Source organism: Sabethes cyaneus, chromosome 3 (assembly GCF_943734655.1).
Source record: "Sabethes cyaneus chromosome 3, idSabCyanKW18_F2, whole genome shotgun sequence".
Taxonomy (NCBI): domain Eukaryota; kingdom Metazoa; phylum Arthropoda; class Insecta; order Diptera; family Culicidae; genus Sabethes; species Sabethes cyaneus.
The window spans coordinates 114,382,705-114,454,793 of record NC_071355.1 but is presented as its reverse complement, the minus strand read 5'-3'; the positions used below and the strand labels follow the sequence as shown (position 1 = coordinate 114,454,793).

The 72,089-nt window shown below is 40.4% G+C and overlaps 1 protein-coding gene and 1 pseudogene across 1 annotated transcript; both read left to right on the top strand.

The window, feature by feature from the left end:
* The first annotated feature begins 4,709 nt into the window (after positions 1-4,709).
* On the top strand, positions 4,710-10,655 carry LOC128740045 (uncharacterized). Its single transcript, XM_053835553.1, has 2 exons — positions 4,710-9,052; positions 9,104-10,655. The coding sequence occupies exons 1-2, from the start codon at positions 4,710-4,712 to the stop codon at positions 10,653-10,655; spliced, it is 5,895 nt and encodes a 1,964-aa protein (XP_053691528.1).
* A 51,293-nt stretch (positions 10,656-61,948) lies between these two features.
* On the top strand, positions 61,949-71,455 carry LOC128740044 (aurora kinase A-like; annotated as a pseudogene).
* Positions 71,456-72,089: the final 634 nt, after the last annotated feature.

The window sequence follows — 72,089 nt, the reverse complement described above, 5'->3', positions numbered from 1 at the left end:
ACTTTCGCGTGTTTCCAGGAGTCAGGAAAGGTGGACCGTTCGATAAACATATTAAATAAATATGTAATGTGCTGCACAACTAACGGTAATATGATCTTCACAAAATTAATTGGTAAATCGTCCATCCCAACGGCGTTAGACTTAATGTCCCAGATAGCGTTCACGACTTCCCAGTAATGTACTTGCTGAAAGGAGAAACTGTGCAACGATGCTGGTGCTGAACTCTCTGGTGTTGGTCTGCGGTGAGTACTGTTCGTGAAGTTAGCTAAGAAGGTACGATTCACTTCATCTGGATCGAACTCGCAGGGACTATGCTGTTTATCCTTGCCAACTCCAAGACTCTTCACTCGCTGCCATAGGGTTTTCGATGAAGCTCTGCTGTCTAGAAAACGATGCAGATACTGCTGTTTGGCTTGCGCGATTTTCGTGTTAGCACGATTTCTTAGCGCTTTGTATCGCTGCCGCTTCACGTCCTTCAAATGTGTTGGAGCTTGCAACCAGTCCTTGTACGCCAAGTCACGCTCGAGCAAGCTCTGACGAACGCTATCAGAATGTGGGAGATTTTGGAGTCTTGAATTCATTTTACGATAGTTAGAGATCTCTCACCCCTGTGGTAGGGGGATATGGATTCTCATAGAAATAAAACAGAAATTTTTGCGAAACTCAAAAACTAATCGAACTCGAGAAATTCGAGACTCTTCCATAAAACATTAGTCAATAACAAGACCACAAAAACTATCTATAGTAACACTAGATCATTCAGGACGAGACGGTCGCGAGTGTTGCCGGTGACCCGCCGTCGGAAGCGCCGCCCACTGGGGGGCTTGCAAAACTCGAGATTGTGACAAAGATCATCCGAGATTCATGATTTATGTACAACACAGGTTAATTTGTGGCAATACGAAGTTTGTCGGGTCAGCTAGTAAATAAATAAATAAATAAATAAATAGATAAATAATTCTAATGTAAAAAAAATCTCTGGAATACGATGGAGTCGGAACTTTTGAGATTAAAATGTATTCATTGAGAGAAAAATAGAACTTTAGTTTTCAAATCGAATAAAAAAATATTTGGCAGCAATGGTGCTAAAAATACTACTTTTTTCGAATTCCTTGGGCAATATTCTTTGAAAATGTGAAAATAGTATCTTTCTAGACTTAATATTTCCGGAGATAAAAGCAAACGAAAATTAGCGGATTTGACGAAAACAAGGCTTTTGTTGATCAGGGGTGGGGGGGGGGTTGTCTCCCATAGAGGGAGGGGGAGTTCAATCGACACAAAAAAACAATAGTCGACTTACGCTTATTAACTACTTTCATCTAATTATGGGATTATGGGAGTTTTATCTCAATCTCTGTCACAAGTAAGTCCCATGCACATAGACCACTATAATGCGGAACAGAATGGTCATTCTGTTCCGGACCTAAAATTCATCATGAAAAAAAGCAGGTTGGAAACCTACTATTTTGTAATTTTTAGTGTTTATATAGTACATCTATCGATAAAGATGCGATTTATGCAAAAATCTCATTTTTGACAAAAATGGTCAATAGACCACTATAATTCGGAACGGCTCATATATACCGAGAGATTTTTGTACCCCCGAGGGGATACTGCAATCCTTGGTAGTTGACTTATCAAAAGTACACCCCCTGGGGGGTATACTCATGATAAATAAGAGCTTACAACTCAATGCCGCTTTCGGTAAGGAACATCAAAATATCTCGTAATTTTAGTTTCCTAAAATCCGATTCATTTAAGACGTAGGATCCAAAGATCCTATGACGCAATTGTGCTACTGCAGGACAGTTGCAAATTACGTGATATGGTGTACCGTAGTCGGATTCACATAAATTACAATGAAACGATTCAGCTCGCTGAATCGTAGCCATATGATAATTTAGTCTGCAGTGACCAGTCAGTGATCTGACAAGAATACTGCAATTTACCTTTGAGTGTTGCAAAAGAAATTTCGCAACCTTCTCACAAGGCTTAACAATGAAACTTTTCGTTTGACGACAAGTTTCAAGATTTTCCCAATAACGTACATGTTCAGATGAAAACCAAGATCGAATCTTTTGTTTTATCCAACATGCCGCAATTGGTAAAGCAGGTTCTGGTCCGAAACCGACTTTTCTGCTCCAGATCTTGCTAGTTCATCAGCCCATTCATTTCCGGTTATACCAGAATGGCCAGGAACCCAAACCAGATGAACGGCATTTAGAATGCTTAGTTCTTCTGATTGGGTGTGGCAGGCGATGACTGTTTTAGATTTAGAATTAGCCGCACAAAGGGCTTTTATAGCGGCTTGACTGTCAGAACAGAAGTAGATAATCTTGCCTATCAGTTCTTTCTGAAGTGCAAACTGAGCTCCGCACATAATTGCAAAGATTTCAGCTTGAAAAACGGTGCAGTAACTACCCAACGAATAGGATTCCTCCAATTCCAGCTCACGGCAGTAAACACCAGTACCCGCGCGACCTTCGTACAAGGAACCATCGGTGTAACAGACTACATAGTCGGAAATTTTCCTTTCCATGTAGCCTGACATCCAATCCTCTCTAGGAGGAAAGTCACTTGAGAAAGTCCTATACGGGAAAGTACGCATGAGCGTTACATCGCTAGGAGCAAGGGCAAACTTGTCCTCAGCAACAATTTGCGACCACAATCGAGTATGACCAGTGGAACCGTCCACAGACTGCCAAAGGCCAATCGCGTGTAGTCGATAAGCACATATTAGTGCCTCTTGCTTCAGGTGGAAGTGTAGAGGTTTAATATTGAAAATAGCTTCTAGGGCGGCAGTAGGAGTTGTAGTAAATGCACCAGACATTGCCATTAAACACATCCTTTGAAGATGGTTTAGCTTTGTCTGTACAGTCACAACTTCCCCTCTCTGCCACCATACAAGACAACCATACGCCAGTATTGGTCTGACAACGACCGTGTATAACCAGTGTATGTATTTGGGTTTAAGCCCCCAAGAGTTGCCAATTGCTCGTCTACATTGCCCAAAGGCCATGCACGCTTTTTTAATTCGGAAATCAATATTTGTGGACCAGTCAAGCTTGGAGTTGAGAATCAACCCCACATACTTCACTTCGTTCACAACATCAACATCCGAATCGTAAAAGCGCAGAGCGCGAGCTCCATTGGTATTTCTACGTCTTGAAAATAAGACGATAGATGTTTTGCTCGGATTTACCGAAAGTGCTGTTTCTTGGCACCACGTTTCCACGACGCGTAGTGCCTGCTGCATTAAGTCAAATAATGTGCTTATGCACTTTCCAACTACTAGGATGAGATAGTCATCCGCAAAACCATATAGCCTAGACCATTGAGTTTCCTCAATAGGCCGTCCGCCACAAGGTTCCATAAAAGAGGCGAGAGAACGCCACCTTGTGGACATCCACAAACACTTTGCTTCCAAATGCTTGCTTACCGTAAGGACGAAAAAAGCAATCGGTTACTAAGCATTTGTTCTATCCACTTTATGATTATTGAAGGCACATTATGATAACGAGCAGCCTCCAAAATGGAGGCGAAAGATACGTTATCAAACGCGCCTTCAATATCCAAAAAAGTTCCTAAGCAAGATTCCTTTTGTGAAAAAGCAACCTCAATTTTATCCACCACATCATGTAATAAAGTGGTTGTAGACTTGCCACTTTGATAAGCATACTGTGCTGAATGAAGAGGAACTTCTACCAAGCTTGTTTCGCGGATGTGGTGATCAACAATCCGCTCAAGTGATTTAAGCAAAGAAAGACGTTAGACTGATTGGTCTAAAACTTTTTGCTTGCTCGTATGTCGCGCGTCCACCTTTAGGAATAAACTTAATGGTTATTTCACGCCATTGAGTTGGGATGTACCCAATAGCAATACTACACACAAACATCCTTCTCAGAATGTGTTTGAAGTACTTGAATCCTTTATGCAGTAGAATAGGGTATATTCCATCTGTTCCAGGAGATTTGTATGGAGAGAAGCTGTTGGGAGCACTGCACTAAGCGCATCGCGTACACAGCCGAACGTTCAGCCGGGGTATGTTCCTTTAACGACCACGGTCAACTTCAGGTCGTATGTTGACGTGCGGTATAAAACAACAACAAATAGAGACGAGTGAGTGACGGGACGGAAGAAAACAATAAAAAGTAAGAAGTAAATAGTAATCTGAATAAAAGGAAAGTTGTGCTATTTCTAATAGGGAGTGAGATAAAACAAATTTAATTAAGCCTAATTTGCACCAAAAAATACCGTGTATTTGATTCGTGAATTCAGGATACGAAAGTTGATCACTGTGAGTAAAGTGTGACTTGATTAAAACTTATTATTCTACTTAAAAACAAGATGTAAAATTTGTTAGCCTAAATAAATACACACGTTAAAACTTACAGCTACGATCGAGAATAAAGCAGATAAAAATTGATTAAAGCTAGTACGAAAAATTATTGAAAACGCTAGAAGGTGAATCAATTTCTTATTGTTTCGAAGACAGCTGCTAGAGAAGAACGTGGCCGATCTGCTAGAGGGAAAAAGAAACTAAAATGTAAGTTAGAGTAGGGCTAGTAAGTAATGTTAATCTAATGGAAATAATATAATTCTAGCTTTGATCTGCCAGAAAATAAGGCTGATTCCAAGGAAATAGTTTCATTTGTTCAAGTGGTCCGAACAAAATCAAAGATTTTACCTCTCGGACATAACCTCGAAAGATGGCTAATTCGAAGTCCGGCAGCTGCCTTCTGTGTTCGGAAGTGGACACAAACGAAATGGTCCAATGTGACCAGTGCGACGGATGGGCGCATTACGGTTGTGCTGGAGTGAATGATACGGTAAAGGATCACCCGTGGAGCTGTCCGAAGTGCAGCAACTTTCTGCAAGTACCCAAAAAGAAAGGTGCTGCTGTCGCAACGTCGAAAAAGACCTCCACGGATGGAAAGAAGACAAGTTCGAAGGGAGAAACTGGCTCGGTGAGTAGTGCTGTTTTGACAATCGAAGAATCTTTGCGAAAGATGCAAGAAGAGATGGATGCCAAGGAGAAGGCCTTGGAGAACGAGCGCATTCTACGTAGGAAACGGCTCGAAATGGAACGTGCGATGAAGGAGAAGGAATTAAGCCTGGAGAGAGAACTCCGCCAAATGGAATTGGACCAAGAGCGGGAGTTACGGGCAGATCAGCTGAAACAGGAGCAGGAATTGCTGAACCAGCGCCTAAAGGAAGAGGAAGAGTTTCTCAAAAGGCGAAACAAGCTGCGTGAACAGTTCAAAAATGCAAAAAAGGTACTGGTTGAAAACTACGGCGGTACGGGTCGTGAAAAGGAAGAAGATCAAAAAGAGGATGGAGATGAAGAAGAAGGCGCTGTTGGTGGAATTCCGGATGAAGAAGAAGAGGAAGACTTTTATCGGAAGGTAGAGGATTGGCTCGATAACCAGAAGCTTCAACAGAAACCTGTGGTGTCTGGTGCCAAGGCAAAAAAGGTGCCCTTGCCCCCTCCCACTTTACCGAAAAACCCGAGTGCAAATCGTCACAATATTCCAAATAATGAGGATCCGTTCGGACGATTGACTCTCGATGAACGGAACTTATTAGAAGGGCTATTGAATCGTACACGAAACGTGTCGAGGCAGGAACCGGTAGGGCTCTCCCAAGCGCAAATATCCGCTCGACAGTCCATTTCCAAGCAGTTACCGGTGTTTAGGGGCGAGACTGAACTCTGGCCGATTTTCATCAGTAGCTATGAGTATACCACCGAAGCGTGTGGATTTTCTAACCTGGACAATTTGAAGCGCCTGCAGGACAGCCTAAAAGGGGATGCTCTAGAAGCCGTGAGAAGTCGGTTGGTCCTCCCTGACTCGGTTCCCGATGTAATCCGCGATCTCCGGAATTTGTTCGGGAGGCCTGAGAAGCTTTTAAAAACGCTGCTGATGAAGGTGCGCCAGGCTAAGTTACCAAGAGATGACCGTTTAGAAACATTCATACATTTCGGTATAACGGTCAAGCAGCTCTGCGACCACTTAGAAGCTGCAAAGCTCGTGGATCATTTGAGCAACCCCATGTTGGTCCAAGAGCTTGTGGATAAGCTCCCTCCAAACTACAAGCTGGATTGGGTCCGCTACAAACGGAACCAAGTCGGCACTCCGTTAAGGATATTTACCGAATTCATGAACGGTATTGTTTCCGATGTCTCCGAGGTCAGTGAATTCTCCACTCACGATCTTCACGATCACAGTGAACGTTCCGCGCGAGCGAAGCAGAACAAGAAGGAGTTTGTCCACGTCCACCACTCCTTCCCCGGCAAAAGGGAAACGACGCCGAATGTGAAAAGTGAAAAGCCGTGCTGGGTGTGTAAGAGGACTGATCACAAGATCAGATTTTGCGATGACTTCCGAAAATTAAACATCGCAGAACGTCTGAAGCTGGTCGAAAGGTTCAAGATGTGTGAACTGTGCCTTAATAACCATGGAAAGAGCCGCTGCAACTTTAAGATTCGCTGCAACGTAGGAGACTGTCAAGGAGGACATAATCCGTTTTTGCACCGATCCGAAGAAATTGTTCAGATAATGGAGGTCCAGTGTAACGCTCACAACCGCCTAAATCGCTCCGTGTTGTTTAGGATGCTACCGGTTACGCTTCACGTCGGGAACCGAGGACTGGATATCCTTGCATTTTTGGATGAGGGGTCCTCCATTACCCTGGTAGAGGATTCTATCGCCAACAAGTTGAAGATCAACGGAACAGCTGAGCCGTTAGTCGTCACGTGGACTGGAAACATGAAGCGCTTCGAGAGCGGTTCTCGGAAAGTGGATCTGATGGTATCCGCTAGAGGCTCAACCGAGCAGTTCCCGCTACGAGAAGCTCGCACCGTTGCGGAACTCATTTTGCCTAAACAGGAGATGCAATTCCGCGAGATCGCGGCACGCTATCCCCACTTACAGGGCCTGCCGGTTGAGGATTATGACGCAGAAGAACCGAAAATGATGATCGGGTTGGACAACATGCACGTATTCGCTCCGCTCGAATCTAGGATTGGTAGACCGGGCGAGCCTATCGGTGTTCGGTCGCAATTAGGCTGGACAGTCTACGGACAGGAGAACCAGTGTTCGTTGTCGAATGCGGTGGTGAATTTTCACGCAGTGGAGCCAGTGAGCAACCAGGCGTTGCACGATATGATTCGCAGCCAATACGTGATGGAGGAAGCGGGAGTTACACCGGCCGGAATTCCGGAGTCGGCCGAAAACGAACGTGCTCGTGAGATTCTTCAAAGTACGACGGTTCGTGTTGGATGTCGTTTCGAGACAGGGCTCCTGTGGCGCGATGACGAGCGGAAGTTCCCTGACAGCTATCCGATGGCTGTGCGCAGGATGCAAGCATTGGAGAGGAAGCTGTTAAAAAACGAGGCGTTGCGGCAGAATGTGGAGAAGCAGATCACCGACTATCAATTGAAGGGTTACGCGCACATTGCTACGCCGGCTGAACTCGTCGACACCGATCCAGCAGCGGTATGGTATCTACCCCTTAACGTTGTGACGAACCCTAAGAAGCCGGGAAAGGTGCGCCTTGTGTGGGACGCAGCTGCAACAGTAAACGGCGTTTCCCTGAATACAGAACTGTTAAAGGGGCCTGACATGCTGACGTCTCTCCCGGCAGTAATTCAACGCTTTCGTGAGCGTAGCGTCGGGTTTGGTGGTGACATACAGGAAATGTACCACCAGATCCGGATCAGAGCGGAGGATAAACAGGCGCAACGGTTCCTGTATCGTCCTTCAAGTAACGACAAACCGCAGGTGTTCGTCATGGACGTGGCGACTTTCGGATCGACTTGCTCACCTTGCTCTGCGCAATTCATCAAGAACTTAAACGCAGAGGAGCACGCGGAGCAGTATCCGGAAGCGGCGGTAGCGATTGTGAAAAACCATTACGTCGACGACTATTTCGACAGTCTAGACACGGCTGAGGAGGCAATTAGGAGAGCCCAGGAGGTGAAAGCTATCCATTCCCGTGGCGGTTTCAACATCCGAAACTGGGTCTCAAATTCGTCGGAGTTTCTGCGAGAGATGGGAGAGCAACGCGACAACAGCGCGGTTCTCTTTCATCAGGACAAGCAAGCCGAAACAGAACGGGTGCTCGGGATCGTCTGGGATTCTAAAGAAGATGAGTTTTCCTTCTCCACCATCACCAATGCAGGATTCCAGCTGAAGATCTCAGGCGAAGTGCGGCCAACGAAAAGGAACGTTCTCAGCTGCGTCATGGCGATGTTCGATCCGTTGGGCCTACTAGCACCGTTCACGATATCCGGAAAAATGTTGATTCAAGACTTGTGGAGGACCGGGTGTGAATGGGATAAGCAAATCGACTACGAATCGATGGAGAAATGGATGCGGTGGGTTGAGTTGCTGCCGACGATTGCGGAGATCAGGATTCCGCGAAGCTATTTCGGGAAAGCGCACTCTCAACAAGTGAAAGACGTGCAGCTTCATATCTTCACCGATGCTGGAGAGAAGGCGTACGGGTGCGTAGGATATTTCCGTGCCATCGTCAACGAAGAGATCGTTTGTGTGCAGGTGATGAGTCGTACCAAGGTTGCCCCGCTGAAGCAACTGAGTATTCCACGGCTAGAACTGCAGGCCGCAGTGCTGGGCGCCAGGTTAGTGCGCACCGTTCAAGAGAGCCACAGTTACAAGATCCAGCAAACGTTCCTCTGGACCGATTCGCGGACGGTCTTGTCTTGGATTAGATCGGATCAACGGAGGTATAAGCCATTCGTCGGGTTTCGCATTGGAGAAATCCTCAGCCGTACGAATCTGTCCGATTGGCGTTGGACACCGACGAAACTAAACGAGGCAGACAGACTTACGAAGTGGAGGCGTGATGCAGAGTTGGAATCGAACAGTAGCTGGTTCAAAGGGCCCAGTTTTTTGTACCAAGACGAGGCGAACTGGCCGCAGCAGACTGCGCCGGCCAACACGAAAGAAGAGCTCCGGGCGCAGTTCCTGTTTCACGACGTGGTTGTGCAGGACACTCTGGTCGACGTTCATCGGTTCTCCAAATGGAACGTGTTAGTAAGGACGGTGGCTTGCGTATTCAGATTTGGGTCCAACTGTTGAAGGCGGATGAAAGGCGATCCGATCAAAACCTTGAAGGCGACGAAGAACCAGGCGAAGTCGTTGATGTCGGTGAGGTGGTCAGCAGTACGTACACCGTTGAAGCAGGAGGAATTCCAGCAGGCGGAGCGGTATCTATTACGAGCGGTTCAGGCCGAAGCGTTCGGGGATGAGTTGAAAACCTTGATGAAGAATCGAAACAGACCTACGAGTGAGTGGATAGTCTTGGAGAAGTCCAGCCCACTGTACAAGTTGACGCCGCTGGTCGACGAAAACGACGTGATTCGGATGGAAGGACGTACGGAGAAAGCCGAATTCTTACCATTCGATTTGCGCTTTCCGGTGATTCTACCGAGAGACCACCATGTGATGGAGTTGATCGTGCAGCACTACCACGAACGCTTCGGGCACGGTTATCGAGAAACGGTTAAAAACGAGATACGGCAGCGGTTCTACATTCCAAAGGTCGGTACGGTGGTGTACAAAGTATCGAAGGCGTGTCAGTGGTGTAAGGTTCATCATAGTCGTCCACGGGTCCCGAGGATGGCAGCTTTACCGGTACAGCGTTTGCAACCCTATCGACGACCGTTCAGTTTCACCGGAATAGACTACCTCGGCCCAGTTAACGTTACGGTAGCGCGTCATAGCAAAAAGCGCTGGATAGCCGTGTTCACCTGCTTCGTGACGCGCGCTGTTCACCTAGAAGTGAGTGCTAGCCTGACCACACAGTCGTGTTTGATGGCTATTCGTCGCTTCATACATCGTAGAGGGCCACCGCAAGAGTTCTTCTCCGACAACGGGACTAACCTGAAAGGTGCAAGCAAGGAGCTGACAGGGAGGATCAACGATATCAACAGCGACTGCGCGGACGAGTTAACCGACGCGCGGATGCAGTGGTCATTCAACCCACCAGCTGCCCCCCACATGGGTGGGGTATGGGAGCGATTGGTCAGATCGGTTAAGGAGGCGTTGGAAGCATTGAACGACGGGAAGAGGTTGACAGATGAAATTCTACACATGTCAGTAACAGCAGCAGAAGATATGATTAACTCGAGGCCGCTGGTGTACGTTTCGCAAGAGACAATTGAGGCAGAAGCACTCAGTCCGAACCACTTTCTGCGAGGTGTTTCGCCGAACGAGCCACAGATGGTTCCCCCTCCACCGCACCCTGCTGAAGTGTTGCGGGATGCATATAAGCGTTCGCAGGAGTTGGCGCAGGAGATGTGGGGCCGATGGATCAAGGAGTACGTGTCGGCGTTGAACCAGCGGTCGAAATGGCACGGTGAAGCGAGAGTGCTGAAGAAAGGCGACCTAGTCTACGTAGTCGGGGGGTCCAAGCGAAGATCCTGGGTACGTGGAAGAATCGAGGAGGTCATCCCGGCGAGTGACGGCCGCGTACGGCAGGCCTTGGTCCGGACGAGCAGTGGTTTGTTTCGGCGAGCTGTGGCGCAGTTGGCTGTGATCGAGGTTGGCGAAGAAGATGGTGGTAAAGCCAGACCGGAAGTGGCCTCTGGACTAGGTTTACGGGCCGGGGAAATGTTGGGAGCACTGCACTAAGCGCATCGCGTACACTGCCGAACGTTCAGCCGGGGTATGTTCCTTTAACGACCACGGTCAACTTCAGGTCGTATGTTGACGTGCGGTGTAAAACAACAACAAATAGAGACGAGTGAGTGACGGGACGGAAGAAAACAATAAAAAGTAAGAAGTAAATAGTAATCTGAATAAAAGGAAAGTTGTGCTATTTCTAATAGGGAGTGAGATAAAACAAATTTAATTAAGCCTAATTTGCACCAAAAAATACCGTGTATTTGATTCGTGAATTCAGGATACGAAAGTTGATCACTGTGAGTAAAGTGTGACTTGATTAAAACTTATTATTCTACTTAAAAACAAGATGTAAAATTTGTTAGCCTAAATAAATACACACGTTAAAACTTACAGCTACGATCGAGAATAAAGCAGATAAAAATTGATTAAAGCTAGTACGAAAAATTATTGAAAACGCTAGAAGGTGAATCAATTTCTTATTGTTTCGAAGACAGCTGCTAGAGAAGAACGTGGCCGATCTGCTGGAGGGAAAAAGAAACTAAAATGTAAGTTAGAGTAGGGCTAGTAAGTAATGTTAATCTAATGGAAATAATATAATTCTAGCTTTGATCTGCCAGAAAATAAGGCTGATTCCAAGGAAATAGTTTCATTTGTTCAAAGTGGTCCGAACAGAAGCTGTTCACGGCCCACTCAATCGCTTCAGTTGTGACAAGTCTCCGAGCAAAAGCCCATGAGTCTAAGCCACCTAAAACGATTTCTGGATCGTTTCGAACTTCAGGTTCCACACAGCCCGGAAAGTGACTATAAAAGAGACATTCTAGGATTTCATTGTCATTAGAACAGTATTCACCGTTCGAACTTCGTATGTTATTAACCTGATAATCTTTCGATTTTGACAGTATTTTATTAAGTCAACTTGCCTCGCCGAAACTGGAAACGTTGCTACAGAACCTGTGCCAGCTCGTGCGTGCTGAAGATCGTAGAGCCTTTGCATAGGCTTTCCGAGCCTGCTTGAAAGGCTCCACGCCATCCCTCCGACGTCTATTCCAGGCTCTCCTGCATCGTTTCTTTAGTTCCGCGAGATGAGAGTTCCACCACGGTGTTCCTCTAGTCGTTTTAATAGTTTTTAGCGGGCAAGCTACTTCAAAAGCTTCCGCAATAAAAGATGTTGTGACATCTACAGCCACATCCAAGTCGATCGATGACTCAATCGTCGGTTCGAATCCTTGAAATTTCGTCGCCAGTTCCTCCTCAAAGAGTTCCCAGTCAGAAAATCTCGGATTGCGAAATGTTGCAGCGTTCATGGAGACACCCAAATGATCAAAATATATAAAGCAATGATCAGATATTGGTGTCTCATTTGAAACATGCCATTGTGCCAACTCATGACTGATCCTGTTAGAGCAGAGTGTTATATCTAACACTTCCTCTCTACCAGCTCGTATGAAAGTTGGACAATTGCCAATGTTGAGTATTCCAAGGTTGGTACTACTCAAATATTCCATCAAATTAGAGCCTCTCAGATTGATGTCCGAGCTGCCCCAAATGATGTGATGGGCATTGGCATCACTGCCTACAATGAGCGGAAGCCCATTAGATTGGCAGTATCTCACAACATTTCTGAAATCGTCGCTGGGAGACGGTTCATCGTGTGGTAAGTATGCAGAACAGTAGACATAGCGCCTATGGACATCATCCACGACGAGTTCTACTGTGACTGCACAAATATCTCGAGTAGTCAACTCAGAGATAAGGCATGCACTAATTGACCTATGCAACAATATGCATGCCCTGGGCATCAAACGAGGATTTGTCATACCAGTTTTGCTGAAAACAGCAAAGTTCTGGTTTCCAATATCCGTCGAATGAAAGTACCCCTTGCGAAAATATGGCTCCTGAACCAATGCGATGGTGACAGAGCCATTAAAAAGTTTTTCGCATTGTGAGGTACATACATGTGCGGTGCATACAGGACTCTATATTTGAGCATTCCTTCCCCCTTAACAATGCAAGTGTTGGCAACGCATTCATGTGAAGCTGGTACAGTGCGCAATTATCATTGGCAATATTGCTAGTCAATCTCCCCCTTTTGCAGTAGACTCTTGGACAGGTAAGACGTACTTTGTTCGCGCAGCTCTTCTCCGCGTCGAGTGATTCCTACGGTGTGATATATAATAGCATCTAGAATGAAACCGACGATGTCATCGGGTATTCACATTGGCGATTTCCTGCCTACTATTTCGAACAGTTGACGTTTCTTTTTTGTTTTTATTCTCGTAGAATCACTCGGCACGGAGACCTGTTGAAATTTATTAAGTGACGTGTAACAAAAACCGTCAAGAATATCGTCTGTAATGAAAACGACCACAAATAACAAAATGGCGTGCCGAGACGACCGCTATGTGTGTAACGAAAACCACGTGAAATATGACGAGTAAAGAAAACCGTTAACAGTTGAAGGTGTGTAAGGAATACCACCTAAAAAAAGGCGAGTTGTGACAACCGCTGGTAAGGAAAACCATGTAAAAAAATGGCGAGCTGGGACAGCCGCTGCGCTGGTGAGTAAGGAATACCACCTAAAAAAATGGCGAGTTGGTATAACCGCTGGTATGGAAAACCATGTTAAAAATTGGCGAGCTGGGAGAACCGCTGCGCTGGTGAGTAAAGAAGACCACCTAAAAATGGTGAGTTGGGACAACCGCTTAAGTGAGTAAAGAAAACCACATACAAAAAGCAGGTGCGTAAGGAAAACCACCAGGGTAAATTAATGGCCTATTGAGGATGACCGCTAAAAAAGTAAACGTGTAATGGAAAGCGTTTTCAAGATTGGCTAGAATAATTGTGCAATGCTTACTCCATAATATTTGTTGCTGAATATCAAATGATATGTCGGCTTCGTTGACTTCTAGGCGATGGTGATCGCAGGTTTATCGTAAACATTTATAAATGTCATTTCTGCCTCTTTCTGTGTTTGCGATTTGATGGTTTATGCTTATGCTAGTTCTAAACGCATCATCATAGTTGAGAACGAACAAAAATCAGCAATGAAAGATGTTTGTTTTATTGTTGTTGTATGTGAGTTGCTGTCAGTCAGTAGAAATGTACAGGGTTGCCAAATTGGACGAATTATTATCGAGCAACGAAATGGATAGTTGTCAAAATAATTCTGCCAGTTCGAGCGTGGACGGCAAGGTGGACGGGATTATAACGCAATGTGTAGTAGTAAATGTGTGGAAGAACGTACCGTTTGTTTGTGTTAGCAGCGCAAATATTGCGGCGCTTCTAAAAATCAACCTACAGCAACGGTGATAACGCGCTCAGGAGATAACCGCGATGTAAACGGTTTTCTGGTTTGTGGCTAGATAAAACAACTGTTTTTTGGTGGAATACAATTGATTTGGTAAATTTTTGCTCTTTGGCTTTAGCACCGAGGTACACTATTGATTGATGTAACAAAATTATTTGACTGTGTCTATCGACCTTTTCGCGTGCCTAATGGCGGCTTGTTAAAGCCCTATAAAGATACACATTTATAGGGCTTCACGGCTAGTGGGCACAACTTTCGGAAAAAATAACATGCTTTTGGCAACTCTGCTCACGTCAAGTTGACATTTTTCCCCTTGTAAAACTGTCAAGCTTACGTTAGCAAAGTTGCCAAAAGCATTTAAATATTTTCCAAAAGTTGTGCCCACTAGTCGCCATTAAGCGCGCGAAAAGGTGGATTGAGGGCTAAAAATATGGAAAATATTTAGGAGTAACTTTTATTTGAGTGAAGTGTTTCCTACAAAAGCAGAGATTTTATTTTGGAGTAGTCGGCATCATATTATAGTAAAATTTGATAAAATCATAATGACTCATTGAATGGTATGTAAATCTATACCTATAAAGAAGGATTTCTGTCTGTCTGTCTGTCTGTCCGTATGTTCCTTATAGAATCGAAAACTACTGAACCAATCGGCATGAAAATATGCATGTAGAGGTTTTTTGGGGCCAGGAAAGGTTTTAGTGATGGTTAGAAACCCCTCCCCCCACTAAGAGGGGGGGCTCCCATACAAATGAAACACAAATTTCTGCATAACTCGACAACTACTCAAGCAAATAGAATAAAATTTGGCAGGTGGGTGTTTTCGGTGACAAGAATTTATTCTATGGTAAATTGAGACCCCTTCCCTCTTTATAAGGGGAATTATAACTCCTCTCCTCTTTAAAAGGGGGGGCTTCCATACAAATTTCCTCATAACTCGAGAACTAATCAAGCAAATGGAACCAAATTTAGCATGTGAAGGTTTTCGAGGGCAAGAATATTTTCTATAGTAAATTAGGACCCCTCCCCACTTTAAGAGGGGGGGCTCCTGTACCAAAGAAACACAATTTTCCTCATAACTCGAGAAGTAATTAAGCAAATGGAACCAAATTTGGCATGTGGGTGTTTATGGAGACAACAATTTTTTCTATGATGAATTGGGACCCCTCCCCGTTTTAGGAGGGGGGATCCTATACACATGAAATACAAATTTCCTCATAACTGAAGAACTAATCAAGCAAATGGAATAAAATTTGGCATGTGAAAGTTTTCGAGGGCAAGAATATTTTCTATGGTAAATTAGAACCCCTCCCCACTTTAAGAGAGGGAGCTCCTATACAAACGAAATACAAATTTCCTCATAACTCGAGAACTAATCAAGCAAATGGAACAAAATTTGGCAAGTGGGTGTTTTTGGAGACAAAATTTTTTTCTTTGATGAATTGGGATTCCTCCCCACTTTAGGAAGGGGGGCTCCCATACAAATGAAATGCAAATTTCCTCATAACTCGAGAATTAATCAAGCAAATGGAACCAAATTTGGCACGTGAAAGTTTTCTAGGGCATGAATATTTTCTATGGTGAATTAGAACCCCTCCCCACTTTAAGAGGGGGGCCTCCTATACAAACGAAATACAAATTTCCTCATAACTCGAGAACTAATCAAGCAAATGGAACCAAATTTGACAAGTAGGTGTTTTTGGAGACAAAATTTTTTTCTATGATGAACTGGGACCCCTCCTCACTTTAGGAGGGGGGGCTCCTATAGAAATGAAATACAAATTTCCTCATAACTCGAGAGCTAATCAAGCAAATGAAACTAAATTTGGCATGTGAAAGTTTTCAACGGCAAGAATATTTTCTATGGTGAATTAGGACCCCTCCCAACTTTAAGAGGGGGTGCTTCTACACAAATGAAATACAAATTTCCTCATAATTCGAGAACTAATCAAGCAAATGGAACCATATTTGGCATGTGGGTGTTTTTGGAGGCAACCATTTTTTCTATGATGAATTAGGACCCCTTACCTTTTTAAGAGGGGGGCTCTCATACAAACGAAATACAAATTTCCTCATAACTCTAGAACTAATCAAGCAAATGGAACTAAATTTATCATGTGGGTGTTTTTGTTGGCAAGAATATTTTCTATGGTATATTTTCTATGGATTTCCCCACTTTAAGAGGGGGGGGGCTCCTATACAAATGAAAAACAAATTTCCTCATAACTCGACAACTAATCAAACAAACGGAACCAAATTTGACATGTAAGTGGTTTTGGACGCAAGATTTTTTTCTATGGTGAATTGAGACCCCTCTCTTCTTTAGAAAGCGAGTTATGGCCCATCTCCCCTTTAAGAGGGTGGGCTTCCATACAAATGAAATGCAAATTTCCTCTTATCTCGAGAACTAATCAATCAAATGGAACCAAATTTGGCATGTGGGAGTTTTAGATGGCAGAAATTTTTTCTATGGTGAATTACGACCCCTTCCCCTTTTAAGAGGGGAGCTCCCATACAAATGAAATTCAAATTTCCTTATAACTTGAGAACTAATCAAGCAAATGGAACCAAATTTGGCATGTGGGAGATTTTGGAGTCTTGAATTTATTTTACGATAGTTAGAGACCTCTCACCCCTGTGGTAGGGGGATATGGACTCTCATACAAATAAAACAGAAATTTTTGCGAAACTCAAAAACTAATCGAACTCGAGAAATTCGAGACTCTTCCATAAAACATTAGTCAATACAAGACCACAAAACCTATCTATAGTAACACTAGATCTTTCAGGACGAGACGGTCGCGAGTGTTGCCGGTGACCCGCCGTCGGAAGCGCCACCCACTGGGGGGCTTGCAAAACTCGAGATTCTGACAAAGATCATCCGAGATTCATGATTTATGTACAACACAGGTTAATTTGTGGCAATACGAAGTTTGTCGGGTCAGCTAGTATTCTATAAATGATACGTTTATGGTTTCCACACATAACATAACACATAGAGGAAAATCGTTTAACCCCTCTAAGGTCTACATCATTTTTAGCGCCGCAAAATTCACTAAAATGGCCATAACTTTTTTATTTTTCAATATTTTTTCACCAAATTTGGGAATTTTGCCGAAAATATTTTCTATTTTCATAATATCTATAGATAATGGTCATATGTTATATGGTCCCGGAGTTATTCCGAAGTTCCTTGGGGGACCGAGATATGGCTTTTTTAGATAAAGTTGCCAAATATCTCAAATTTGTTTGAAATCTGAAGATTTTTGAAAATATATCATCAACTGTGGACGTATCAGCTTCTTTGCCGCAGTTATGAGCCATGGTGCGCGCCATCCGGATCCGGGGGGACACTATGAATCCGGAACCGGTTCCCGTAACGGGACATTTCAGCGTCAGTAAAGCAAGTCGTGTCGCATATCAAAAAACATCAGCATTCGACAAAATAGCGATTGGTGATCATCTCATGTCTCTCAGAGGCCGTATGACCGGTTCCGGGTCCGGGGAGGGTTTCTTTTCTGATTCAAGCACAGAACGGATTTCGGAGGAACTTGTCCGGGACCTGGAATCGGCCATATGGGCTCTGAAAGACATGAGATGATCGCCAATCGCTATTTTATCGAATGCTGATGTTTTTTGATATGCGACACGACATGCTTTACTGATGCTGAAATGCCCCGTTACGGGAACCGGTTTCGGATTTATAGCGTCCCCCCGGATCCGGATGGCACGCACCATGGTTCATAACTGCGGCAAAGTAACTGATATGTCCACAGTCGATGATATGTTTTCAAAAATCTTCAGATTTCAAACAAATTTTAGATATTTGGCAACTTTATCTAAAAAAGCCATATCTCGGTCCCCCAAGGAACTCCGGAATAACTCCGGGACCATATGGCATATGGCCATTATCTATAGATATTATGAAAATAGAAAATATTTTCGGCAAAATTCCCGAATTTGGTGAAAAAATATTGAAAAATAAAAAAGTTATGGCCATTTTAGTGAATTTTGCGGCGCTAAAAATGATGTAGACCTTAGAGGGGTTAAAAGACAGTGTTACACGTTTTGCTTGCACACTGATACTCCCTGCTGTGCATGCTGTGAAGTTGCTTGGTTTTACGAGGTTTCGTACTGTAGGGTTTTTTACATTTATACTAAATAGTCAATACTCAAAGTAGCACTCGAGCGCTGCGATGCAGCCATGCCTTTTGGAGGAATAAATGGATTTTGTATAGTTGATGGAGTTAAATGTCTCGTCTATTTGTCTGCGGTTTCCACTCATGTGAGAAGATAATAGTTTTCATGTGTCAATTCATTCGATCGAATATATGAAGTTACCAATTCCTTAATATTTAGAGGAGTTGGAGGAACATTGGTATACAGTATCCCCCCGCTAATCCGACACCCAATAATCCGACGACTCAATAGTCCGGATCTCGCTACTCCGGAAAATTCCGAATTAAAACGTATTGTATTTGACTTCTTTCTATCGAACACTACCTTCGTTTGGCGTCTCCGTTAAAGTCAGAATGGCACTCTTTCTAACTAAATGGAAATGGCACAAGGTGCTGCTTCTAACTACGTTCACTTTTGCCAAGGCTATGATATTTTCATTGCTACTCTCAATCGACAATACGTTCACTTTTGCCATGGCTATAATATTTTCATTGCTACTCTCAATAGACTGATGTGCTTATTTCGACACTAGCTAAGAATTTCAAAGTATTTTGTTGACGAAATTGAGCATTACCGAGTATAAAACATAGTTATTGCGTACTTTCGACAGATATTTTCAAAAATTTCCGGAGTTGTTTACGTATGGATGTAAACAAAACCACATTTCAAACTCACACTGACGTCAGTTTGACTGTAGGATTATCGAGTCAAAATTCGCTAACCCGGCTATAAATTTGTCGGATTAGCGGGGCGGTACTGTACAGGAATAATGCTTTATAAGAGTGGAATTATTTTTTTTTTAGAGAAGGAGGAGGATGTGAGGTACATACATGTGCGATGCATACAGGACTCTATATTTGAGCATTCCTTCCCCCTTAACAATGCAAGTGTTGGCAACGCATTCATGTGAAGCTGGTACAGTGCGCAATTATCATTGGCAACATTGCTACTGTTTTACCTGACTCACTGCGAATATGCGTATTATTGAAATAAAACGTAACCATACGTTTTATTCGTTTATAACGCATATGCAGTTAATATCGATAACAAAACGATTTTTTATAAGTTGTGCCTTTGTTATTGCATTTAATTTGTAAAAAGTTGCATAAATAACAATTCAATTTCACAACACAATTATTGCGTACTACTGACACTTGAAATATAACGTCTAAGTACGTTATTTTTAGTGATCAAAATTAACGATATTTTCGATACAAGGGCGATATTTTTCGAAACCTTTCGAACCAACACGATCCCGCGAACACAACGCATATTCGCAGTGAGTCAGGTAACACAGTAGTCAATCTCCCCCTTTTGCAGCAGACTCTTGGACAGGTAAGACGTACTTTGTTCGCGCAGCTCTTCTCCGCGTCGAGTGATTCCTACGGTGTGATATTGTGCATTGCAAGAAATCTTTTCATTCTCGGAAAGTTCATAGTAAGCTGTCAAAATAATTCTGTATTGAGCGAAGCTGACGAATTTTCGTTAATTGAATATCGATATTTTTCACATATCGATACGTATACTCAGCTGAAAGCATAATCAGCAAAATTGCTCGCATCACGTGACGATCTGCATTTTACATTTATTTTTAACACTCCGTATAACGTGTTAACATTTACAAAGCTGTTATTGCGATTATTATCTAAAATTTTTCTTTCGTCGGTTTAGTTGTGCGCCTAACAGTTGCGCGCAGCTCTGTTCTGGTTGCTCGCAGTCAAAGTATCTCTTTTACACTCTTACGAAATCTCGTAAGAAACTGTCAACGCAAGAGTGATGAGAAAAACAACAATATTTCTCTCTCACTCATCAGCTGAATGCTAGGGTAGCTTGCTTCGTGTTTGCCCGTTCAAACATGGCCAAATTTTTCACAAACGCAACCAGCATTTAAATTTTATCATTTTCGGTTAACGTAAGACATTGTAACTGTGTTGTTTGTAAGTCTGTACGTAATAGGACAAAACAAATGTTATCTAAGCAAAGAATAAGAGCATAAACATAAAAAACTTACACGTGCTTACACTGTCAATAATATATGATTTACCTTTGCGCACAACTATATTAAACTGGAAAACGAAATATTTTCTCGGGAAGCACAATATATGCATGCCGAAATTAACTATTTCGAAAAAAAACTATATCGAGATTTCGTCCACGAATATCGATACCAGTTATATCGATACATTATCGCCCAATGCTGACCTCGCCAAATATTGAAGGATGTGCTTTTGTCCAGAGCTGCCATACAAATAGATTAATTTCTATTGTTTAGATATTTGCAACCGGAAAGGAAAGGACTTCTTAAATTGTGTTACTATTTACACATATTTTTATACTTATGATATTCAATGAATTTATATAATACATATTTTTGAATGTAAAAGGTTAAAGACGTTTTTTTATGTATTTTTAGTTGCTAAAGCATCAGTAACAATTGCACATATAAACCAAAAAATATTTGGCCACCTTTCCTTGTTCTCTTTGCGGTGATTGACGATGCGGGTTACCGCCGCAACAGGATGAAAATTTATGTAAATAACCGCAATATATAATAGCATCTAGAATGAAACCGATGATGTCATCGGGTAATCACACGCATAAATACAAATTTGCTGCCCGTTTGTGTTGAAGATTTATTTGTGCGACTCTAACTATTTGACTAGCGGAGTATATGCACAAACAATCTCCAACACAGATCAGACAGCAAATTGTAAGCGAAGCCAATTAAGTTGGCCAGAACGCACTTGGCGTAAAACCCATAAGCACAGACAAACAGACGATAAATTATAAATAATTATTTATACGTATTGGTCAATTTTACAAAGCCAAAACTAATGTAGCCATCATTTATATGGCCGAACCAATTAACTGAATGCGAAATTGACACTACGTTATTATATTTCGCATCGCAAATCGAGTCCAAAACCATACCGTGGACATCAGCTCACAGCACACGAAAATTGATCTTGTTGTAATTCAATAGCAAGTGCAGGAAATCGGTAACTTGTTGCTGATGACCCGAATTAACTGCTTTGCCTCACAATCCACTTTCAAACTGTTCGGGAACGTCAGCTTGTCCGGATCCTTCTCAACAACACCCAGATTACTGCGATTGTACTGTATGGTCGCCTGATTCCAATAATCGACGCCGCTCTGCTGGACCAAGGTGAAAAACTGAACGTAGTTTTTCGAATTTGGAAATGAACCATTGACCACCCTTGCCTCGGTTTCCGATCGGTTGGAAAGCTTTTACCACGCCAGATTTGCCAGATTATTTCGTTTTGCAGAACCAATGCAGGGACTTCGAAATTCGTAAAACTAGACTTCGGATGATAGAAAACCATACATCACGATGAACTGGCAAAAGAGTCATGCCAGATGCTCCATCCGTATACTAGAGGTTCAAATCCTAGTTGTCTTGTAATCGTTGGCGAATGGATTGGGATTATGTAGGTAGTTGGGAATCCTCCAGCGCTTGAACTCACAAAGCTAAAAACAGTGATTAAATCTGATTAAATCTTTGATGAATGTTATTCATTTAGGAACTTACTTCCGAGTATTATTCATCAAGGCGCACTGCCAATTTTCTGAATAATCACGTAATTTTGATTCTTCCGTGGACGCTGTCCCCGCTGTTTGCTGGTTGATTTTCTTGGTTTCTTCAACCTGCTCTATACTGGCCGTATCTTTGCCGGACACGCTCTGAACATCTTGAATTGTATTAATCATTAAAATTTCGCACTCGATTCTTCTTGAAAGCCTAGCCGTTTCCGCCATTTGATGATTTTGCTGCCCCAGTTTTGTAGTCGATTTTTCTGCTGCATTGGATAACTTAGAACTACCGCCGGTATTTTCAATGAACTGCTGCTTATTGATACTGTGTTGGTATTCCTCGGCTACGATCCGTTGCTTTTTGTTGGCATTCTGATTCAGCTTAGCATCGTTGTCTACGTTTAGTTGGTTGTAATTGTTGATATTAGTAGAAGTAGAAGTTGTAGCAGATAAAACTACTGGTAAAGATCGTTGGTTGCGTAAGATTAACAGTCGGAACGGAGGAAGGCATCATTTGGGAAGGTTGATGTACGTGAGATTTTTGCGCAGACTGTTGTTCGGGTAAAGATTGATAGTTGTTGAATCGACTGATTAGCTTACAAAAATGTTTCCTGTGAAGATCGCGGTAAACCTTCGGCGAGATACGATGAACCGCCACTACCAAAGAGTGAATACATTTCAGATATGGTTGGTTGATAAGATTAATATTGCTGGCTGCATTCTCCGATGGAACTTTGCTGTGACTGGTGCTACGGGTTGATGAAACAAATACCCAAAAGGCAGCGTAGGTCCCACAAAATTGGTATTGTAGTAAAATAACTCATAATCGTAACATCTTCATTGGATTGATGGTAAACTTTAATGAAATTCCCGAATCCATCGGATAGTACGGTGAAATTGCTTGCATTTTGACGATGGACCATAATTAAAACTAGAATCAGCGCCCGGCTGAAAATAATTATTTGAAGTTCCACTGGTCGATGATCCAACGGGTGTAACAAAATGCTGCTGTTGTTGCGATGACATGTGATTATGTTGATAACAAGCCTACAAGGCTTCATTTTGTTCATTACCGACGTTTGCCATTGGAGTGTTGGTTGATTCCGTCGGAACGATAAAATAGTTATACGCACGCACTTATTTCGAGCACACACCGGCAGCCATGACGACCACTACAATCAGCAGTGGTGGTAATTTCATTCCAGCCAGGATTTGACCTTTGTAATAATCTTTTCAACTCACAACACTTGATCTCAAAATAGTCAAAATGCTTTCAGCATTCGCTTGCTGTGACTTGAGGTTTATTATTTCCGTTTTCCTCTTGTGAAAACGAACGCGACGAACAGACCGCGAAAACGCGAGCGACGCGACGACCTACACGGCAAAAAATAATGACATCATCGCAACTTAAATTTTGGTTGGAATAAACATGTTTATGGTTGAAAATAAATAAACTTTTACCCAGATAACACAAAATCGTAATAGAAAGTTCACATTAAATCGTTTTCATGTCAATTTCACATTGGAATTGTATAATGATTAGAGTATGTCAAATCGAAGTGAACAATAAGTTGCTTTGCAGTCGTGCGTGTCTTCATATACAATTCATGACTGTGAATTATAAAGCAGGATAGACAATTGCAATATTTGATTATATCTTAATCATATATTTAGGAGTATTTAGTTGCGTGTTATAAAAACTGCGCAAAATAGAATTACAAATAGTTGTCAAAATTTTCGCACGTATTTCGCCTCCACTTTGGTACATATATGTTCTTATATGGCGTGAAATATAACTTTTTCGTTCAGATATGATTTCGTATACCTCAGTTGCAATCGAGATATACAAACCAAATGGTTTACTGGGTAGTTTGGATCAACTGATATTCAATTTGAAACAATGCGAGTTAATCAAGTTGAAATAATGTGTAAAAGTCATTACTTTCAACTATATTTCTGGATTTAATGCAAACAAATTTCGATGTTAACGTAATCAAAACTTTAGTTTGATTCCAACCAAATTTTTGGTTCACGGAGAAAAATGTGGCTAGTTTAAAACAACCATAAATTTGGTTGAAGCCCAAACTAAATTTTTGATTACGTTAACATCGGAATTTGTTTAAACGAAATTCACTAATCTAGTTGAAACAAACGACTTTTACACATTATTTCAACTTTATTAACTTGCATTGTTTCAAATTAGGTATCAGTTGATCCTAACTAAAAGTTTGCTTTTTTCAACCATAATTTTGTTTGTTTCAACCAAAATTTAGGTTGCAAAATGCAGTTAATTTTACCTGAATTCAAATTGAGGTGTTAGTTTAAATCAACCTAAACCGTTGGTATAAATAAACTAAATTTATGGTTACGCAAATACCAACCTTAAAAATAGTTCAAAACAAACTTGTTCTTAGTTCGCGTTTACAAATGTGGCTAGTTTAAAACAACCAAAAATTTGGTTGGAATCAAACTAAAGTTTTGATTACGTTAACATCGAAATTTGTTTGCATTAACCCCAGAAATCTAGTTGAAAGTAACGACTTTTACACATTATTTCAACTTGATTAACTCGCATTGTTTCAAATTAAATATTGTGCTTCCCGAGAAAATATTTCGTTTTCCAGTTTAATATAGTTGTGCGCAAAGGTAAATCATATATTATTGACAGTGTAAGCACGTGTAAGTTTTTTATGTTTATGCTCTTATTCTTTGCTTAGATAACATTTGTTTTGTCCTATTACGTACAGACTTACAAACAACACAGTTACAATGTCTTACGTTAACCGAAAATGATAAAATTTAAATGCTGATTGCGTTTGTGAAAAATTTGTCCATGTTTGAACGGGCAAACACGAAGCAAGCTACCCTAGCATTCAGCTGATGAGCGAGAGAGAAATATTGTTGTTTTTCTCATCACTCTTGCGTTGACAGTTTCTTACGAGATTTCGTAAGAGTGTAAAAGAGATACTTTGACTGCGAGCAACCAGAACAGAGCTGCGCGCAACTGTTAGGCGCACAACTAAACCGACGAAAGAAAAATTTTAGATAGGGTAAATGATTTTGAAATGGACCTAGTCGAATTCTGATCTTGAATGGACCTATTTTTAAATAAGAATTTTAGGATATAATTATCAAGTCTTTGTACTGTATTTAGCTTTTATGTTTATCTTTAATCATTTCTGAACGTAAATATATTAAAATTAAATTAAAATTATAGCCAAAACCACTTTATTGCCGCTTATTTAAAAGTAGCTGTTTTTCAGCGTTTTGGCAGTCACCATAGAGTATTTTCAAACTGTTACTACCCGGAACCCTTCTGGTTTGAAATAAAACAATACTCTTAAAATGATGCTAAAATATGTGTAATTTCAATTTAGGTATTTAAAAATTCAGTAAAACTAGTAAAATCTTCAAATTCCTTAAAAATGTTAACCCCCTTTTTTGATCTTGAATGGACCTAGTATTGATTTTAGAATGGACCTAGTTTTGCGCTCCGAGACATCACTGCCGGTAGCTATCATTGCCTACCACCAACGAACACGCCGTTGTATATTCCATAAAACTGCTTGTTGTCACTATAGTATCTCCGTTTATAATTAATCTATAAGCACGGGATATTGAAAGTAGGCTTGATTTATAGCCTAAATAAAAACTTAATTATATTGATAAAACTAACTATCACTCATCCTTTTTCGTAGTTGCTTCATAGTGTTTGTACATTGTAGCCTCTAGTTTTGAAACTAAAAAGTCTTCCTAATTAGTTAGCTAACATATGTCATTTTATGCTTAAAATAATATAAACTTAATTTGTACAAAATCAGTATTGTACAAAAATTTTAACCATCATTGATTAAAAGATAAGATGGATCAAAAGATAAGAGGGATACTAACTGCCTTCTGTTAAGGGGGCATAGTACCTTTTCAATTTTTTAAAACCTAAATTTTTTTATTGATTATTTCGAAAGATTGACATTTTGATCATATGTGTTTGAAGTCGTTTGCATGAATTCCAAATATTGACAAAGTTACAGCTATTTGTACCGCGCATGTCTGGAGCGATTAAACAACGAGTAAAAACTTCAGCGTTGTTTTTATCGAAACCAGGTTTTGAAAGTCGGTACCATAAATATCTCAAGAACGGCTCAAGCAATTCTTATGATTCTTTTTTTGATTGAAAGCCAACAAAATTATCTAGTGTTTGACCCATCCTTTTCTTGATATTGTAATTTTTGATTTTTTTAGAAATGTTTAAAGTCAATTTTTTCGCTTAAAAACCATACTTTTATGTTTCAATGTCCGCCATTTTGTTGTGTGTTCGAATTCTAAAAAAGGATGGATCAAACACGAGATAATTTAATGTTCTTTCATCTCGTTTTGGAATTTTTCAATTCGGATAAGCCCCCCCAGCGCCAATCCATGGTACCACAATTCATGGTTTTTTTGAACGACTATCTTCAAGGAGCCGTAGGGGCAAGGGGAAGAGGTTCCCTTATGAAAACAAAATTGCAAATATTAGTATAAAATGCAATGTTTCGAATGCAAAAAACCCGATTCAATTTGCCTTTCGCGTTATCGAGAAAAAATTATTTGAAATTAGGCAAAAAATATGGTGTAAAAGGTACTATACCCCTTAAAAAAGAGCTATTTTTGCTTCATTTGCATTTAGCACAAAACCAGTTACACTTAAATTTTTCAATTGGATTTTACGTATTTGTTTTAGCACGAAGCAAAAGTGTAATCTATATAATCTATATAAGTAATCTATATAAGTAGAGCAAAATTTTCCCAATTTATTCGCCCTATGTAAAAAAATTCCCAAATTATGCTAAACGGGACAATTCTTGTATCATTAAAAGTAATGCACAGAAGAATGAAACAAGTTATTTGAGAATACAATTCTGAAGATTTATATATAGCTTTATTGTATAGGAAACTCTAATATTGGAACTTCGAATTGAGAATTCGAAGCTAATATTCCAAACTCTATTTAAAGTGGTTATCCCTGCTAGATAGTTAACTACGGGCAACATCGTAAAAATGGTTGGAATCAAAATTTTTTTCATGGACAAATAACGCCCTGTATTTTCTATATAAATACAGCAAAAAATTTTGCTGTAAGTTTAAGTTTTGACAAAACTCAGATGAGAAATAGTTTAAACACGTTAATCAAGCATATACCAAAGCTTCAAAACACCTTTAGCGCGCTGACCGTAAACCCTAAGGACAATAAAATTCAACCGGATCCTGTAGTCACAAAATCAGACTCGTCTGAGTAAAAAGAAGCAGCCACTTCTGATGGTTAAGAACGCCAACTTCCTCACCCTCGTGAAACTTTGTGATGCCCAACCGCCCTACAAAATTACCCGGTTTGGCAATAAAATCATCTGTGTGTCAATGGAGGATTTAGAAATTAGGTAAAGGCCTGGATAATAATATGGTGCAAAAAATATAAAATTTGGATCAATATCTGGACCATTTTCGAACTGGATATGCCTAAAAAAATAATATTGTATTTGATAATTTTCTAGTTTAGTTAAAATAATTATGAGGCTCAGAATAAAGTAAAATTAGGCCATTACAAATATTTTATAAAGTTTTTGTCCTTCCGGTGTTGGGCCACTAAAGGGGGGGGGGCAAAGTGAATTTTTTAATCGAGCAAAAAACATGGGTTGAAGCATTTTTATTTAAAGTTTAAGCGTGAAAACCAAATCTGTTCTTGCTTTTAATATATACGTATATACGTTATTATTTTCCATGCAAAAATGTACGAAAAAAGGCAAAACCGAGAGAATTTTTTTTGGACGATTTTCGGGAACTCCGAATTCGAATTTCCATTTCTGTTTCGTGCTAGAAGTGTTAAGTACACTCATTTTTCGAGTTTTTCAGGCTGTAGAGCCCACGGACAATTGATTTTATACTCATATCCTCCAAATTTTTTTTAACCACACGATTTTTCAAGTCAATTTTCAAAGGGGGGGGGGGGGGGTTGACAAAAACTTAAAAAATATTTTGCAAAGGCCTTATATTCCGCCGATAAGTAAGCAGGTTGACTGCACATCACCTTTTGGTCGATTGACAGATAGATTAAAAATCAGTTTAGTAAAATATTCAAAATCATGCAACCGTACTAACGTTGTACTACATCATCCGTGGTCGTATCTTATACACAACCCCTCTGATTTTTTTCTTGGGGGATGTAAAGTTTTCTTTAAGCACCTCTCCCCTCTGACTTGTGACAAAATTAATACCTCCTTGTCCACCGGAATTGAGTGACTCTGAGATCTAAAATATTCATTTTTGAAACTTCCTATTTTCTATCTGGTACAGTTCTTCATCGACTATCATTTAAAATTAAAACCTAGTATCTAAGCTTACCTTTAAACCTAGTAGAATTACCAAGTCTAATTTTTTCAAGCACCATTTACAGTATGATTTCGAATTTGACAACAAATGCGTGTCGCATATGTTGCCAAAATCGAAACCGTGGCAAAATGTAGACCATTTTTCAACTGAAAAAATTGCATATAAATGTGTCAAAAATTGAATAATTACCACTAATTAACGAATTTTTCACGACTGCAACGGTTTTATATTCAAAATGTCCGACAGGGGCTGTCGCAAACCTTTAGATGCTTTGCAGTAAGACGTAGTCCTACGTCAGTAAAAGTCTGACCTTTCGAAATATGTAGCCACTAAATAAAAACTCGAACCCCACTGTACTTGATAAACTACGTTTAATACAAGTTATATTACATATTTTTAATGAATGGTTTAAATTTTTGAAACTAATAGGCGACATAATTTTCTTATGACGTGGAAATCGTTTCAACCATATCTGAACAACAGGTAATAATAAATTCCCAATATACAAATGTCACACACAGATACATACACAACGCATATCAAGTCACTGAAACATTGTTCAATTATTGGGCTGACATAAAAACAAGACCCTCGGTGACTGTGACCGATTTCAAATTTTTCAACCGACTTTCATACCTTTCTAACAGAGTATAAGAAAGGTAAAAGCTGTTCAACCTTGGGTCCTATTAATAAATAACAGTAGTATAGTTGTACTATTAAAAAAAAATTCTTTGTTATTATTTTGTTCATTTACATGGAAGAAACTATGACAATCCTAATTTAGGTCCATTTCAAAATCAAAAATAGGTCCAATTCAAGATCATGTTGGGTCCATTCAAGATCAAAAAAAGGCTTTGGCAAAAAACGATATATTTAATAAAAGTTTCATCAATTATACATTTTTAACGTACTGATAATGTAGAAAAAAGGTGGTACTTTCCAACAAATAGTAACATCACCACATATTATTTATAAATGACGAGTAAATTGAGCAGGAGTGCGAGTGGTGGTGTTAAAAAGTGCTAAATAGGTCCATTCAAGATCAATTACCCTAATAATCGCAATATCAGTTGATCCAAACTAAAAGTTTATTTATTTTCAACCATAAACATGTTTATTCCAACCAAAATTTAAGTTGCGATGATGTCATTATTTTTTGCCGTGTAGGTCGTCGCGTCGCTCGCGTTTTCGCGGTCGTCGTCACAATCATAAGAGGAAAACGGAAACAATAAACCTCAAGTCACAGCAAGCGAATGCTGAAAGCATTTTGACTATTTTGAGATCAAGTGTTGTGAGTTGAAAAGATTATTACAAAGGTCAAATCCTGGCTGGAATGAAATTACCACCACTGCTGATTGTAGTGGTCGTCATGGCTGCCGGTGTTTGCTCGAAATAAGTGCGTGCGTATAGCTATTTTGTCGTTCCGACGGAATCAACCAAAACTCCAATGGCAAACGTCGGTAATGAACAGAATGAAGCCTTGTGGGCTTCTTATCAACGTAATCACATATCATCGCAACAACAGCAGCATTTTGTTACACCCGTTGGATCATCGACTAGTGGAACTTCAAATAATTATTTTCAGCCGAGCGCTGATTCTAGTTTTAATTATGGTCCATCGTCAAATGCGAGCAATTTCACCGTGCTATCCGATGGATTCGGGAATTTCATTAAAGTTTACTATCGATCCAATGAAGATGTTACGATTTTGAGTTATTTTACAATATCAATTTTGTGGGACCTACGCCGCCTTTTGGGTATTTGTTTCATCAACCCGTAGCACCAGTCATAGCAACAGTTCCATCGGAGAATGCAGCCAGCAATATTAATCTTATCAACCAACCATATCTGAAATGTATTCACCCTTTGGTAGTGGTGGTGCATCGTATCTCGTAGAAGGTTTACCGCGGTCTTCACAGAAAACATTTATGCAAGCTAATCAGTCGATTCAACAACTATCAATCTTTACCCGAACAACAGTCTGCGCAAAAATCTCACGTACATCAACCTTCCCAAATGATGCCTTCCTCCGTTCCGACTGTTAATCTTACGCAACCAACGATCTTTACCAGTAGTTTTATCTGCTACAACTTCTACTTCTACTAATATCAACAATTACAACCAACTAAACGATAGCAACGATGCTAAGCTGAATCAGAATGCCAACAAAAAGCAACGGATCGTAGCCGAGGAGTACCAACACAGTACCAATAAGCAGCAGTTCATTGAAAATACCGGCGGTAGTTCTAAGTTAACCAATGCAGCAGAAAAATCGACTACAAATCTGGGGCAGCAAAATCATCAAATGGTGGAAACGGCTAGGCTTTCAAGAAGAATCGAGTGCGAATGACCAACAATCTTAACGATACTCATGTTGAGAAGATGGTATCGGAATGCGTGGCTCATACGAGCACCACGGTCGGGCCACGGGTGCGGGTCGAACCAAGATGAAAAAAATCAAGCAACAAACAGCGGGGATAGCGTCCACGGAAGAGTCAAAATTGCGTGATCATTCAGAAAATTGGCAATGCGCCTTGATGAATAATACTCGGAAGTAGGTTCCTAAATGAATAACATTCATCAAAGATTTAATCAGATTTAATCACTGTTTTTAGCTTCGTGAGTTCAAGCGCTGGAGGATTCCCAACCACCTATACAATCCCAATCCATTCGCCAACGATTATAAGACAACTTGGATTTGAACTTCTAGTATACGGATGGAACATTTGGCATGACTTTTGCCAGTTCATCGTGATGTATGGTTTTCTATCATCCGAAGTCTAGTTTTACGAATTTCGATCGGTACGGTACTGCATCGGTACTACAAAACGAAAGAATCTGGTAAATCTGGCGTGGTAAAAGCTTTTCAACCGATCGGAAACCGAGGCAAGCGTGGTCAATCGTTCACTTCCAAATTCGAAAAACGACGTTCAGTTTTTCACCTTGGTCCAGCAGGGCGGCGTCGGTTATTGAAATCAGGCGACCATATGATACAATCGCAGTAATCTGAGTGTTGTTGAGAAGAATTTGGACAAGCTGACGTTCCCGAACAGTTTGAAAGTGGATTGTGAGGCGAAGCAGTTAATTCGGGTCATCAGCAACAAGTTACCGATTTTCCTGCACTTGCTGTTGAATTACAGCCAGATCAACTTTCGTGTGCTGTGAGCTGATGTCCGCGGTACGGTTTTGGACTCGATTTGCGATGCGGAATATAATAGTGTCAATTTCGCATTCAGTTAAATGGTTCGGCCATATAAATGACGGCTCCATAAGTTTTAGCTTTCTAAAATTGACCCATACGTATTTAAGTAAATATTTATAATTTATTTTGCATGAAATTTTCTCATCTTACGAAAATACACTTATAAGATAACGAAGTTTAAAAAAATTGTTTCAATAAGTTTGTTGGTAGTTTCAAACAACAACGTTGGTTACATCTAACGCTGCAAGGATTATTTCAAAAAACAATATTAGTTTGTTTCAAACGTTTCAATGTTCAACTTAAAAGACGGATCAGTTTGTTTAAAACTAAAATCTGTTTAGATCAACCTATACAGTTTGGTTGATATTACCTAAAAGATATCAGCTGTCAAAATTAAACAACCAAGATTCTGGTTACTTCAAGCAAATATTTGTTGAATTGAAGTTAATTCCAAAAGCAAAAACAACCTAATATTTTAGTTAATTTCAAACGTCACGGTTTGTCAAAGTAACCAAATATATATTTACGCAAATTTCAAATTGAAAATCTGGTTGAAACAACCTAAAATATGGTTGTTTTTAGCATACATTTTTCTCCGTGTTGTTTTAAACTAGCCACATTTGTAAACGCAAACTAAGAACAAGTTTGTTTTGAACTATTTTTAAGGCTGGTATTTGCGTAACCATAAATTTAGTTTATTTAAACCAACGGTTTAGGTTGATTTAAACTAGCACCTCAATTTGAATTCAGGTAAAATTAACTGCACTTTGCAACCTAAATTTTGGTTGAAATAAACAAGATTATGGTTGAAAAAAGCAAACTTTTAGTTTGGATCAACTGATACTTAATTTGAAACAATGCAAGTTAATAAAGTTGAAATAATGTGGAAAAGTCGTTTCTTTCAATTAGATTAGTGAGATTTGTTTAAACAAATTCCGATGTTAACGTAATCAAAAATTTAGTTTTGGCTTCAACCAAATTTTTGGTTGTTTTAAACTAGCCACATTTTTCTCCGTGCAGTAATCAATCTCTTGTGATTACTAAAAATTAATCATGATTACCAATGATTACTTAAGATTATCATTGATTACTCAATCGATTACGTAATTAATTCGTAATTGATTACAAAAGTAACCTCTGATTACTACGCACTTATATGGCTTGCTGGAAACTCCTTGCATAAAAACCTTTTACACACTTTTTGTCATTTACCTATAGTAGTCTGTTCTCTGTAACGATACATTGCCGTTGACAAGGGGTTTCCAGTAAGGCGTATAAGTGCGTAGTAATCACAGATTACTTTTGTAATCATTTACGAATTAATTAGGTAATCAATGGTAATCAGTATAGTAATCAATGATAATCTTAAGTAATCATTGGTAATCATGATTAATTTATAGTAAACACAAGAGATTGATTACTGGTAATCAGAGCAAAATCAGTAAAGTAATAAGAAGTAACTTTTTTCAAAGGTGCGTACACGGTAAAAAATTGTCACGTTGAAGCGAAGTGATTTACCGTTGAATTCGCACTACTTGCCAAACATTACAATTCGAAATGAAAATTTATTGAAAATGAATTAGCTTAGCTTAGCTTAGCTTAGACTGATTGCACATATCAATGGTTGCACTCAGCGATTGATCCGATTCAGTGAAATTGCACAATGAATCAAACGAATGTGATTGGGAGTGGCCGGTCATTCTCACTGTGCAAAATTCAGTGACTCGATATATGAAGGATCAATAACTGCGCCGGCCACGTCCTTGCAATCAGGTGGGATTGGGGAAGGAGTGTTAGTGTAATCTTTGTTGTTTTAGGGACCGTGTTAACCTCTGCATCCCAGCAAAGATTACAGGAAGGAGTTAAATCTTGTTAGTAAGGTAGGTTTCGTTGGATCGGGATTCACCTTGATAAGTGATGTGATCGTTTGTTTTTTGACGTAGGACTACGTCTTACGACAAGTTTTGAGATAGGGTGTCATTCCAAAAAATCGAAAAATGCGAGCGTCACGAAAAATGAAAGGTTTTGAGCGCTAATAGCTCAGCGGTTTCCCGATCGATTTTCAATATTCTTACACCAATCGATCGGAAAATCTTCTAAGAATTGACCCAAATGAAGAAAAGTATGGATTCTTGATGTTGAACCATTGAAAAATTGAAAATAATGAACCTATGTTTTACCAGAATTCTCGCTTCGTGATTGGTTGGAAGATTCTTTACGATGATCTAAACCTATACCAATTTGATATCTGTGCTTGGGAAGTAAGCCAAAACAAGTGACCAAGCTTCCTCATTTCAACAAGATTTCTTAACACCGCGGTTCAATCCAAACCATTTTGATGTCCTTGTTTGGGAAGTACGCCAGAGAGAGTAACAAAGTCCCCTTGTGCCAACAGATTTCTTACGAACGCGATTAAACCTAGTCCAATTTGATGTCTGTGTTAGGGAAGTGTGCCAGATAAAATGACACAAGTTCGTTGTCCCAACAGATCGCAAATTCTTTACTCTTTACTGCGAGACGATTAAACCTAGGCGATATCTGAAACTTGATATCTGTGTTGGAAAAATGTGCTACAGCTGTAGTGTTCGGTTATAATACGACTCTGTATGAATACGCATGCTTGCCGTTTCATTAGAAGTGTAGTGAAAAAATGTGCTGTTGATACCCAGATAACACAAAATCGTAATAGAAAGTTCACATTAAATCGTTTTCATGTCAATTTCACATTGGAATTGTATAATGATTAGAGTATGTCAAATCGAAGTGAACAATAAGTTGCTTTGCAGTCGTGCGTGTCTTCATATACAATTCATGACTGTGAATTATAAAGCAGGATAGACAATTGCAATATTTGATTATATCTTAATCATATATTTAGGAGTATTTAGTTGCGTGTTATAAAAACTGCGCAAAATAGAATTACAAATAGTTGTCAAAATTTTCGCACGTATTTCGCCTCCACTTTGGTACATATATGTTCTTATATGGCGTGAAATATAACTTTTTCGTTCAGATATGATTTCGTATACCTCAGTTGCAATCGAGATATACAAACCAAATGGTTTACTGGGTAAAATAGGATTGAATTGGTAAAATCCCTTCAACGTGGGAAACCATGGATAATAAAAACAATCTTTAATTTCAGTAAGGTAGCAGGAAATCAATAGTTTGTGTTCTTGATTTTGTTAAATTGTTTTCAAATGCACAATCTTTTGAGAATTGAACGTATGCAATGTTACTACTTTGATAAATGTTACATACAACGCATGTAGCATCTATATATGTTGCATATAGCATGTATACCGTGTACCCCCGTTGGTATGACCTTCTTTAATCTGAACATTTTTAATCTGCACCCCGGTGGTATGAATACGTTCACATTAAAAACCGATCAAGCGTCACACACAATTGACGTTAAAGTTGACCGGTAAATTAAAAAAAGCAAAAAATTTTAATGCGTTTCCTCTTGCTCAGGAACTTTGACAATATAGCTCATATGCAACTTACCTCTCTCCAGCACTCAAAATAGACCATTTTAGTCAAAACTGCCGAGCCAATTTCGTCTTCTACAAACCGAACCTTTAGAATTCGCGCATGTTTGAAATGTTTTCAAAACGTTTGTTTTCGTCAAATCAAAACAACAAGTTCATAGGGTGCGCGTCTTGCGCGTGTGTGAAAATGAATAGAGTTACCAAATAATCAGATTAAAAATGAACTCGCCCAATCTGAACGAGCTGTTTTTCATATTAGCGGGGGTTGAGTGTACATAAAGAATCGGATGATTACAAGTATGAATACATGCCACTATCACTACAAAGAGACTTACGTAGTCCTGCGTCACCTATATATGCGGTCGTGTCTTGTACACAACCCCTCTGATTTTTATAAAGATATTATGTATTTTTTATATTTATTTTTTTTTAGCGTTATTCTTATATTCGACCTTTATTGAGCCGGCCGTTTCGAAAAGCTTGTTTAAGATAATTTAGTTATGTCGACAGATTTATGTTTGCAGATAATTTAAACCAACAGTCGAAATGTTGTTGGGCCCTTACCGATACATATTGTCATTATTAGTAGCAAATTGAACTCCAAACAGCCGGCCGTAGGGAGTTTTGCTATATTTTCATATCCACGATATAAAAACCCTGCAATAAGCTTTCGAAAGTACAATAAATGGGCGAAAGGAGGGACCAAGGGATATACAGGTTCATGTTTATGAAAAAAATATCCTTGAAAGTGTAGCCACGTACAGATTCAGCAAAGACACAAGAACTAGACTGAGCATAGTAGAAGGTTCGCATATACACCGCAAAGGACGATACTACTAACGCCTTCTCTTATCCCAAGGGAGTTACCACTGCTTATAAGTGTTAGTGATCACCCGGGAATGCCCGGGAACGCCGAAAAGTATTCAAAATAATATTACCACGAAAAGGGCCTGCGAACCGAAAAATATCCTTTCAGACATAACTTTTCTATGCGCACGCCAATACCGAAAATCAGCACCAAAGGAAATACTTCTTTCAATGAATTATTCGATTTACATATTCAACGAACAAACGAAATTTTTGATAATTGAGTGTCGATACTTTCTATGTTTCGAAACGTAAGCTTTACTAAAATAGATCAACGTATCTTGCATATATTGTCAATATGCATTTTATAATTATTTCATATTATTTCATCAAATCTGGCATTGGTTTTCAAAAGACCACACAATGCACGCAAAACGGTTGATTATGCGACCGTCCGAAAACCAATACTATCAGACTAAATACCGTTAGACTATACAAGACATATAACAATCAAGTTGCCGTCCATGGTTCATACGACATTTGTTTATTTGTTTATTTGTTTATTTATTTGTACATCAACAGGCCTTGTGGCCCAAATGATAATTTAACCTAAAAACTACGCGCTATTGAAAAAAAGCGATTTTTCAGCACGTTACGGCTGACGTCAAATTCGAAGCTGGTGTAAAAGCGGTTAAAATGGCGTTGGAGACCGGTAATCGTGCTGAAGCTGCTGTAGTTAGTCCGTCGATTCGGCACGTGTAAAAAGTGGCTATTGCGTAATGTACGACTCTGGACGTTAATATCAAGGTTTTGCAATATATACGGGCAATCCACCCGTGAGGTCAATAAATCGGAAACAATTGTTGCTCTATTTACATCGCGACGAACATGAAGGGGGTCTAGGTCGATGAGCTTACAGCGTTGTTCGTAGCTTGGCAGCTGGAAAGGGTTATTCCACGGAAGTTTCCGAAGAGCAAAACGAATGAATCTCCGCTGCACTGACTCGATTCGGCTAACTCCATTTTGATAGTATGGGCTCCAAACTGGAGCACAGTATTCAAGGTTGGAGCGGACTAATGCACAATAAAGAGCTTTCAAGCAGTAAACATCGTTGAAGTTCTTGCCGATGCGCATAATGAATCCGAGGTTTCTGTAGGCTTTGTCCACGATGTACGCGATGTGCTGTTTGAATGTAAGTTTAGAGTCGAGCAGTATCCCCAGATCCTTGACGCAGTTTTCACGACGTAATGGCGTATTTGACAGCTTGTAGTCAAAAGCGAACGGGCTCAGCTTTCTGGAAAATGTGATGACTTCACACTTGTTGGGGTTAAGCAGCATTCGGTTGTCGACACACCATTTATCAAAGGTCGATAGTTCCTCCTGAAGGACAGCGGCGTCGGACAGATTTTCAACTTTTGAGTATAACTTGAGGTCGTCAGCAAACAAGAGTCGCGGACCTTTAAGCAGGTAGTTGACGTCATTAAAGTAGATTAGGAATATTAAAGGACCAAGATGGCTGCCTTGTGGTATTCCAGAATGAGCAGTGAACGATCCAGAGAGACTGCCCTCAATGTTCACCTTTAAGTGGCGATCGGATAAGTATGAACGGAACCAACGCAGCAACGGACCACCTATGCCAAGCTTATCCAATTTAGCAATAGCGATTTGGTGGTTCAATTTGTCGAAAGCTGCGGAAAGATCAGTGTAAATGACATCTGTTTGCGACCGAGCATCGAAACTATTTATCACGTACGATGTGAGAGTCAAGAGATTGGTAGTCGTGGAGCGCTTGGGCATAAATCCATGTTGGTTATCAGAGATGTACGGTTTGAAAAATGCAAATACTGGTTCAAACAGGGCGAGCTCAAACAGTTTCGAAATTGAGTTTAGAGCAGAGATTCCTCCTATTTCCCTTTTTATGCACAGCGAACATGTAGGCCGATTTCCATGCTGAGGGAAAGACACCTGAGTTAACGGATAAGCTGAAAAGATGACTCATTGGAGCAGCGATAGCGTGGATGCATTTTTTCAGGAACACAGGTGGTATACCGTCCGGTCCAACGGCACGAGAAAGTTTCAACTTCGCGGCGGCCGATGTAACCATCACTTCGTCGATGGTGAGGTTGTTCAATGAATGACCCAGGAAAGGAACACACTCGGTCGCTGTGGATATCTCTGCAATCGTCAAACTTGCATCAGTAAATACACTGGAGAATTTCATCGAGAACAGTTCAGAAATTTGCTGAGAGTTGCTTGCCGTTTTATCACCCAGGAACATAACCGAGGGTAAACCGTCATCTTTCCGTTGCTCGTTGACATATTTCCAAAAGGATTTGGGGTTACGCTTCAATCTTCGCTCGACATTTCTCAGGTAGTTTCGAAAGCAGGAACGACTCAGGTGTTTGTATCTTATATTAATCGACAGGTAGTGGTTGCGGAGGGCTAGGGTCCTGTGCCTCGTAAATTTCTTTAGAGCCGCTTTCCTTTCGGATTTGAGACGTCGCAACATAGTGTTTAGCCAGGGTATCTGGTACTGAGCGGGAGCAGTTCTTTTGGGAACGTGACGATCGATAACGTAGTTCAGGATATTGGAGAAGGTTGTGGCAGCAGTGTTTATATCGTCATTATCTAAAACTGTGCTCCAGTTGATGCTGCCTAGAACATTTAGAATATCCCCAAAATCAGCATGGGCGTAGTCGTAGAAGACGGCCGGAGGCGCAATATTTACGTCACGGATAATTTGTTGGCTTGTAGTAATTAGCAGACCTGGATGATGCAGAACATGCTTGACAAGCGGGGTAGGCGCCATCGTCACTTCCGGGGCCTGACTACGAACACTGGCGAAGCATAGATCGAGGAGGCGCCCATTTTCGTTGGGTATATCGTTTACTTGTTGAACGGTTGCAGTACTATAGGCGTTTTTGACAAGCTATCGCCCGCTTAGAGGCGCTGCATAAAAAAAGTGATGAAAAGTAAAATCGCTGTCAAACTCCATACATTTTTGAAAAAAACTGAAATAAAATGCATTTTTTGATTAACCCTTTCAATTGTCAGGATTTTAGATAGCGAAATATTGGAAGAAATTTGTTTATCTACGTTAAGGTTAGTGAAAATATTCGAATTAATTAACTTTATGGCAGAAAAATGTTAATGTTTGATTTTGTACCGCATAAAACAAAAGTACATAGAGTCAGCTGTAAAGTTTACATATCCTGGATAGAGAATCACCAATTATTTTCAGTCTTCAGCGTTTTCCAATGTGTTTTTAAGTGCTAACGGATTTATTTTTTTGATTAGCATCATCTGCACCAAGAATCAAACATATAACCTATCAGTTCGTAACCGTAAATACACTTGCGAAGCTCTAATAATCTCCCGAAGCAGGAACAATATATATCAAATGAAAGGTAATGCTTTTTCTTACCTCTATTATCCATTTTCATCATTCCCACTTTTGGTAATTCAATAAAATATTACATTTAAAGTCGAGTTCCATATAGGTGCCAGCAAGCATTTTGGGAATTGCACTTTTTTTGTAGTTCCAATAATCACAACCAGGTAGCGAACGGTTGCTCTTAGTTTTGCTCGAATTCGCCTATAGCAATCGAGCAATTCAATATTGATAGGCGATAGAGTTGACGAACCCATGTCAGCGTACATGTACCCGTTGCCGCGTTCACGCCACTTAATGCTTGGTAGATTGAAATCGCCCAGAATAATAATGTCATCCGACGCAGATGCCATCGATGCTATTTGGTATACTGAATTAATATGTGCATTCAGAATAACCGGGTCTCGGATGCGGTCAGGAGGTACGTAGATAGCACACAAGAATAGTCTACGGTCAGAAAGTTTGATATTTACCCATTCTTGCTCGACCGGTAACCATTCGACGTTTTCGATGACGAAGGTCTGCAACTGGCGGTGGACCGCAATCAAGACTCCGCCTCCCGTAGCTTTGCGGCTGTTGAGCACACTTCGATCACAGCGAAAGACTTCGTAGTTCGGCCCAAATATCTGCCGAGAGCACGTACGGTTGTCAAGCCAGGTTTCGGTCAGCACAATTATCTCGTACGGGCTGTCGGCGCATGCTAGCAGGTAGTCAGGAACACTCGTGTTCATACCACCAACGTTCTGGTAATAGACGTGAACGGGATGGAATTTCAAGAGGCTCGATGGTAATGAACTAGAAGTGGAGAGCGGATCAACAGTGGGGCTGGGATCAGCGATTTCAAACTTGCCTGGAAGGCGATTCTGGAAGCCCCGTTCCCTGCACCCACCAGCAGGACCGGGACGACTGCTGGTCGCTGGCTGGAAGGGCTCGACTGCGGCGGGGGGGTCGGGGGCGTCCATAATTCCATCTGTAGTGCGTCCCAGTATCACGTTGGGCGAGGAGACATGCGGATGTCTGAGGTCACGGTCATTCTGGTGGAATGTCAGTTCAGCAGTTGGAGTGTCGTCATCAACGTGTCGTTCAGTAAGAACCGATGTCGGAACATGCAAATGTGTAGTACTGGAAACACGGTACGAGTCAGTCGCCGGATGTATATTAATAAATGTGTACTTGCCGTGGAGAGAATTTTGGAAGCCCCTTTCCCCGCACTCACGCGTAGGACCGGAACGACTGATGAACGCTGGCGGCAATAGCGCGACTACGGTGGGGGGGTCGGGGGCATCCATAATACTAACAACAGTGCGTCCCAGTGTCATGTTTGGTGAAATAATCGGTCGTTTGGAGATGGCAGTAGCGTCGGGTTGACAGAAGTCGGCCAGTAGAAACTCGGTGCAGTCAAGTGTCGTCGGTGTTACGGGAACTATGGTCCCTCTACTGCAGGGGTCAACGATGGAGCTGCAGTCGGAGGAAGTTCTAAAGGGACTGGAGTAAGCACCATTGGAGTTACAGATGATGAGCCAGCACCGGAGTTGTCATTGTGTCCAACTAAAGGAGTAGCGGGAGGGTCGGGAGCGGTGGGGGGTAGCCATACCGCTGAATTCGTTCGCACATCGTCGAATTCCCTAAATACAATTCCCTGTGGCCAAGTATCTGGGTTCAAGGCCGCATTTTTGTACGCCAGGGGAATGCCAACTTTGAACGAAATGAAGTTGAGCGATTGAAGGTCGGCCCCCTTTTTCACCAGTGAAATTACACGAACGGGCTCCTGGTTTAGTAAACCATCTCGAACAAGCCGCTCGACAACCTCAGAGGTCACGGTAGGGTGGAAACGCGAGAGGTACACCCAGAATAGCTTGGGCGGGGTGCCGACCACAAGGTTTTCGGGGTTATCGACGACTCTGGTGCCAGTAGTCGGTTTATTCGGGGTTTCCGAGTCACCGCGACGACGTTTAGCAGGACGATCGCGAGCTGGTATTCGCATCGGGGTTGCCGCATTGACCTTATCGGCGAGTTTGGCGACCTCGTTGTTATTCCGCACGATTTCGTCTTTTAGCTCCGAGATTCCGCTCATTTGCCCTGCTACGACTGACGATATCACGTTTCCCAGGGACGACACGGTACTTTTAAAACGTGCGAATTTCATAAGCCTAACGCATTCATCACACATCCAAAACAAATTGTTGTTTGACCGGACGAATTTTATGAAAGGAACGTTCAAGCCAGCGCACCGAGTGTGACACACTTGGTCGCAAAAACCCATGCATCTTAAAAGGTCCTCCTCCTTCTTTATCGTTTTCGCGCAACGATCGCAAGCGGTACACTCTAACATTTTGACAAACAAAAACGAAAATCGTGTTAGGAGTGTACCAGTAGGTATGCCCTTAGTTGCGTGCACGAATATCGATATAGCGAGTAACGATACGGTATCGCCCAATTTATCGGCAGGCAGCTGTGTACAATGTAAACAAACAAATCCAGCAAAACTATGTAGCCTCAAATCACAAGAAATCACTCCGATTAAATTCCGGAAGCGTTGTTTCGACAATGAAACGCCGAATAAAGCCTTTAATTACACTTTGCACGAATTATGAACAATAAAACTAACGATAAACATGTATAAAATAGCAAAAACTGCGAGAAATCAGACACAAAAACAACCGCCGTTTAGTACAGTGTTGCCAGTCATAAAATTAGTTAATATACTAGACATGGCTTGGATGCGGCAAATTTTCTCACTACAGAATGTTGGAAGAAAAATCATGTTAGGTATAAAAAAGAAAGTAGAACCTATCTTCACAGAGAACAGATTAACAGGCTCGAAGGAAGTAATCGATTTTTTGTGTGTAAAATCTGTCGGTAGCGCCCTCCAGAAATAGTTTGACAAACCCATCAAAAAAACATCCATGTACCTTTATCAATATTTCTTTGTGCTGGACTTCCATAGCAGCGATGGCAGCGACATCAAGATTTAGTTTGCCACTTACTGCTCGAGGGGTGCTCTATTGAAGGATTACTCGTAGATTACATAAAAACCTTTTACACACTTTTTGTCAATTACCTGGTAGTCTGTTCTCTGTGCTATCTTGTTTTGCTGGCAACAGAGAAACAAATTTTTGCGATGTTTTCTCTTCCTCTTTCTTGTTTGAATCGTAATGTGCTACTCATCCCGTCCTATTGACACCAACACCAATGAACATGTTGGCAGAGTCAGGTTTCGGATCACTCGGAAATAAAATGCACTCCTATCATGGAGAAAGGTAATTTAATAATAATCGTAAGCATGAAAAAACGCGGTTACATTTTTGTATAACTGTATCTGTCAAAGTGTGTGAAGAGCAAAAAACAAATACACTGAATGAAAAAAATAGTAATAATAAATACGATCTGTGTTGCCATACCAACACTCCTCCTCAACGCATATCGTTCCCTTAGTTCATGATATCAAGGCCACACCGTTTTCTTAATTCACATAACCGAATTCTTGAAAGCGGCTTCGTTAAGAGATCAGCTCGCATTGTCTCACTTGGGCAATATTGATACTCTACTGCACCAGTGTGTTTCAAATCCTTGGTGAAGTAATACTTGGTATCTATGTGCTTGGTACGGTTACTGAATTTGTCACAGTCTAACATCTGCAAACAGCTTTGATTGTCGTCGTACATCCGAATCTTCACTACGTTTTCTCCCAAGTCGACCATCAATCGCTTAAGCCACAGTGCTTCCTGTGAAGCTTCTGAAAGTGCTACAAATTCTGCTTCAGCTGTTGAAAGCGAAACGCAAGACTGTTTACGGCACGCCCAAGAAATCGTTCCACCACTATACTGAAAAACAAAGCCACTATTTGATTTTCGTCCATCACGGCATTCCGCCCAGTCAGCGTCTGCATGCCCAACCAATCCTGATTCATCATCCCTATTGCTTAGTCGAAGGCACAGATTTACGGTGCCATTAAGATAACGTACTACTCGCTTCAGTTCATTCCAGTCTCGCTGAGAGGGTTTACTAGTTTTCCGACTAAGGATAGATATAGACGCAGCTATGTCAGGGCGCGAATTAACTGCTATGAACAACAACTTTCCAACCAACCGTTGATAATCATTGTTATTCGGTAGCAAAGTTACATCTTCCTCTTGCTTTTCATATCCGGTGTCCAGTGGAATTGCAGAAACTTTAGCGTTGTCCAAGCCAGCGGTTCTTACAACATCGTCAATGTAGCGTTGCTGACTTATAAAGTAATCTCCTCCTGCATCCCGTACAACATCAACACCCAGATACTGCCGTATATCTCCCAAACTGCTGATGACAAAATTCTTCTTCAGAGCCTGTTCCAAAGATACAATGATAGCATTATCCTCACTTGAAACGATCAGGTCATCGACGTAGACAAGAACAAAGCTAATCTTATCCCCAACATTCTTTCGATATAAACACGGATCCGAATCGCACTTCTGAAAACCTTCTTTAACTAAAACCTCATGAAGACGATTATTCCAGGATCGCGCCGCTTGCTTCAGCCCGTACAAGCTTTTCTTTAGACGACACACCTTGTTTTCTGCACCATCTACAGTAAACCCAGGAGGTTGACGGATATAGATCTCCTCCTCAAGGTTGCCGTACAGAAAAGCTGATTTTACATCATACTGTCGCACTATCATACGCCTCTTTGCAGCAATAGATAAAAGTGCCCTAAAAGTGGTCAAACGCACTACTGGCGCAAAGATTTCATCATATTCAGTTCCATACCGCTGATTAAAGCCTTGGGCAACAAGTCGTGCCTTGAAACGTTTAACTTTTCCATCGGCATCCCGCTTCATCTTGTATACCCATTTGCTTCCAAGTGCCCGTCTTCCTGGTGGTAAGTCGACGATTTCCCAGGTTTCGTTTGCTTTAATACTCTAACTCCTCTAGCATAGCATGTCGCCATTCATCTCTGAACTCACTAGCTTGCGACTCTGCATAGCTCCGAGGCTCCATCTCTAACTCTCCTGCAGCGCAGGCATACCTTTGCGGCAAAATACCCCTAGTTACTCGATCCGATCGACGGACGGCTAGTTGCAAAGGATCGTTATCATCGTCACCCAAGAAACATTCAGTATCAACCCACTCTTCATCAGGGTCTTCAACTACCACTGCAGGAGCATCAGGTTCAGGGACAAAAACATCATCTATTACCCTATTATTGCCGGATTTAGGATCAGACGGAACGCTCAGTGGGACAATGACTTCATCCACTGGAGGCTATATAATTGGATCAAACGTATTCAGAAATCTAACGTCTCTGCTTATTGTGATTTTACCAGTATTACTATCAACCAAACGATATCCCTTGGTTCCTTCGCTGTACCCCACAAACTTCAGCTTCACAGCCTTCTCGTCTAGTTTTCCTCGTTTTTGTTTAGGTATATGACAATAAACATCAATTCCGAATTGTTTGATTTCATTCATATTCGGTTTTTGCCCGAACCATCGTTCATAAGGAGTGTCTTCAATTGAACGAGATGGTAAGCGATTTTGCATGTAATTCGCCGTCATCACCGCCTCGCCCCAAAAACGATCATCAAGCCCCGCATCAATTAACATACATCGTGCCATCTCAACAAGATACCGATTTTTTCTTTCGGCCACCCCGTTCTGCTGTGGAGAATATGGGGTAGTGAGCTGACTAATGATACCGTTTGTTTTGAGATATTTTCGTACCTGTTTGCCTATGTATTCGCCGCCTCGATCAGACCGAAGAACTTTCGGTTTACGTCCGAACTGAGTCTTTGCCATCTCGACGAACTCTTTCAGCTTTTCCAGCGTGTCGGATTTTCTTCGCACTATGTACACGACGGTATATCTGCTGTGATCGTCAATGAACGTAAGAAAATACCTCCGACCACCTAGCGATGCGGTTTGCATCGGTCCGCAAATATCGGTGTGCACCAAATCCATCACTGCGGACGAATTACATTCAGATGCTTTCGGAAAGCAACTTCTGTGCATTTTTCCTTTTATACACACTTCACATACGTCTTCGCAACTGCACTCTACTACTTCAAAACCGTCGGCCAACTCACACATTCTCAAGATTGCGTCTGAATTTCTGTGGCCCAACCGGTGATGCCAACGATGAATACAGTCATTGTCCTTACGCACTAGTGACGCAGACTCGCCGTTCACTCGCAAAACAAACAAATTGTATTTCAAATCCGCGTATGCGCCGACTATGCCGTCACGAGTAATACCAGCTCCTGCGCTATCGAATGTCACCACAAAACCTTTACGCACAAGTATCTTAACGGACAAAAGATTAGTATTCATTTCTGGAACGAACAATGCCCCTTCCACTGTAATTTCGCGACTTCTGTTCTCGTTGTCTAATACTTTTATCACACCGCGTCCGCGACCTTTTGCTATCACACGAGCACCGTTAGCTACATATACCACCTCTCGAACGCTTTCGTCAAGTGTCGAAAAAATCGCGATGATTCACTATGTGGCACGTAGCACCCGAATCTAAAATCCATAGTCTTTCTGCTGAGTCAGTGCCAGTAATAAGAAATGCCCAATGAAAATTTTTATCCGGAACACTCACCACATTGTGAACTTTTTCTTCATTTTGGTTTGCATCTTTGGTTTTCTTCCAGTCTTTAAACTTTTCGCAATCGACCTTTTTGTGCCCGGACTTTTTACAGAAATAGCACTTTATACTATTAACACTTGGTCCGGCACGCAATGCTACCTCAAGATCATCACTCTCAAACCGATTTTTACGCTTTTGCCACTCATCAATTAACTTGCCTTTTACATAATTCAACGTTAAGTCATCGTCCGAACGTGCCTCCATAGCAGTAACAAGAGTATCGTAGTCCTCAGATAAACTGCTAAGCAATATCGCAACGAGCCAATAATCATCGAGTATTTTATCCTCCTGCATATCATTAAGCTTTCAAACAGTTCCGTAAGGCGATCGATATGTGATTCCATATCACCGTAGGCTTCAAGCTTCAAACGGCAAATTTTCTTCATAAGCGAAACCTTTGTAGTGAGCGTACGTTTGACATGGAATTTCTCCAAATTTTTCCATGCCTCAGCCGCTGATTTGGCTTTCCTGATGTGGATTAACTGACCGTCTTCCACTGCCAAACCAATCGTGGCCATCGCTTGGTCATTTTTGCTGGTCCATTCCGGGGTTACCTCCTCAGGCTTCTCCTCGCTAATCACGGTCCAATTACCTTCCTTCACAAGGAGCAGCTTCATCCGGAAGCTCCAATTATCGTAATTCGAACTATTCAGCTTGGGAAAAGATGCTACTTTTTCACCGGTAGCCATGGCAACGAAACCGAACCGACGCAATTAACTGCGAATCAAAAACAACTCACAATATAGTTCCGCGCACTTTAGCCGCTGATTTAGCCGGGCCAATAACCTGTTGGCAGAGTCAGGTTTCGCATCACTCGGAAACATTTTTGTATAACTGTATCTGTCAAAGTGTGTGAAGAGCAAAAAACAAATACACTGAATGAAAAAAATAGTAATAATAAATACGATCTGTGTTGCCATACCAACAGAACAGCAGTGAAAAAATGGCTGGACATCGCAGAACTTTTATTTCTAATTTTCACAATAAGATGCACTTTTATGATCTAAACTTTATATTTTCCACGCGCGACATATTCAGATTATACGTATCCAACAAGTTCCAACATAAAAAATTGTAATAAAACACTTTAATTTGCTGATATACTGCAGCCTACCGAATATGTGTACTCGTCGCTGGCAGTGTAGCCAGATCTCCCCTGAAAATTTATTGAAAATGAATCAACACAAAGTATGATGAAATCAACAGAAAATCACTTTAATTTCGAATGTGCTTTCTTTTGAACTTTTGAACTGTCAAATGGATAGAAAGGATTTTATGTTGATTTTTCGTAAAGCTGCTTTATTTATTACTCATAATTGAACAATTATATAATTATATTCATAATTACATACAAAACATAATACAAATAAAACCTCAATCGCTGATAGTAACCGGATTCCTGTGTTTAATACTCTGATGTCTAAATAAAGTTGATCTCGGGTTGATTGCTGCTATCAATCAATGCTCGTGTGATCAATTCCATAACCTGAAAACAGTTAGCAATTTATTAATTATGATCACAGGTATAATTTCGCTATACTTACACCACTGACGAACTGACATGACACATAGAAGAAAATCCTTTAAAAACCATCGCCCTACACATTTTGGTTGCACACTAGCACCCTCTGTTACGCATGTCGCGGAGTAGCCTGCATTTGCAGGGTTTTATGCTGTAGGGCTTTTACATTTGTATGGTTTTATACTGAAAACTCGAAGTAACACTCGCGCGCCGCGGTGTGGTCATATTGCGAAACATGCTTTTTTGAAAAATGAGTGATTTTTGATCGGACGATGGAATAAGGTTTTGCACGGGCGAGCATAACCTCACTTCTTTGACGTCTATCAGTGGTTTGTTTACATAGACTTGGAACATGGGTTAACAAAGTTGAAACTGAATATTGCTTAAGGCCTTAACGGCAAGTCAGAGAAGCACAAAAACTGCCATTCCGAGTAGTTTGGAGGGCGACACTGCTGGATAATACGCTTTTAAAACGTTTAACTCCAATTTATGCATATCGCGTTCGCCTAACAAATAGTAAACAAACCACGAGTAGATGTCAAATGGGTGAATTGCGTTCATTCGTGACGTCACCTTGCAAAACCTTATTAACGCGAGTGTCTCGTCTGTTTGTCTGTGCTTACATTCTAGAAGAGCAATAATTTGGAACGAAAACGTATTTTCTCCATTTAGGTTTCTAATTTTGCTTCCGATTGGTGAAAGCTGCTTTCATGTTTCGCGATTTTTTAACATTTGTAAATTACGAAAAAAATAATTGCATATTCTATAGATATGCATTACAATTCGATGGTGATATCCATTGAATAGTTTTCAATAGATAGTTTCTTGTTTAAAAATTTGAAAACTCAAAAATCAACACTAAATCACTTCGATTTGTAGTGCTGCACAACAAATTGATTTAAATGCAAGAACACTTAAAATGGACGTGACGATTTTTTACCGTGTAGTAAACATTGCTGTTCACTGAGAAAACTTTTTGCATAGTTTCTATGTGTTTCACACATAGATTTTTTCCATGTGCCCAGTAAATGAACTTTATGTGCCAAACAGTTACCATTTATGTGTTTTTAAAATTTACCTTTAAAATTTGCACATACTATTTATTCATATGCATATAATTTTCATGTGTACTTCTGGGCGGATTCTGTTTATATGTGGCACATAATAATCATAAGGATTTTCATGTGGAAATTTTCCATTAGTTATGTGCGGATGTGTTGGAAACCCCTTGGCCGTTGATGTTCGGTGATTCCAACGGGGTAACAAACTGACAGCTCCCATTTATAAAAAACGTACCTCGAAATGCTGGTTCCTGGTTCCGCTACTAACCTTTGAGTGTGGTGAATAACTCGAAATGATAACATTGCATGAATTTTCATGCAATACGCGTGCAAATTTTGTCTTTCAGTATACTATTTAGAAACTATTGTTTCACTCAAGACCGTGAAAAAATGTCGACATGGACCGAAAATTCCAAAATCATCGTCGTAAATGCTTATTGCAACAAAGTTGATCCACCTTTTCATTCTACTTTTTTCGTTGAAATCTGCGTAAACAGATACAGAACGTTTGGAGCATGAACCTACAAAAAGGCATTTGTGCAAACGAAAACCAAAATAGAATTCTCATTTCGTGATTAGTTGGAAGATGCTTTACGATGTCTAAACCTATACCAATTTGATATCTGTGCTTGGGAAGTAAGCCAAAACAAGTGACAAAGTTTCCCCATTTCAACAAGATTTCTTAACACCGCTATTAAACCTAGACCATTTTGATGTCCTTGCTTGGGAAGTACGCCATAAAGAGTGACAAAGCCCCCTCGTGCCAACAGATTTCTTACGAACGCGATTAAACCTAGTCCTATTTGATGTCTGTGTTAGGAAAGTGTACCAGAAAAAATGACAGAAGTACGTTGCCCCAACAGATCGCAAATTCTTTACTGCGTGACGAATAAACCTCGGCGAATTTGATATCTGTGTTGGAAAAATGTGCTACAGCTGTAGTGTTCGGTTATAATATGAGTCTGTATGAATACGCATGCTTGCCGTTTCATTAAAAGTGTAGTGAAAAGCTGTGCTGTTAATAAAATAGGATTGAATTTGTGAAATCGCTTCAACGTGGAGAACCATGGGTAATAAAAACAATCTTTAATTTCAGTAAGGTAGCAGGAAAGCAATAGTTTGTGTTCTTGATTTTATTAAATTGTTTTCAAATGCACAATCTTTTGAGAATTGAACGTATGCAATGTTACTACCACTGACGAACTGACACGACACATAGAAGAAAATCCTTTAAAACCATCGTCCTACACATTTTGCTTGCACACTAGCACCCTCTACCGTGGACCCCCGTTCGTTTGACCATTTTTAATCTGAACACTTTTTAATTTGAACCCCGTTGCTTTGCACGACGTGCAAATTAAAAATGGTTCAAATGTCATTCTCAACATGACATCATTTGTTTATGCAGACAATGCACATAAACACGATTTGCTTGTACTGACCTAGCGTGTTTAATCGGTTTCACATTTCGTTTTCCTAACGATTAAGAGCATCCGTAACGGTGCGCTGCTAAACCCAATTTAGCAGCTCTCTGTCCAAAGTAAATTGATATATACCAGGTATATGACAATGCGAGCTGTCATATACACTTTGCACTAACACATCTACACTAGTTCTGAAATTTCGAGCATTTTGTATGGAAAATTAGTTAATTTTTTTTAAAAATCGTTGGATACGCAAGATTTGTCTATTTTTTTCTCACAGTTTTTATGTTTATGCTTAGAACATTATTTCTAGTATGTATTTTCATGAATACAATGAAATGCAACATTCCAAATTGCAAGCGGAAATTTTTTCGTCAAAACGGTATCAAGATGTCTCAAAGAAATGTCGTTATATCGCTTTCCTACAAGTAGTAAAACAAAAAAGAATTTTTTTTAAATGCTCGGACATGATTGTTCAATAAGCAGCATGAGCAACATTATTATCCGCCCGCGATATTTTTCGTCCGATTTCTGGTAAGCTTTTTAAGTGTTAATTATCTTCTAAGACCGTTTTGTAGCAATCTAAGATTACTTTTTATGCTTTTCTACGTAGTGTTGAGACCTAGGTTGAGACGGGTAAATTTATGATAAAAAGGTATCATCTTGGAACAGTGACTTCAACTTAAAGATTTTCAAGCAGTAGCACAAGCATCTATTCGAATAAAACTATTTTTTAAAAGAAGACATCAAACGCAGATATTCAAGAGCATCATGCAAGCAAAATGTTGGATGGAACGTGTTTTAATTTAAGCAACCGTATACCGTATTGATCGGGAAGTATTAGAAGCATTAATTCATTTTTCAATTTCACATCGAAATAGTTAGTCACCCATGTTCTCGAATTTTTTACGCATAATAAAGAAGGCTACAAGTGCAAATGACTTTAAAATATATTCCTTACATTTCATTGTAAATGTTCAAATATTTCTCTGGAATAATATAGCTGCATTCATTAATTACAATTAATTTAGTTTAAATTTTCATGCAAGTTCCACCATATTTCAGAACTATTTCTTCTTCTTTCCACACACACTAATGCAACCCTCGATGGTCACATACCTGGTATATATCAATTTACTTTGCTCTCTGTCATCACTCTGTACCGTACCGGTCGCTGCTAAACGCGCTGCTAAAATAGTAACCGGGCTTTCGGGAAGCAGCGCGTGCACAAATTTAGCAACCCGATAACAGCGCTGGAGAAGGCTGCTATCCCACCCAAAGAATTATCAAATGCGGATTATTATTGAAAATTGTGGATCAAATGATTATTAAAAACTGCGGTTCGGGGTATATTGTTGTTGTTGTTAATGCAAGTATTGCTTTCGGATAGCAATCTGTATGAACCTTACAGACTCAGAAACTACTGAACGGATCGACGTGAAAATTTGCATGCATTTGTGATCGGGAAAAGTTCTTATGATGGCTTGAGAACCCACCCAGTGGAAGCGGGGGAGGGGGGGCTTCTCATGCAAATGAAACAGACATTTCTGCATAACTTGGGAACTGATCAAGCAAATGGAACTAGATTTAGCATGTGGAAATTTTTGGAGCCAGATTTTTTTCTATTATGGTTCGTGACCCCTCTCTCTTCTGGAAGGGGGGAGGGCTCTCGTACAAATGAAACATAAATTTCTGCATAACTTGAGAACTAATCAAGCAAATAAAACCAAATTTGGCATGTGGAGGTGTTTGAAGGCAGGAAATGTTTCCATGGTGGCTCGAGTCCCCTCCCCCATCTGGAAGAGAGGGCTATCATAGAAATGAAACACATCACGGCCACAAGAACGCCCTCATCACCACCAGGCACCAGTGACGAAATCCTTGGTAAAGTGCGCAGCGTTCGAAGGTAGTGGATTTCGGACGAAACGTAGAGGAAGAGCGAGCGTGAACCTGATCAGCTAAGATAGCTATCCATCAACGATACATCGAACTAGAAAGAGATGTTAACCGAGATTGTAGGTGAGCAGAGCCTGGACTAACTCTCTAGCCGAACAACGAGAAACCGCTACCGCCAATGGTGATATCCGTTTGTTGTACAAATCGCTCTACATTTGAAAGCCCGAATTTTTAACCCAAACAATAAATTCGTACTACTGGCTGTATGCCTGCGAAACGTGATGCGTCTCAGCGGAGACAACACAAAACCTGTAGTTGTTTATTAGTCGTTACCTACAATAAATCATTTAACGGCCGATAGCCACAAAAATTCGGGGAAGTATGGGGAAACGGATCGGACACACCATGAAGAAAGGAGTGCACGAAATCTGCAGAGAAGCACCTTACTGGATTGCGCAAGGACAGTGTAGAGGGTCGGTCGAGAGTGGAGATCTTTGATTTCATCCTTTTATTCTACCGGACCGGCGGACACAAACACATAAGTAAGGTGACAATTTTTTCATTCCCAGTAGCCGCAATTCAACGATCCCGACATCTCTGGGAGCTCGGGCATTCATCCTTTTTTCAGTAACCTTCTGTTTGAGTTCAGCCGCTAAACGAAATAAGCGTTGGCAGCTTGGTTGGCAGCTTCTCTACGTCCTTCACAATGCGCATGAATAATGCATGAGTCCGAAAGAGGTCGCGGAATTACTCGGCACTGTATGTAGGATTGTTCGAGAAGTAATCGTCCTTCCGACCGATCGATTCGGTCGTCTTTCAGTTCGTTCCCTCGCGTACGTACCATTTCCGCCGCTTCCATACCTGTTACTTGTGTCCGCCTCATTATGTCTAAATAGTCAATTATTTAAATTTATGATTGATTTTCATTGGTTTACAAATTGGTTCCAAAACAGCTGTATGGTTTTTACCGGTACGGAATATGACAACTAAAATAACAGCCGCGATAGCAACGACCGGTACGAAAACGAGTGACTAAAAATATAGCAGCGCTGTTCAAAGTCACCAGAGCAACTAAAATACTAGCGCACCGTTACGGATGCTCTAAGAGAGAAATCCGATCGGAAAATGCAATATTCGCACTTGCAACTGCCAACTAAAATCAACCCATCGACATCTCTATATCGAACTGCAGTAAACGTCAGCGACAGCATGTCCGGGGCTCAAAATTTGACAGCGGGCCCAAATCAGACTGCTGGCAGTTGAGTGAAACGCAGTGCTGACATGCTATCTCATTTTCGCACACACGAGATGTTGGTGGCGAAAACATGGTTGTCTGCCGATGGGGTGACTAAAATAAACCACCAAAACAATAACAAAGAGCAGGGCGGCCAGTTCACACAAGTTTCAGCATATTGTCAGTTCAGAGAAAAATTCTCGCGTCACTTTTGATTTCGTCCAATGTAACAATTCCACCATATTGAGAAAAACGAGATCGAAGTTCTTCGAATTGAATTTTAAATTGTTTCAAAATGAAATAATTTTCAGTCATTCACTCAACGTGGTTGATGAATAATAACATTCAATATTTAACGGAGATTTTAAAAATCTAATTAAAACTAAGCAGTTTTGGTTTATTATGGAAAAAGTTACATTGGACTGTTTACCATCTCATGCTGTACTTTGGACGGTTTGATTTTTCCAGGCTATTGCACATAAATTAAGCGAAATCACCGTAAAATACGTGCGTTGCCGTGCTACGCTATTTTCGAGGTTATTTTTCAATATTAGACCGCTTGTTTCACTTAAAATGCATAAATAATGCGAAAAAAACTTTCACTTGCTAAACGTCCAATGTACAGATTGGGTTTGTTTTGATTTTTTTTGCACTTTGGACATCAGATGAGAACGACCGAAGTAACAGTCAGTCATTCGTAATTCGAATGTGCACATTGGACATTTTGATAATGCTAATTTTTTCACCTCAAAATAATTCTATTTGGGCAGGTGTTTTTGTATAACATAGAGTTTAAAAAGAGCAATAATTTGTTGTGATAAACCGGATTTGTTTACATTTGTTACATTGGACGAAATGAAAAGTGACGCGAGAATTCTCATCGAGCGATTTTGAACGAAAAAGAAGAAGCAACCCCGCAGTTGTCAAACTTCTCAAACACTGAAACAAAAACGCCGTTATGAATAACACGTGATACACTCATAATTGGAAATGCACAAAAATAAAATTTTCCCAAATCGTCACAAAAAAATTTTATTCCGAAGAACTAACGTCTGTTTTTTTTTCATTTAAATATAGAAAAATGTTTATCTAGTCACATATTGCCATATTTTATTTAGTCACATATTGAAACAAACGTCACGTCGAAATTTATTTGTTTATAACATTCAAACAACCGAACCGATTTTAATGATTTTGGTTCCAAATGAAGTTTTCCGATGAAGTTTTTAGGGAAAGTATTAAGCTGAAGAATAAAACGAAATACACTTCTAATTAAAAATACGCGTGAATATTATTATTATTATTATTATTATTATTATTATTATTATTATTATTATTATTATTATTATTATTATTATTATTATTATTATTATTATTATTATTATTATTATTATTATTATTATTATTATTATTATTATCTTTTAATTATGTTGGATTTGGTGTAGGCCAAAAATGAATTATCCATAATCCGTACCTATTCAGCTTTTTACGAGCCATACTGGTAGACGTGTTCGTAATATTTGAACAACATTTTTGACATTTCCCTAATATATCGCACGTTTTCTTACCTAGGTCTATAGAACAAGACAAATTTTGATATTTAGCTTTTGTCATACAAATAAGATATTAAGTTGAATTTATATTTTATTAACATTATGTACTTCTTTAGATTTGGATTTAAGAAAGAATTATCCGATAAACAGTGTAGAAGCCAGGCAGGATATAATTTATTAGGTAGAAATATCTACGCTTTCTGGAAAAGAATATGAAGGAATGGGAAAACCCGGTTTTAGTTTAGGAAATCAGGATTCATGGGAAGTCCAGGCGTAGAAATTGCATGTCTCGAAGCGCAAGTGACGTGGCATTGAAATTGATTTGAGCGAGGATGTTTGGAGAGTCCAGTTCGCCCGCTAAAACTTTCCTGATTAACAGAACTCTTTCAGTTTTTCTCCTATTGTCGAGAGTTTCAATGTTGAGTAGCATACCGTAAGAATTTTGTTTGTACTGCTTCCGACCTGGAGGACCAAATTCCAGTGAGGGGCTCCAAACTTCAGCAGCATACTCTAGGATAGAACACACAATAGAGAAGTACAGCGAACGTAAGCAAGGTGGATATCTAAATTCTTTGGATACCCTAAATATGAAGCCCAAATCTTGATTGCCTTTAGATATTACATATGCGTAGTGTTTCCGAAAACAGAGAAACGTATCAAGAAGACTTGGGAGTTCTTTGATTCCATTTACCCTTTCCAGTATTTCGTTGCTGATGCGGTAGTTTCATATAATAGGTTCTTTCATGCGACTAAAAGAGATGATCGAACACTTGCGCACGCTAGTGGAAAGCTCATTCTTTAGACACCAGTCTGCAAAAATGTCGATTAGTTTTTGTAGTTCACAGCAGTCTTCAATTGATTTGACCGGCACAAACATTTTAAGATCATCAGCGTACAGCAATCTGGATCCTCGTGGAAGTACAGCACAAACGTCGTTAAAGAATAAGGAAAACAATAGTGGTATGAGGTTACTTCTTTGTGGAACGATATTGAAAAACATACAGGACAGTCCATCCGCTTGCCACAACCATCTGCGTGATTCAAAAGGACACGAGGGTGTCCCCGAAACGCGCACGTAGCACATCACTTACTCCAGAGAAGCGTTGATCAGCCGCGTCAGTTTATCTGGAAAACCGTACTCAATGTATAAAACGCTTACTAAATAATAGTCCGCCATCTTGGATTTCAAAATGGTGTCAAACATCTATTTTCGACTAGCAGTCGCAGTTAGCTCCGATCTAAAAAAGTTTGTATTGCAAGGTTTTTCATGAAAAATGCTAAATAATAGTCCGCCATCTTGGATTTCAAAATAATGTCAAACATCTATTTTCGACTACTGGCAGTTAGACCCGTTCCAAAAAAAGTCTAATTGCAAGGGTTTTCATCTATAATGCTAAACAATAGTCCATCATCTGGAATTTCAAAATGACGAGACTTACAAGAAAAGCATGAGACTATTTTGCAAGATGACATTTAGTATCAGTGACGAAACTGACTGTCATCAGCCCCGATAGGGGCAGCAAGTACATGTAGTTCACTACACGGAGAAGAAAAATGTAGTTTCAACCATATTTATGGTTGTTTTACGCACAAACAAAAATTTCGTTTTGTTTCAAACTGAAATGTATGATTGAAATGAAAATATTTATTGTTACATCAATGTCAACTTCAAATTTGAAAATACTTTACTTTTAATTCAAAACTGTTATTTACTTGATTCAAACAGAATCTCGTTTGGAAACAACAATATTTTCAGGTTGTTATAAAAATATTTTATTGAGGCTTAAAACAACAATCATTTTGTTTGAAACAAACTGGAGCTTTTTCGCTCCGTGTACGAGTTGAGTAGGTTTTTAAACTACTGCACGATTTAGTTAGATACTCTGTCTAGCTCACAGCAGCTCTATGTTTGATTCTAATGGGATGGTTTTTATAACCTTTTCCATGTCAATAATTCGTATTTACATTGCTAACTCTAAAAAATATGTTTCTGCGTCGTTGAAATGTATATTTTAAATGCGCTTTTTAAATTTTTGAATTTTTGTGCGATTAAATGTATATTTTTGCAGGTTATGACTAAAAATAATTCAGCGTGTACACATAATGTTTACGTGTTTCTAAAGATGAATTTGTATCAGTGTTTTATCAGAACTGTCAGTTTCGGCTGTCAGTTGCGGTTGTCAGAATGAGCGCAAAACGCTAATTCTCGCGTCACTTTTGATTTCGTCCAATGTAACAATTCCACCATATTGAGAAAAACGAGATCGAAGTTCTTCGAATTGAATTTTAAATTGTTTCAAAATGAAATAATTTTCAGTCATTCACTCAACGTGATTGACGAATAATAACATTCAATATTTAACGGAGATTTTAAAAATCTAATTAAAACTAAGCAGTTTTGGTTTATTATGGAAAAAGTTACATTGGACTGTTTACCATCTCATGCTGTACTTTGGACGGTTTGATTTTTCCAGGATATTGCACATAAATTAAGCGAAATCACCGTAAAATACGTGCGTTGCCGTGCTACGCTATTTTCGAGGTTATTTTTCAATATTAGACCGCTTGTTTCACTAAAATTGCATAAATAATGCGAAAAAAAACTTTCACTTGCTAAACGTCCAATGTACAGATTGGGTTTGTTTTGATTTTTTTTGCACTTTGGACATCAGATGAGAACGACCGAAGTAACAGTCAGTCATTCGTAATTCGAATGTGCACATTGGACATTTTGATAATGCTAATTTTTTCACCTCAAAATAATTCTATTTGGGCAGGTGTTTTTGTATAACATAGAGTTTAAAAAGAGCAATAATTTGTTGTGATAAACCGGATTTGTTTACATTTGTTACATTGGACGAAATGAAAAGTGACGCGAGAATTTTTCTCTGAACGGACAATATTTCGGGTTACCAGTTGTTCAAATTAAAAAGTAACCCCGTTAGTTTGCATAAGGAATCGTTCAAATGAACGGGGGTCCACTGTATTATGCATGTTGCGGAGTAGCTTGCATTTGCAGGGTTTTATGCTGTAGGATTTTTACATTTGTATGGTTTTATACTGAAAACTCAAAGCAACACTTGCGCGCCGCGGTGTGTCCATGTTGCGAAACATGCTTTTTTGAAAAATGAGTGGTTTTTGACGATGGAATTAACGCGAGTGTCTCGTCTGTTTGTCTGTGTTACTACTTTGATAAACGCACCCCATCGACATCTCTATATCGAGCTGCAGTAAACGTCAGCGACAGCATGTCCGGGGCTCAAAATTTGACAGCGGGCCCAAATCAGACTGCTGGCAGTTGAGTGAAACGCAGTGCTGAATTGCTATCTCACTTTCGCACACACGAGATGTTGGCGGCGAGAACATAGTTGTCTGCCATGGGCTTGGATAAACGTTACATACAACTAGAGTGCCACTCTGTATATAGTCACTCTACATATTGCTAATTGGGTATTTTAGTGGTATATACATTTCCGCATATTCTGACAAGATATGATGCCATTCAATCGCTACATGAAGACTTTTCCGAATTTGACTAATGGAAGTAATGAAAAAACATTTTTTTTATATTTGAAAAAAATTTTTGGAATAAGACGATAGCTTACAAGTAAACCACTTTTCTTTTTAGCTCGTCTTAGACAACACAGTGAATAGATACACTATGGTCATCGAACGATACAGGTTTCATATGAGAGCTTTAAAAGCTCGGTTAAAATGAAGAGCTCTATCAGAGAGATAGAAGTGAGGGAGAGAACTTCTGACATCAAGTCAATCAATCGGCTTGGTTGATATCTGTCAAACAGCAAATCATTCTAGTTTTGATTTTTATTAATTTTTTAATCGAATATTGACTTAATTGAAATATTGTGCATTGCAAGAAATCTTTTCATTCTCGGAAAGTTCATAGCAAGCTGTCAAAATAATTCTGTATTGAGCGAAGCTGACGAATTTTCGTTAATTGAATATCGATATTTTTCACATATCGATACGTATACTCAGCTGAAAGCATAATCAGCAAAATTGCTCGCATCACGTGACGATCTGCATTTTACATTTATTTTTAACACTCCGTATAACGTGTTAACATTTACAAAGCTGTTATATGCATGCCGAAATTAACTATTTCGAAAAAAAACTATATCGAGATTTCGTCCACGAATATCGATACCAGTTATATCGATACATTATCGCCCAATGCTGACCTCGCCAAATATTGAAGGATGTGCTTTTGTCCAAAGCTGCCATACAAATAGATTAATTTCTATTGTTTAGATATTTGCAACCCCTTTCCGTACTTCTTAAATTGTGTTATTGCGGTTATTTACATAAATTTTCATCCTGTTGCGGCGGTAGTCCGCATCGTCAATCACCGCAACGAGAACAAGGAAAGGTGGCCAAATATTTTTTGGTTTATATGTGCAATTGTTACTGATGCTTTAGCAACTAAAACTACCATAAAAAACTTCTTTTAGCCTCTTACATTCAAAAATCTGTTTTATATAAATTCATTGAATATCATAAGTATAAAAATTGGTGTAAATAGTAACAAAATTTAAGAAGTACGGCATGGTGATGCAAATATCTGAACAATAGAAATTAATCTATTTGTATGGCAGCTCTGGACCTTCAATTTGGCGAGCTCAGCATTGGGCGATAATGTATCGATATAACTGGTATCGATATTCGTGGACGAAATCTCGATAGATTTTTTCGAAATAGTTAATTTCGGCATGCATAAATAATTACAACAGCTCTGTAAATGTTAACACGTTATACGGAGTGTTATAAAATAAATGTAAAATGCAGATCGTCACGTGATGCGAGCAATTTAGCTGATTATGCTTTCAGCTGAGTATACGTATCGATATGTGAAAAATATCGATATTCAATTAACGATAATTCGTCAGTTTCGCTCAATACAAAATTATTTTGACAGCTTGCTATGAACTTTCCGAGAATGAAAAGATTTCTTGCAAAGCACAATACTATTTACACATATTTTTATACTTATGATATTCAATGAATTTATATAATACATATTTTTGAATGTAAAAGGTTAAAGACGTTTTTTTATGTATTTTTAGTTGCTAAAGCATCAGTAACAATTGCACATATAAACCAAAAAATATTTGGCCACCTTTCCTTGTTCTCTTTGCGGTGATTGACGATGCGGGTTACCGCCGCAACAGGATGAAAATTTATGTAAATAACCGCAATATAAAAAGAACTGCTAGATTCAGGAAACGACGGGCTATCAAATGAGATAGAAAAATCCACTTTTTTGGGAAAATTAAAATACCCAATTGCAAGAAAAATTTTGCAATCAATAAGTGCGAAATCGCTCTTAAAAGTGCTATTTTAGCTTAAATCGTTTCGGTCTCTTCGGCGCACTGATTGCTTGGAATGTAACGAAGAAGTGCGCCGAAGATACCGAAACGATTTAAAGTAAAATAGCACTTTTATGAGCGATATCGCACTTTGGATGGTACAATTTTCCTTGCAATCAGCAATACAACTAGTGATGTCCGAAATTTTCAATTATTTGATTACCGATTAATCGGTGAGCGTTGTCGGCACTAATCGATTAATTCAACTATTCGTGTCAGTAGAGTGACTTAGAGTGACTATATACAGAGTGGCGACAAGTCATCCCAAATGTATGCAATGCGGCTTTTCCAAGGTTTTTCTTTCTCTTTCCTGCATACGCGTTGGATAGGTCGTCTGCTCGATTGGAATGACACTGACAGATAATTATCATTCCAATTTTGACATTGTCGCCACTCTGTATATACACAGTAAAAAATTTGATGACAATATTACATTGAAACGATGCACATCACTCTTTCAGTCCACTAATATGCGTTATATAGAATGATGTACACAAAATCGTGTAATGGGAACGACGTAACAACAAAGATGTAAAAAAACCACCCCATCGACATCTCTATAACGAGCTGCAGTGAACGTCAGCGACAGCATGTCCTGGGCTCAAAATTTGACAGCGGGCCCAAATCAGACTGCTGGCAGTTGAGTGAAACGCAGTACTGACATTCTATCTCATTTTCGCACACACGAGATGTTGGCAGCGAAAACATGGTTGCCTGCCGATGGGGTGAAAAAAACCGATGTACTTAACAATGACGTAAAGACAAAGATGTAAAAGAAAATCGATGTACTTAACAACGACGTAACGACAAAGATGTAAAAGAAAATCGATGTACTTTACAACTACGTAACGAAAAAGATGCAAAAAAATCGATGTAATTATTGCTGATTGCAATGAAAATTGTACCATCCAAAGTGCGATATCGCTCCTAAAAGTGCTATTTTGCATTAAATCGTTTCGGTATATCCGGCGCACTTTTTTGTTATATTCCAAGCAAAAAGTGCGCCGAAGAAACCGAAACGATTTAATGCAGAATAGCACTTTTATGGGCGATATCGCACTTTGGATGGTACAATTTTCCTTGCAATTGACAATAACAACGACGCAGATTTCTTTCAAATATTGTAACGTAGGCAGATTTAACAAAAGGGCGAATGTAGCAAATGTAGACAAAACGAGTGAGAATTATTATTCTTTGCTGGACCAGCATAGGTAAGTCAACTCTCAGCCAGTTTGTTTACGTGTGCGACATTCGCCCTTTCGTTAGTTCTATCTTCAGAATGTTATACTTGACATATTTGTTTAATATTAAATTATATTTAATAATTAATACGTATTTAATTAATTTAATACCTAATACCTATACTGTTTTAAGAATAAACAAAATCAAAAAATCGATCATACTTTTAGTGGCAAGTGAGTTGTCTCTGAAGGTTAACACCGTTGATCGCCTACGCGCAGCACATCTACAGCGACATCGCCATCGGTCAGAAATGCCCTGTGCGTGCATCATAAAATCAGTGCTGATTTGCTGAATCTTTTATAGCTTTCTCGCCAATCACAGGTTCCAAAATATCACAATCTTTCATATAGTTTTCTTCAGGTACAGCAAAGTTTCGTTAATTGGTGGTTCGTTAATTGGGCGGTTCGTTAATTGGGTGTTCGCTAATTGGGCTATGTGACAACTTGAATGTCAAAATTGTATGGAATTTTCGAGTTTAGAAATTTCTATCAACTGTCAGTCGGCCCAATTAGCGAATCAGCTAGAGTGCAGTCGTGGTCCAATTAACGAATTCAGGCTGTAATACAGAAATTCCTGGTAAACTCCAATGGGATGTATATGGGAACAGTTTTTGGTGATACTATGTGCTTTTCCGCCATGATCGGATACCAATCGTCGGAGAATGTCCGGGAGATTATTAAATGAATTCAATTGTGATTTTCACGCGGCGCACCAGTGCATGTTTATCTCGTTTTTCGCCTTCTCGGTAAACGTTAACCGTTTATATCGGGCACGTCCGGAGAGTCGAAGTGCTCTGTACTCACCCCAGAAGAGTAGCTCAGTACGTAATTTCACGGACGTTCGTCTATAGAAGTTTTGTTGAAAATAATCTCGCAGAAAATTTTTTTCTTTGGTGGCAGTGGTGGCAGTGCTTTGGCTTCATACACACACATTTTGAGTGAGTAGTCCTTTCGCCATTGGGTGCAATCGATTTTCTCAAACTGTATATCCAAATATTCCACTCCTGTAGACATACGCAGCTACAGTACCACTCACTGCGAGGACCTCCCTGCACCTGGAAGCAATGTCTCCGGCCGAGAACGGAGGCATGTACCAGAGCCACTCCAATCGCACCGATGCAGGAAAAATTGATGTTGGACATCACAGCATTATTGGAGAGTAGGCTCTCGTTCGATCGCGTACCCCGTAAGCTACACTAAGCGCGCTTCGAATGCCCCAGTTTGGCGACGAATTTAGTTCGCTTCAGTGGGTTTGATCGGAAGGAACTGAAAATATGAAAAGATCTGTTAGTTTACCATAGAGCGTATGTGAATGTGAATTCTTAGCTACCGTTTTGAATAGTTGATAAAACGAGTTGGATTCATCCCAAAATTGGTGTGCTTGCTGCTGACCCTCTTCGGCATGCCTTACTTTTCGTAGGACGTGTCTAAAAGAAGGTGGAAAAAGAAATAAATTAAGTTTTCGTTCTGACATGCAAATGGCGATTAGTCCGTTACTGGGACAATTTAGTTTTTTCATCGTTTGAATGAAGACCCTTTCCCTGCCATGATTTAAATCCTAATCCAAACGGGTTGAAATATGAAACTTTCGCTTGAGTAGGAGGACCAGGACAAACGTATTTACCAACGACGTAGGTCGTTTACTCACCGAATTCGGAATTATTTATTCTAAATTAATGCTATGGATGGATGTGCCTGTTAAACTCGGAAAAAGGTGTCACGTATCAGCAGCCTCTGCCAAACCAATCACAAAAGCTTACGGGCTGAACTTAATTGTCTTCATTCACTTGAGTGGCTTGCCGTCCTAAGACAAATCCTGCTGAAAAAGGTTTCTCCAATTAACTCAATTGTGGGCTACCGCTCTCCAATTCCTTAGATACCGCCCAGATAACACAAAATCGTAATAGAAAGTTCACATTAAATCGTTTTCATGTCAATTTCACATTGGAATTGTATAATGATTAGAGCATGTCAAATCGAAGTGAACAATAAGTTGTTTTGCAGTCGTGCGTGTCTTCAAATACAATTCATGACTGTGAATTATAAAGCAGGATAGACATTTGCAATATTTGATTATACCTTAATCTTATATTCAGGAGTATTTAGTTGCGTGTTATAAAAACTGCGCAACATAGAATTACAAATAGTTGTCAAAATTTTCGCACGTATATCGCCTCCACTTTGGTACATATATGTTCTTATATGGCGTGAAATATAACTTTTTCGTTCAGATATGATTTCGTATACATCAGTTGCAATCGAGACATACAAACCAAATGGTTTACTGGGCGAGTCCTCTCCGCCAGATCTCACTCCACCTGTTCTAACCAACTTGCTCGCTGCGCTCCTGGTCTTGTTCCTACCTGATTTGAGGCAATCACCATCTTTGCGGGGTAGTTGTCCAGTATTCTAGCAATATGCTCTGCCCATCGTATCGGTCCTGCTTTAGCTCCCTTTGGGATAGTGGGTTCGCCATAGAGCTGTGCGAGTTCATGGTTCATCCTTCGCCTCCATACTCCGTTCCCCTGTATACCGCCGAAGATCGTTCTTAGCACTCGTCGTTCAAAACTCCGGGCACTCGCAGGACCTCCTCGAGCATTGTCCATGTTTCATGCCCGTAGAGAACAACCGGTCTAATAAGCGTCTTGTACGGAGTGCACTTTGTACGGGGGCTTAGTTTGCTCGACCGCAATTGCTTGTGAAGTCCATAGTAAGCACGGCTTCTGCTGCTAATACGCCTCCGCATCATTGGCATGGCATCATTGTCCACCGTTACCAAGGTCAGGTAGCCACGGTAGACAAATTCTTCGACTACCTCAAACTCATCGCCGTCGATCAATATACTACTACCCAAGCGGCGTCGTTCGACCTCGGTTCCGCTGGCCAGCAAGTACTTTGTTTCAGACGTATTTACCTTAACCCATATCCATAATATCCATGTCATCGGCAAAGCAGATGCATTGACTAGATTTGTTGAAGATCGTATCCTGCGTGGTGATATCGGTTCATAATACAAGGTGTTATAGGTGCGCTATGTTGAACAGCAGGCACTAGAGACCATCGCCTTGACGAAGCCCTTTGTGTGATTCGAATGAACTTGACAATCCACCGTATTATGACGAGCACCTTAACAGCGATGTAGCTGAGCATGAAGGTGACGATATAGCAATAGATCTTGGAGCGCGTGCAGAAGACGACAGAATACCAGCCCCCGACCTCCAGGAGGTAGCAGAAGAGATCGGTCGGCTGAAGAACAATAAAGCGACTGGGCTGATCAGCTACCCGGCGAGCTGCTGAAATACGGTGGTGACGCACTGGGTCATTGTCAAGATTTGGGAGGAGGAGCTACTACTGGATGAGTGGACGGAAGGCATCGTGTGTCCGATCTACAAAAAGGGCGACAAATTGGATTGTTGTAATTACCGCGCAATCACACTGTTGAACGCTGCCTACAAGGTACTCTCCCAACTGTTGGCGTCGACTATCACCATTTGCAAAGGAATTCGTGGGGCAATATCAAGCGGGATTCATGGGTGCCCGTGCCACCACGGATCAGATTTTCGCGCTTCGGCAAGTGTTGCAGAACTGTCGCGAATACAACGTGCCCACGCATCATTTATTCCTCGACTTCAAATCGGCGTATGACACGATCGATCAAGATCAGCTATGGCAGATTATGCACCACTACGGATTTCCGGATAAACTAACGCGATTGGTCAAGGCGACGATGGATCGAGTAATGTGTGTTGTTCGAGTATCAGGGGCAGTCTCGAATCCCTTTGAATCTCCAAGAGGGTTACGGCAAGGTGATGGGCTTTCGTGTTTGCTATTCAACATCGCTTTGGAGGGTGTGATAAGAAGAGCGGGGATAGACACGAGTGGCACGATATTTACGAAGTTCGTCCAGCTTCTTGGCTTCGTAGACTTTGTTTATTTGTTTATTTGTATAAAAATATCAACAGGCCTACAGGTCCTACTGATACACTTAAACTAGAATCTACGTGCTAGTGCAAGGAAACGAGTTTTCAGTACCTCGCGGCTAACGTTTAAGTCGAAGCTATGTGTAAATCGATTGAAATGGCGTTGCAGACCGATGATTGTGCTTAATGTGCTATAGTTGGTTCGCCGATGCGGTACACGCAGAAATGGACCGTTGCGTAGAACACGACTTTGGGCGTATATGTTGAGCTTCGCGAGAAGACATGGGCAATGCACTCGCGAGGTCAGCATGTCGGCGACTGCCATTGCTCTGATCACGTCGCGTCGAGTGTTCAACGGGTCAAGATCGATGAGTCTGCAGCGTTGTTCATAGCAGGGCAGCTGAAAGGGGTCCTTCCAGGGCAATCTTCGAAGTGCAAAACGTATGAATCGGCGCTGCACTGACTCGATTCGGTCAACTCCATTTTGGTAGTACGGACTCCACACAGGAGCGCAGTACTCAACGTTGGACCGGACAAGAGCACAGTAGAGAGCTTTGAGGCAGTAGATGTCGTTGAAGTTCTTGGCGATCCGCATGATAAATCCCAGATTCCTGCAGGCCTTACCGACAATATATGCGATGTGCTGTTTGAAGTCGAGCTTAGAGTCAAGCAGTATTCACAAGTCCTTAACACAATTTTCGCGGCGTAGAGGCACGTCTGATAGAATGTAGTCGAAAACGAGCGGGTTCAATTTCCTTGAGAATGTAATTATTTCACATTTGTCGGCATTTAGCAGCATGCGGTTGTCTGTGCACCATTTTGCAAAAATCAGCAGCTGGTGGAACGCGGCGTCGGACGGACTATCGACTTTAGCATACAGCTTCAGATCGTCGGCAAAAGAGAGTCTCGGGCATTTAAGCAGGAAGTTGACATCGTTGAAGTAGATGAGGAAAACCAAAGGTCCGAGATGGCTACCTTGTGGAATTCCAGAGCTAGCAGTAAAAGGTCTGGAGGTGAACCCGTCGATGCTAACTTCTAGGTGGCGATCGGAGAGGTAGGAATTAAACCATCGTAGCAACGAGCCTCCGATTTCGAGTTTGTCCAGTTTGGCGATGGCGATTCGATGGTTCAATTTGTCGAAAGCAGCAGAAAGTTCCGTGTAAATAACGTCCGTCTGCGACCGGTCGTCAAAACTTTTTATCACGATTATGTCACGCGTAACTACATAAACAAAAATATCGGAAAAATAAACTATTTTGAAAATAAGTAATGAATACTTAAAAACTAATTACCCGACATTTGTGAGCTAAATTGCAATAAGCTACTGTGTCGCAATCATCAGCAGAGCGATCGAGCATACATACAGCTGTAAAAGTTACGCGTTACGTGTATGGGTGAGGGTGTGAGAAACAATTGTTACAAATCGTTACAAGGGGGTGGGGGGGCTCGTGAAAATGGCATTTTTAGCGTTACGTAATATTTGAACGGCTCCTTAGACGGTGATGAAATCGAGGTGGTAGAAGTTCGTGTATCTGGGCTCACTGATTACCCTAGACAACGACATCAGTAGAAAAATACAAAGGCGCATTATGGCAGGAAATCGTGCCTACTTTGGACTCCGTAGGACGCTGCGATCGAACAAAATTCGCCACCGCACGAAGTTAACAATCTACAAGACGCTGATTAGACCGGTTGTCCTACAACCATGAGACAAAGACTATACTCGTGGAGGACCAACGCGCCCTTAGTGTTTTCGAATGGAAGGTGCTGCGCACCATCTACGGCGAAGTGCAGATGGAAGACGGAACGTGGAGGAGGCGAATGAACCATAAATTGCTTCAGCTGCTTAAGGAACCACCCATTGCTTACACCGCAAAAATAGGTCGCCTGCGATGGGCTGGGCACGTCGTTAGGATGTCGGATGCAGCCCGGTTAAAAAAGTTCTCAATAACGATCCGACTGAAACCAGACGGCGGGGCGCGCAGCGAGCAAGATGTATAGATCAAATGGAAGGCGACCTTCTGACCCTACGCAAACTACGTGCTGACGAATTGCGGCCATGGACCGAGTGGAATGGAGACGACTTTTTCGTATAGCAGAGGAAACCACGACCTGGAGCTGATTCAAATAAAGTAAAGTAAGTGACAATCCACCCGAAATCCGACTACAGCACTGTGTACCATCCATCGACGATTTAATCAGTTAAATGAGCTTCCTGAGGAAGCTATTCTTATCCATTTGTCTTCATGAGTTTTCGAATTTCAACACGTATCTTGACGCGTTTCAGATACGACGACGGACCAACAGGGCGAGGAGGCCGCTACGTGCATGATAAAAATTAAAACAGATCCAAACCGAACCGTCTTCGCGACCAATGAATTCTCTGTTAATCTAGGCTTCTTGCTGGGCATATGTATATATAGAGGCCGTGCACTAATTAGCATGATTGGGCATGATTGGGAGAGGGGGGGGGGGGAGTATTCCGCAAAATCTTATTTGGGGGGGGGAGAGGGGTTTAATAATTTCTTACGTAAGATTTTCATACATGAAAATATGAAAAATTCTCATTTTTCAAATGCAACTCATGTTACTTGTTACATTTTTTTTTTAAATTAATGAGTTAAGTTGTGCAGTGTCGAAATCCTTCATGCTTCAAGGAAATGCATAGCAACCTGCTGAGTATTTTAACCTTACCTTATCATGGAAAAAGCAGTCAACCTACTTGTTAGATTATCACGACTAAAATATACAAGGCTTGCTACTCCGCGGCCAGCTATTTTTTGTGACGTTGGTAAGTTCGATGAAATAAACAAACATTTTTCCCCATTAATCTCCAAGTGATTGTTTCCACCGTCGAAAACTTTCCTACTATATTTCCCTAGCAACCCAACGTAATTTTCAGCGTTTGGAATGGAAAAAACATTTACCACGTGCAAAACCAATTGAGGCCTACTACAATATTTACGCCGACGAATTTGATGATGATGGCCCTTTTTCTGTTTATCTCTAATGAGCTAGCCTCGTATATCTAAGTCGTGTTAGATTATAGTCACTTTAACAGTTTGGGTCATTCGTGAAACAGAGCCGTCTGATGACTTCGGTTTATATATTTCGTTGTAATTACCTATGCCAATCCCGCACGGCAGCCACAAATTTCCTTATGACATCACGAGAAACATTTTTGTTTAAAAGTAGCTTATTCAACTAATGTATAGCTGTACCAATGACACAAGCGCTTGATAAGCTACTATACAACAAAAATGTCTGGGATGTATTGTTCTTCTGTTCCCAAAGATTTTGCCTACCGCGTATGCCCAGAGTGGGGTCAGTATTTTGCTTAAAAGGAAACCGTGGATGATCATTGCAGATCTGTACATTCGACGCAACGCAATGCCAAAGATACAAAGATAAGACCATGTCGCGTGTCATCCAGAAGAGGCAAAGAAGTTCTTTGTATGCTACTTGACTTGAACAAATTCTCGAAAATATTACGTTAGCGAAGATAGGCATTTTAAATATTATCATTTTAAGCGATAAAGAAATTTGTTAATTTGTTTGTTAAAGATTTAGCTTGGGAAAATCGTAATCGTGACAATTGCAGTAGAGGCTATATCACATGACACCACATCAATCACAACCAGCCGAAGATAAATCGTACTCCTGATCAGATTACCAAAACTCAACGACAAGATTGGCCGGAAAGTTTACGTCCAACCGATCACTCACAAAAATCAACAAATTCATCTATCAGACAGATATTAGATCATTCACAAAAACGAAACGTACAATGTAAAATCGCTCAACCCAATCATATTCCAACACACTGTGGTAAGGCCACAGAGAACAGACATCCAAGCGAAAGGTCCTCTTGGATAATGGAACTCATGGAATCTTGGAAACTTATGTCAAATTAGTTGGGAAACTATAGTGATGATGTCGCTGAAGGCGCATAAAATTCTACACTAAACTCACAACAGCTAGCTTCTGGCGCTAGCATAACGCTTATAGTCCATATATACTAGCGCCAGAGGAACCAAAGGTTGTCAGTGTGCAAATCAAAAGAATCATTTAATTGGGAAACTATAGTGGTGGTGACGCTAGCATATTAGGTGATTTTAATTTGAAATTTTATCCAACAATTCCCAAAAAAATTGTTCCTGAATGGGTCTGTTCTCCGTGGTAAGGTTTGAAAACTCAACGTGTATACTAAGGCTAGGTATTTAAAGGTCAGCTGAAGTTTTTTGGAGCGCCTTAGTAGAATACGAAACCTAAAGGTCAACCAGCTATCTGCAATTATACTTCCAATCCAACACCAGCAGAGATTATTGACATAGACGGCCAACATGCATTGGCGTAGCTAGAGGGGGTGCCTGGGGTACCAGGCTCCCTCCAGAATTCTGCAGGCCCCCTCCAGAAATTTTCCTCATTGGAATTGGAAACCGCGAAAAAAATCAGTGTATATATGTTCCCGCTGTGTAGATATATTCTTTTTCACTAGACATTGCAAAAGCATAGTTGTCGTCGTCATCAGTAGCTTAGTAGCCACCTCGGCTCATGCTGTTTGAAGCGTTCGTCTCCATTCAACTACGTCTTGGGCCACTCGTCGCAAATTTCCGAGTCACAGAAGTCGCAAATAACTTTCGACCTGGTCGAACCATCTTGCATGTTGAGCCTCCCTGTTCCTAATGCTGGTGCAGTTGTTGAAGAGAACTGTTTTCGTCGCACTGTAGCCTACTGACTTTGGCAGATGACGATGGCAATCTTTCCAAACAGTGCTTGTAGCTCATGATTCATACGTCTCCGTTAATCTCCGCTTTCAGTTTGTACTCCGCCAAATATCATCCGCAGTATCTTCCGCTCGAACATAGCGTTTTGCGCAGGGCAAAGAAAGCCTAATTTCCCGCTAAAATGCGCAACTAGATCCCCTTACTAGTGTTGTTGTCCGTGTGCACCAGCAATCCCAAATACACGAACCCATCTGCCACTTCTAGTTCGTCGCCATCAACAGTTACCGTCCGCGAGAGGCACGCGTTTGTTTCCTTTGAGTGTTTGGTCTTGGCCGCATTTATGTTTAAAACACTCATCCTAGATTTCGATTTCGTCGGATCACCCCTTCAAGTGCGATGTTGAATAGCATGCAAAATAAATCGTCACCTTGTCCCAACTTACGCCGCGTCTCAAAGTAACTCGAAAGTATCTCCGAGATGCACTCGAAACACAACACTCTCTCCAATGTAGCTCTGCTCAGTGGCATTAGTTTATTCGGAAAACCGTCTTCGTGCATTATTTGCCATAGCTCATCAAGCCCGCCTGGTATTTCCCTACAAAACCTTGTGGTATCGGTGATGGCCAGATTAACAGGATCATAATCAAAAAATTTTTGGAAGGCACCCCCTAGGCCCCCTCCAGGGAAATTTCCTAGCTACGCCAATGCCAACATGAGCTTTCACTGTGGATTATCTGACAGAATTCGTTCAGGATCATATCTGATATCACAAGAATATTGTTTAATTGTTATGAGCAATCTCCTAAGAATTTTGTCGCTTGTGATGCAAACAAACGCGCCAGTATCTGCCAAAGCGGGTTCGTGACGTTACCATGATTTGATCTATTGACCAAAAACTCACAAACGCATATACCTTTAGATTATGGTTTAGATTTTGAATCAGCAAGCGTCTATATAAATAGCGTATTAAAAACTTCATTGTGTTTCAACATTAGCTTACTTGGTTGTAGATGCATTCCGCCTATTTGTTAGAAATTGACCATTTGGTCCGACGCGTTGAAACCTACAAATTCAGTAAAATCTGTTACACATGTAGAAAAATATTGAAAAAAAATCTGAAAATTTACCAAGTTTTCCGTTTGGGTTGTAATGGTCCGTAAAGACCCAAGGCATTGAACATCAGACTTGAAGTGAAATATAAATTCAATCTCATTTGCGGCACCCTAACATCCCTAGGATGTATGGATATTTTCATGATGAAACCAGAATTTATCTAATCCTCTTGAGTACGCTTCTGGTGGCACACTATTTAGCAAATGGCAAACTATGCTGGGAAAGAAATTCCCAGAAAAGCAGTGTGCAATCTACACAAACATGCTTGTATCGGCATTGATTTACCTTCATGAGCGTAACGTTATACCACAGAGAACAGACATCCAAGCAAAAGGTCCCCACTTGGATAAAACTTATGTCAAATTAGTTGGGAAACTATAGTGATGATGTCGCATAAAATTCTACACTAAACTCACAACAGCTAGCTTCTGGCGCTAGCATAACGCTTATAGTCCATATAAACTAGCGCCAGAGGAGCCAAAGGTTGTCAGTGTGCAAATCAAAAGAATCATTTAGTTGGGAAACTATAGTGGTGGTGACGCTAGCATATTAGGTGATTTTAATTTGAAATTTTATCCAACAATTCCCAAAAAATTTGTTCGTGAATGGATGTCTGTTCTCTGTGGTTATACATCGAGATATTTATAACGCCAGAGAATTTGCTGCCTGGGCATGGTGGTGAATTGAAAATGGCTCATTTCAGGTGGTCTGTGCACGAACCAAGCTCGACACGGATATTATGCGGCACTTTAGATTAGATATCTCCTGAGATGGTCCGAGAACGGTTACACACAAAAAATGTTTATCTGTAGAGTCTTGGAGTTTTAGCTTACGAATTACTGGTAGACCATGCACCATTTCATAGATTTCATGCGATCTCCTATGATGCACCCTGCACCAAGATCATGAAAGGTTCGTTTTCGTTGCCTATCGATGTGCCCCGTTCTTCAGCGCATCTAATTTTACGATTGCTGGTCAAAGTCCTGCACAACGATCACATAATCGTACACCTGTAGCATATTTATAGCATTGTTAACTAATAGTTAGTCAGGATGCCGACTTACCGTTTTAAAATGTATTCTCCTGCACAACATGAATGTGCGGATAACTTTTGTTTGCTCGCACAACCACCGAAACGAACAACATACGGGAGAACTTTTTTTTTGCTCGACAGTGACAGTTGACAATTCAGTGTTGCTATATACACTGCAGTAAAATTGCGCCCATGTGGCGTAAAATTAGCAAAAACTTAATTAATAATAGGGTTGTGAGCGTAATATTACACAAATTGCACGTAAATGATGATGTGCATCGTTTATATGTAATATTACATTTTAATTGTGTAAATGTTTTACGTCGAAACTATGATAATATTACACGAAGTTGACGTACCAAAAAGTGTATGTAATTTTACACGATTGTGGGGAATATCACATGATACTGTAA

What these genes read in the sequence shown, in the direction of transcription:
- LOC128740045 (XM_053835553.1), top strand. Translation starts at nt 4,710, where the DNA reads ATGGCTAATTCGAAGTCCGGCAGCTGCCTTCTGTGTTCGGAAGTGGAC. An exon ending in CGGTTCTCCAAATGGAACGT is followed by an intron (nt 9,053 to 9,103) that starts GTTAGTAAGGAC and finishes CAACTGTTGAAG; the next exon opens with GCGGATGAAAGGCGATCCGA.